General features: G+C 36.2%; 9 protein-coding genes across 10 annotated transcripts; 1 reads left to right on the top strand and 8 right to left on the bottom strand.

Annotated features, from left to right (window-relative positions):
• Positions 1–4,650: 4,650 nt before the first annotated feature.
• LOC135143214 (zinc finger BED domain-containing protein 4-like) lies at positions 4,651–5,907 on the bottom strand. Its single transcript, XM_064075092.1, has one exon. It carries the CDS (start codon positions 5,905–5,907, stop codon positions 4,651–4,653), a length of 1,257 nt encoding a protein of 418 aa, XP_063931162.1.
• Positions 5,908–6,151: 244 nt separating this feature from the next.
• On the bottom strand, positions 6,152–7,428 carry LOC135143215 (uncharacterized). Its single transcript, XM_064075093.1, has 5 exons — positions 7,424–7,428; positions 7,288–7,369; positions 6,652–6,975; positions 6,410–6,578; positions 6,152–6,327 (listed from the first exon to the last, which is right to left on the bottom strand). Exons 1-5 carry the CDS (start codon positions 7,426–7,428, stop codon positions 6,152–6,154), a joined length of 756 nt encoding a protein of 251 aa, XP_063931163.1.
• Positions 7,429–14,838: 7,410 nt separating this feature from the next.
• LOC135143217 (uncharacterized) lies at positions 14,839–15,390 on the bottom strand. The gene is made up of 3 exons (XM_064075094.1): positions 15,337–15,390; positions 15,209–15,261; positions 14,839–15,136 (listed from the first exon to the last, which is right to left on the bottom strand). Exons 1-3 carry the CDS (start codon positions 15,388–15,390, stop codon positions 14,839–14,841), a joined length of 405 nt encoding a protein of 134 aa, XP_063931164.1.
• A 6,965-nt stretch (positions 15,391–22,355) lies between these two features.
• Positions 22,356–27,461, bottom strand: LOC135143218 (uncharacterized). Its single transcript, XM_064075096.1, has 2 exons — positions 24,398–27,461; positions 22,356–24,355 (listed from the first exon to the last, which is right to left on the bottom strand). The coding sequence occupies exons 1-2, from the start codon at positions 27,459–27,461 to the stop codon at positions 22,356–22,358; spliced, it is 5,064 nt and encodes a 1,687-aa protein (XP_063931166.1).
• Positions 27,462–33,081: 5,620 nt separating this feature from the next.
• LOC135143219 (putative nuclease HARBI1) lies at positions 33,082–34,221 on the top strand. Its single transcript, XM_064075097.1, has one exon. The coding sequence runs from the start codon at positions 33,082–33,084 to the stop codon at positions 34,219–34,221; it is 1,140 nt and encodes a 379-aa protein (XP_063931167.1).
• Positions 34,222–34,730: 509 nt separating this feature from the next.
• Positions 34,731–35,745, bottom strand: LOC135143220 (myb/SANT-like DNA-binding domain-containing protein 4). Its single transcript, XM_064075098.1, has 3 exons — positions 35,524–35,745; positions 34,864–35,421; positions 34,731–34,802 (listed from the first exon to the last, which is right to left on the bottom strand). Exons 1-3 carry the CDS (start codon positions 35,743–35,745, stop codon positions 34,731–34,733), a joined length of 852 nt encoding a protein of 283 aa, XP_063931168.1.
• Positions 35,746–39,107: 3,362 nt separating this feature from the next.
• On the bottom strand, positions 39,108–41,306 carry LOC135143328 (uncharacterized). 2 transcript variants are annotated; one of them, XM_064075191.1, is made up of 6 exons: positions 41,216–41,306; positions 41,042–41,164; positions 40,860–40,928; positions 40,373–40,791; positions 39,882–40,310; positions 39,108–39,832 (listed from the first exon to the last, which is right to left on the bottom strand). In XM_064075191.1, exons 5-6 carry the CDS (start codon positions 40,302–40,304, stop codon positions 39,167–39,169), a joined length of 1,089 nt encoding a protein of 362 aa, XP_063931261.1. In that variant the 5' UTR covers positions 40,305–40,310; positions 40,373–40,791; positions 40,860–40,928; positions 41,042–41,164; positions 41,216–41,306; the 3' UTR covers positions 39,108–39,166. Both variants share the same exon structure in this region, with proteins under 2 accessions (XP_063931261.1, XP_063931262.1).
• A 19-nt stretch (positions 41,307–41,325) lies between these two features.
• LOC135143221 (uncharacterized) lies at positions 41,326–43,639 on the bottom strand. The gene is made up of 6 exons (XM_064075099.1): positions 43,548–43,639; positions 43,354–43,413; positions 42,999–43,245; positions 42,836–42,943; positions 41,452–42,589; positions 41,326–41,367 (listed from the first exon to the last, which is right to left on the bottom strand). The coding sequence occupies exons 1-6, from the start codon at positions 43,637–43,639 to the stop codon at positions 41,357–41,359; spliced, it is 1,656 nt and encodes a 551-aa protein (XP_063931169.1). The 3' UTR covers positions 41,326–41,356.
• Positions 43,640–54,191: 10,552 nt separating this feature from the next.
• Positions 54,192–55,432, bottom strand: LOC135143389 (THAP domain-containing protein 1-like). Its single transcript, XM_064075241.1, has 4 exons — positions 55,058–55,432; positions 54,736–54,993; positions 54,516–54,677; positions 54,192–54,457 (listed from the first exon to the last, which is right to left on the bottom strand). Exons 1-4 carry the CDS (start codon positions 55,126–55,128, stop codon positions 54,415–54,417), a joined length of 534 nt encoding a protein of 177 aa, XP_063931311.1. The 5' UTR covers positions 55,129–55,432; the 3' UTR covers positions 54,192–54,414.
• Positions 55,433–70,244: the final 14,812 nt, after the last annotated feature.

Raw genomic sequence — 70,244 nt, forward strand, 5'->3', positions numbered from 1 at the left:
ATTCCTTGCACATATGCGGTTTTTCCGGGCATCCCGCACAAACATATCGCACTGTCTTCGCTTTTTTCATAGCAAAGGTTCTGCCTAGACTTGAAAATTTCAGCTCTTACATCTGCTGCGTACGATTTTATTGTTTACATTTGCAAGAACGAGTTTGTGATTGCTTGTTTCAGTGCGTAATGGTGTAATGTTTTTTGTAGAGTACAGTAATAATTGCAAACATAAATTTTCTCTAAATTTTGTAACTGATCTTTTTTTGTCGTTTATTTTATTATATAAATAAAGAGCATTGATTACCGTCGTGCCAAGTAGAACCTCCGCTCCTGTTTTTCGGTACCATTTCATAGCTTTCCGCACCGAAGAAGAATAAGAAGCTCTTTGGTCGGAAACATCAATAAAAGATTTGGCGGCATTATAATCGACTAGAGCCGTTGGTTTTTTTTTTTGAGAACCGTCTCGTCTCAAAACGTCAGTCATTTCAGTGCTATGTTTTGTTGTTAGTATCAAGACGTCTCGCTTATCTTTCCACTTGAACACTGTTATACCATCATCGCTTTCTAATCCAAAAATTGATCCTCGTTTCAAAGAAATTGAGGTTACTTTTTGGGGTTACACTTGCGGTTACTTTTCAGGGTTCCTACAAGATGTGTCGATTGGGACAGCAGCTTTCTAGCTAAACCTACACTGGTGTACTAATTACACTATGCAACACTAAAAAATTCACAGAAAATTCAGATAGTGTTTGAGGTTGGGTATACTCCATATACTAAAGAAAAAAATGTTTTATAGCCATATCACATCACAAAACATAGATAACGGGTGTTTTGTTTTTCTTACTTAATGGGACACTTGATTGCATTTAATCGTAAAAATATCGCTTTTATGTATCCACCCATGTTTGCAGACTTCTGTTGGTGTGTTCAGAGGGATACTGCGAGATCTGGCTACAATAGGAATGCCAATCGTTCGAAAAAAAATACCTTTTTCAATGAAAAATGAAGTATTGTTTTATTAATTTTGTATGATTTCAAAAAATTCAATAAACACTTTTCATTTTGAAACCTGATGTGATAGGTTGGGTAGCTATACTCCATATACTAAAGAAAAAAATGTTTTATTATCATATCACATCACAAAATATAGATAACGGGTGTTTTGTTTTTCGTACTTTTTGGGACACTTGATTGCATTTAATCGTAAAAATATCGCTTTTATGTATCCACCCATGCTTGAGGCTTCTGTTGGTGTCTTCAGAGGGATACTGCGAGATCTGGCTACAATAGGAATGTCAATCGTTCGACAAAAAAGACCTTTTTCAATGAAAAATAAAGTTTTGTTTTATTAATTTTGTATGATTTCAAAAAATTCAATAAACCCTTTTCATTTTGAAACCTGATGTGATACGATTCTTTCAAGTATAATCCTCAATTGAGTTTGAGGTAAGAAATTTTAACTACATACTGTGCATTCTGTGAATTTTATTTTTTTTTAATTTGTTGCATAGTGTTATCTGTGTATAAAGTTCGGCCAGCATTTAGAAGTGAATTCGTCAGTTCCATAACTACTCGATCTGCAACAGGACCCTCATCATTCAGTTCTTCCTTACCGCAATATATTTTCATGTTATGTGTATATCCGCCAGTCACACAGAGCTTAAAAATTTTTATACCAAATTTGTGTCTTTTTCCTTTGATATATTGCCTAAACTTGAGGCGTCCTCTAAAAGGAATCATAGTCTCATCAATGCAAATCTTATCTCCTGGTACAAGAACTAGTTGGTATTTGGAGACTAAATATTTGACTAGGTATTGAATTTTATGTAGGCGATTTCCTGGGGGACAATCTTCATTATTTGTGAAATACCACATTCTTAGCAATAGTTCAAATCGATTACGAGACATGTACTTTGACGCTCCACTGTTGTACAGAGGTAATCGGCTCCAGTAATAAGATAACGATGGTTTTTTGTCTAAACCCATCCAAAGCAATATTCCAAGAAAAACGTGCATTTCCTCAATATTTGTTTCAGTCCAATCATTTAGTCGTGAATGTGTTATGATTGACTCATTGGTAATTTTTTCTTTAATTTGTTGTTCGGCATACCGGTTGGTTTCTCGAACCATTTGAAGAATTATTTCATTATCCACAAAAAACTTGAAAATGTCTAATTCACTTTTTCCTCTCAAATCATCATTTACGGCATTAGGAATTCCACTGTCACTCACAAAATTTAGAATTTTCAAATTTTTTCTTGAACATTTTCTCCACGTCACGTTCGAGCTATCAACAAATTCTACCTCACTGATAGGATCGTTTTCAGTTTGAATGAGCAAATAATCCGAACCGTCTTCGGAATTATCACTACTTGAAGAAATAGTTCTATGTGTCTTCAGATTTTTTCCTCGGTCTGCATTTATAGGAATAAATAAAAATGAGATATGATTGGATGAAAAACTTTACCTTTTTTTATTTTTTTTAATGTCGAAGGTCCGCCGGTTTCAACTTCAGAATCATATTCTGTTTGAGATGGATCGTAATTTTTATCTACATCCGAGTCGTCTATATCTGAGAACGGATCAACATCATCATCGCTCATGTCTAGAACTTCATCTGCCAATTTTTGAAGAAATTCTTGTTCTTTTTCGTACGACATTTCTATAACACAACCACTCGTATCAGTTGCACAAACGAAATAAGCACTAACTACAAAATTTGCATGTACCTTCAATATCAGAATGCAACTTGCTAAATCTTGCAAGAACTTGAAAGCTATCGATGCATCACAGTGACGTAATCGTGATGCACGCCACGCCGTGTGTGACAAATTGTCACACATGTCTTTTTCGATTAATTTGATTGATTTTTTTGCTTTTTTCATCAAAATATGTCAAAGCTAGACTAGAGAGAATTTATTTTATAAAAAAAATTACATGGCGCACAATGAAGTTTGAGCAGGTACTCCCGGCAGTTAAAGTGTTAAATACGTGCTTCATTATTTGTATTGAAAAGCCAAATACCAAGTTTCACGTAGAAATTTAAATTTACATTAGAAATATTCTTCCCATACAAACTTAGTCTCCACATTTCACTCCCTTAGCATTAATTTAATATCAAGTTTCACGCAAAAATTTAAATTTACAATAAAAGTACTTTTCCCATACAAACTTAACCAGTATTTTTCACCCCCTTAGGGGTTGAATCTAGGAAAATGCTTAAATACGTGTTTCACTATACATTAATACTAAATTCCATGTCAAAAATTTACAATAGAAATAATTTTCCGATATCAAGTTAGCCACCACTTTTCACCCCCTTAGGGGTTGAATCTCGGAAAATGTTCAAATACGTGTTTCATTACTTGTGTTGAAGAGCATTAGTACCAAGTTTCACGTAAAAATTTAAATATACTCGTACAATAGAACCATTTTCCCATACAAACTTAGCCTTCACATTCACCCCCTTAGGGGTTGAATTTTAGAAAATGCTTAAACACCGGTTTCATTATTTGTGTTGAAGAACATTAATACCAAGTTTCACGTAAAAATTTCAATTTATAGTAGAAATATTTTTCCTATAAAAACTCGGCCGCACAAATTTAGACACCATTTTTCATCCCCTTAGGGGTCGAATCTCCGAAAATGCTTAAATACGTATTTCCTTGTTTGTATTGAAGAGAATTAAAATGTACCGGGTTTCACGTAACGATGTAAATTGACAGTGGATATATCGGTCTATACAAATTTTATCACCCCTTTTTGACCCCCTTAGGGGATGAATTTCGAGAAATCCCTTCTTAAACGATGCTTCCAGTATAAAATGAACATTCTCTCCAAATTTCAACTTTTTAGCATTAGCGGTTTGGGCTGGGCGTTGATAGGTCAGTCGGGACCACGGTTGTAGAATAGATAGGTTTGTACACTAATGGCTTGGGATGGCGACGCTTCTTTTCGATCCCTATATCCATGGAAAGGACACATACAGCTAGCGCCTCTACCTTGTCGAGCGGAAATCATTCTAGTTATTTTGGGGATTTTCGTTTACATTGCCTTATGAACAATACAAAATTTGCAAATGACATTTGATCGGAGTCGATAAGTACGATTTCTTTTATTAATTACATCGGTTATAGACAGATGCCTATAGAGTTCTGTGTCCCTAAAACGTCAAAAACCAGGCGACGCGATCGGCAATATGCGTCGCTGACCAGGGATATGCAAATGTATGCTAGTGTATCAACCTATCTATTCTACAACCGTGGTCGGGACTAAAATGTTGTTAATTTAAATAATCCGAAAATTCAACATTTTTAAATCTACCGATTTTTTCCGGTATCTCCCGAAACTGATTTAAGAATTTAAGGTTAGTTTGTGTTGGCAACTCTGCTGTGGTGACTAGGGATGTTCGGTTCTACAAAATAAACCGGTTTTCAGTTAACCGGTTTATTTTTGAACAGGTTAATTGCCAACAGTTTAACCGAACCTGCAATAACCGGTTTGCAGGTTAACCGATTGTTCCCAATTCAATGTGAAAGTAAAAAAAAGGTGAATAGGTAATAATATTGATATATAAATCGTTGCAACTCAAAAATGTATTTCATGTTTAACAAAAAAACATTAGTCTGGATTATATAAACAAAAAATGAATTCCAAATTAGATGTTCCAGTAAATACTATCCAAAGAATTAAGAAATACTAACTCATTGATGTGCTGTGGTGTCAAACGACTTCTTTTATCAGAACAAACATTATTAAGTGTAGATACCAGGCGTTCTGCTGGAACTGAAGCTCCCAAGACAGTGAGGTATTTCATGGCAACTTTGTACGTTCCTGGAAATGCATTCTTATTTTCTTTCCAATACTGTATTGGATGTCGAGTTCTTGGTTGAATCGGTTGATTCAAATATAATTTTAACTCTGCGGGTAATCCATCACAACCATCTGAATCAGGTAAGTGCCTTGAGGCTATCTCATCATGGATATTCCAAATGCATCCATCTACATCATCTATAATATTTGGATGTACTGGTGGAGTGAGCGATCCTTGATTCTGATGTTCTTTTTTAACTTCGTTTTTTATTATTGTAATGGCATTGGCAACATTTCTTGCTGATGAAAAATGAAGACGCTTAAATCTGGGATCTACAATTGTGGCTATTGACAAAAGAATATTTGTTTCTAAAGGATCAAGTTTTTTTTCTATTTGTGCCTCAAGTTCTTTTTTTAAGTTTTTAGCAAAGGGATTACTGACGTTGATTCTATGTAAGGAGGTTTTAATACAGTTGGTCATGGGTATCACCAAGCTTCCTGAGACATATTTTTCGCCTGATATATTTTTAGTTGCATCCTCAAATGGCCCAAGTAACTTCAAACACTCATCAATAATTGCCAGCTCATTAGCAGTCAACATTGGTGGAGCTTTTTGGTGTTCAGACGACAGTAAAATTTTACCAACATGACCCGATAGGTATTTAAACCTTTGTAAGCAATAAAACGTGGAGTTCCATCTAGTGGGAACCTCTTGTATTAAATACAGATATGTTCCATCCTTTTTTCCTTCATTTTTCTGTTCATATCTTAACTGATCTTGTGCAACATTACTGTGCTTAAAATAAGCAACAATTGTCTTTACTTTTTCAATTATGGTGACAATATCTGGACAACTTCCTAATGCCTTTGTTACCACTAAGTTTATATTGTGCGCAAAACAACTGACATGGAAATGATTAGAAGTCTGTGACATAATTTTCTTTACAGCAGCAACAATATTTGCACCGTTATCAGTCGTAATTGAAACAATGTTTTCTTTTAAAATTTTCCAGTTATTCAACATAGTGTGCAAATCATTGCTTATATTGTCTGCTGTATGGTGCTGTGTCAGATTACTCACACCAAGTGCAATAGTAACCATTTCATTATTTTCTTCATCTATCAATTAAAATCTTTAAATGAAAAAAGAAACAAAATAATTCATCTTACTGATAAAATGGGCAGTTAAAACTATAAAACTTCTTGTCGCATTGATCACTGTTGCAATGTCTGTTGTTAAGGCAAGATGGTGAGCTTGTTGCAATTTTTTGCTAACAAATATTTGCAGGCTGTTGTACTTCTGTTCAACATATTTTGCAATCTAAAAATAATAGATTTTTGCCGATTTAAATTGTTAGAGCCAATGGACTTACTGTACTCCTACTTGGAACATGATATAACGGCACTGCTACTTTTAAAAGCCTTTTGAGACCTTCTTTTTCAGTACATTGCAATGGATAATTGTCTTTGCATATCATGAAGATTAAAGCTTGGGTTAACATTGCTTCTTTTGACCCTCCAGCTGAAACATTAAGTGTATATCAAATAGAGCTTCACAATTTCCATGCATAGGATTAATTTTTTTATGAAGGTATGATATTTACATTCATAACATCTTTGTGCATTAAAAATCTGGTGAATACTAGGTTGAGAGAGATGCGAGCTGTTACTACCATTATAGTTTATGTTGCTTGTACTGCTTGCAGTAATGGTACTGGCACTCCCGATACTATGAACTTCTATTAAATTCTCTTCAAAACTGTCATCACTGTCCTATGATAGAAAATATATTCAAATAACTATAGAAATTTTCCCATATGATGAAATCTAAGAATTAATTCTTCACCTCATGCTGAGAGTCTAGGGCTTCATTTTCAATCTCCTTCGCTGCATCTCCTCCTTCTGCATTGCTATGAGACGTTGAAGGCGTTGAGTTTGTCAAATCAAAGTCGATCCTTGGTTTCTTGTTCACTCTGGCTTCATCTGCGACATGTTTTTTGAAATTAATAGCATTGACTTTTGGGTGTTTTCGAATAAGGTGATTATTTAGGTTTGTGGTCCCACCACCAGTTTTGTAAATTCTTCCGCATAAATTACACTTACAGTTTTGATTATTACATCGGGTGAAAAACTCCCATACTTGGCTTTTTCTATGTTTTGGCTGGTCGTCCTATAATGCAAACACTAGTTTACAGGAATATTTTTGATTTGCTGGAAAATGAATACTTTTGATTGTTTGTAGACTTTCTCTTATTCTCTTACTTTTATTAATCAGACTACTATCCATGTACGCACTTGGAATTAGGTTAGGAAGTACAAAAGCGTTGCAACGCGCGGGAAAATAATAATCACAGACCACACTAGTCTGTGATAATAATGTCCACAGCACGAGAAAATTGTCACGAGCACCCTTTTTCCAATCCAATCAGCCAATCACCACTGGTCGTTGTTAGTTCTCTTTTTTTAATTATTGCTATCTTACTTGCCCCCCAAACGTATAACTTCCAAGCTTACCAACACTGGGTAGGTACAATAACCACCAACGTACCACGTACGCTTTTTGCCTGCATTATTTTGCTATAAAAAATAAAAAAACCTACAAGTAGGTTCTGACATACGGCATCCGGTTCATCAGGTTATAACTGAATTTTAAAAAAACCGGTTATAGTAGGTTCTTTCGCAGCAAAAAATCGGTTTAGTGGAAAACCGGTATTTTTTACGCATCCCTAGTGGTGACCCATCGCCAGTTAGGTGTTGGGTGGTTGGATTCTATGCCTTCAGTTTACATGGTCTGTGGTTTACAATTGTATTTACAATAATTTACATCGGTGTGCCTCGGTGTTTTTGTGTTAAAGTGTTGTAAATAGTTATAATACGTCTTGTGGTCCAAATAGACGAAAAAATCGGTGGATAAAACAAAACAAACTGTTGCGTGTACGGATACTACAAAGACAAAAATTCATTTACCATTTGCCAAGAAATAGAAGAAGGGTTAAAGTTTCAAACTGGTTTGGCAATGACCATGAAATTGATATTCGAGAATGATGTGTAAACCGTCATCAAAATATATGAGGGTGTGTGGCAAACATTTCACTTTAAATGATGACGTGTTTGGTAAGTGATGTTAGATTATTATTATCGTAGACTTCTATATTGAATGGACTACACGTGATATAAGGTAAGTGAACCAGTTATCGTCACATTAAAGACATTTTTATGCTGCCGATCATCGTGTATATAAAATATGATCGAGAACTAAAGCAACGGTAAAATTTTACAAAACGGACATGCGATTTCGCACAAACTGTTTGCACCAAACTCTCCTGATTACGTTCCTCACTTTCAAAAATTGCGTAAATGCTTCCTTGTGCCATAAAAAAATGTTAGATTTTGCATTCCTGGTCTCTAATGCTATGCGTTGCTAACATAACCAAACTTTTTATGGTCACAACGTGTGGACGGGTAAAATCGGATTTTTCATAGACGCCCTTGTCCCTGTACCACATTACAAACATACTCCTAAGCGTGAAACTTCTTGCTTCGTGGATCAATTAGTTATTGGAAATTAGCCAATAACACGTGACGTCACGCTGTGGCGGGAACTCAGCGTTTGATAAGCGCCGTGAAACTTCATTAAGTGACAATGTTAACATTTTCGCATTTTATTTAAAAGTGTGGGTATTTATCTAGAAAATAAACACGTGAATAGCTTCTTTCATATCTTTTCTGTGTATCTGGGTGCTTTTTTTGGCGATTTGAGTTTAAAAATACCTAATAAAAATACAGAACGCTGTTTTGGTCTGAATTCCTCGTCACCCAAAATACATCCGTGTTTTAACCGGTAAATCGGAAATTAATATTTTCGTTTGAGATTAATGTGATGGGTTTAAGTGAAGGTGTGTGATTTGTTTTTAAAGTATGGATAATTTAAGTGATTATGCACGATGTCTTTCCGTCAAAGAGAAAAACAGATATGTACAAAAGTTAAACAATTTTTTCTCCAAACGTCATATAAGTGACGTTTTAATGACTTCATTTTCAGAGTAAAACTTACACTTATATGATTAATCAGATAAAGTGTTTATAAGTTTAAGCATATAAGTCTAAGTTACTTGATTATGAGTTATTAAAAACGCTTGATTCAGTATGATCAAACATAAGGTTTAATTATTCTAATTATTTATTGCTAATTTTTATAATTGTTAATATTAATATTAAAGGTACAATTCGTCGCATCCTGAAAAAGACAGTTTCTTGTAATTTATTCCAAATCACTATTGTTAACCGAGTCGTTCAAATTGAAGTTCATGGTAGTAATGCTTTCGTTACTACTACTAGTAGTTTTCAAATTCGCTGCTGTTGCTTTCATTTTTTGGCAAAATCTTCCTACCAATATTCCTTTTGTTTGCTAATGAATCCTCGATGTATCCTTGGGACACTGTGGTTGATCGCTAACCTCCATGCCTCTTGAGGGTGGTAATTTCTGCGCTGATGTCGACAAGTAAAGTCGCCGAAGTTCTTCTCATCGAGTAATGAGACCACAAACTGGAACTTTTCAAGCTTTTGGACATCTCCGAAAAATACGCCAGAAGGACACTTTCTTTGTAAACGACTGCGTTTTTTTGGTAACAGCAAGTAGTAAATCTCTTGAAAGCTGCTTCCTAAACAACACTGGAGTTTGTCGGAAGAAGTTTTTCGATTGCAGCTTTCGCTATTTCAACTATTTCAGGTGGAGTTTCTATAAATGCAGACATTGTGCAAAAAATTTTGACATTTCGCACTGTGAGAGCAATACTCACGTAACTCAAAACCAGCGTGTTTCGAGTAATGATGATTTAAAATTCCCAAGTTTTTATATATTATTTGTATCTTAAATACCAAAGGCTTCGAAATACGTTATAGTCGTACTGTCAATCTATTATTAATCGTGTTTTTATTCCTTTAGAGTAGACCCTTCTACTCGTTATAGAAAACAAGAAATTTGGACTTACGTGACTATTGCACTGGTACACCATATCAAATATTTTGGCTTGCGTGTTAATAAATTTAAGACAAGAGCAAAATAGCAACACATTGTAATGAAAAAAATACAACAAAACACAAAACGATCACAGTATTAATTCATTCAACATCTACACTGACCGGCAAAAAAAACCGGCCACCCTGCAAAATTTCGCAAAACCACTTTAAAACTTAATTTGACTAGTGCTCATTATTTTATTAAAGAATCATTCGCTATTGACACATGATGTACACATTAGCACAAAAAAGAAGATAATTAAACGCAGAATTAAATTTAATTTAACAAAATAACAGAAACAGACCAAGTACGATATTTTCTTAAAAAAAAAAAACAAAAAAGGAGGCTGTTGTTGTAAATAGTGTGTTTCATCATTTGATTAAAAGTTTGGCAATTAATAAATTCACGCGAAAATAATTCCGTTAACTCTTACAGACGTCTTTCAAAGTGTCACTCTGTTTCTGTTATTTTGTTAAATTAAATTTAATTCTGCGTTTAATTGGCTTATATGTAAATAGTGAATGGTTCTTTAATAAAATAACGATCACTAGTTAAATTAATAATTTTTAAAGCTTCGTTTTGCGAAATTTTTCAGGGTGACCGGTTTTTTTTTGCCGGTCAGTGTACTATGGCTAAATTGTTATAAAATGTGTTATAATTATATTTAATTCGTTTTTTATACATAATTGATTCACTCCATCGTATTTTTTTACGTATTGCTAAAGGACCTTCATAAATATTGTTTAATCATTTTCATTTAAATCTGATGCCGCCGTTGTCGTGATGTTCGGGAATTGATTGACTATTATTTCGCTCTAATTAACTTTCCTACTTTTCCATGTTTTCGGTCAATTTTTAACTATATCAGAAGACATTGTGCATTTGTTGTGTTCATTTTGTACCTAAATTAGTAGGAGTATCAGATTATCAACATCGACTGAAATCTCATAGCTTTATGAAGCTATGCTTACGCGCATTTCACTTAGGTTTGAGATACGGCAGTCTTGCATTAAGTGCACACGTAATGTTCGGAAATGCAATACAAACATTTTGATGAATTTGAGCATTACGCAACTATTAAAAACCGTTTATACTTACATATACTAAAATTACATTAACTTTTTTATGCATTAATGATAAATTTAAGAATTCGGCAAATTTTGACTTACGTGAGTATTGCTCTCACAGTGCGATTTTTTTTGTTTGATAAGTTTCCATAACAATATCCAAACACGTTTTTGTATACAAATTTCATTCGAGATACACCCACATAAAACTTTATGACAGATAATGAGTGAAACCCCTGCACAATGGCAACAGTAATTTATTGCTTTTAACACCCTATGCGACCAGATATCGGCACGTTCCGGCAGAATTTTTCAGGGCCGTACTGTGTTAAAAAAATAAGGTGAAATAAAAGACAAATTGTATTAGTTAAATAATGTTTATAAGATTATAAGTCACTTTCAAACTCAGATGAGTCGTTATTTATTGAAATAATAATTTCGTTAGGCCGTGTATTTACAAATGTTGATTCAACTTGTATAACATGCCGATTACAATTCTGCCATTTTTCAGAAGATATGAGTTCTGATTGTTGTCTAATGAGATTTACTACAGCGGGAGAACTTTCTGGACGATTATTATATTTTCTAATATTATATCTATAACATTACCGAAAGCAGGTAAAACTTTCAACTCAACCCGAATACGGCTCTGTATAAAATGACCTGTCAAGCTCTTTTCATAATTTATGGTTGCGGTTTCAGGAGCACCGATTTTTGAGTGATTGGTCCCATAAAAATTTATGTGGGTGTATCTCGAATACGGTAACTATAAATCGGTATCACGATTTTCGGAGACAAATTATAATGTATGTATGTATAAATTATTGATACGTTGTTTTTTATTATAATCTTGTAAGTTTGAAGAAAAAATAGCATATATTATTCAGAGTCTAAGTACTTTATGTGCTTCGCACGGACATGTCTGACTCACTACGTTCGTCAGTCAACAGTCCATGCTCAGCACATAAAGCTTTACTTATACTCTTAATAATATAATCTACTATAAACGGCGTAGATCCTTATACAATGAGTGCAAGTGATTTTAATTTGTGTTTAGACGATGTCCCTACCATAAAAATGAATACCATTCTAAACTTTTTTATTTTTGGAATAAGTAAAATAACCCACAATGAAATTCGTGCATTCAAAAGTCTAGAGGCATTTATTCAGTTTTCGTTTTTTTAAACGACTGTGTCTTTCAACATTACAAGTATTATGAGTGGATTTATTTTTATATTCTAAATTTTGTGATGGAACATAATCAGGATGGTCCACATCCGACAAATCTGCAGGTTTACCTAAAAGAGCACCAATGTTGTAATATATTAGAAACTGTAAATCTAATAGGTAGTTACTGTACCTAAAATAAAATGATCCGAACAAACATTGGAATACTTTACTTTGGCTTCGTTAAATCCACTCGTTTCAGGGCTTTTAACCAAAGCTTCCGCCTTTTTTCCCCGTCCTGTATATATTTACCTTTATTGTTGCTAATTGCTGGGAAAGGAAAATAAAATTTGTCCGCATTTCTGGTGCTTCGATTCGCGCAACCGACAACAGCACAAAATTTAAGCATTTTCTCTTAAAAGACAAAATATTATAATATTCAGATGCTAGTGTATTTAAAAAACATTGATGTACATTAACAAAGAATTAATCTGCAAAACAAATAATATAAGATGCAGCGAAGTTAACCTGTACATCACATTGGAAAACATTATTTTTTAAGCATATTCAAACGTTATGGTGCGTTTTACAGATATCTACACAGTCTAGAAACTGTAACAAACTTACCAAACTATAAAAACACAGTTGACACACTCTCAAATTTAAATGAATTCCGAAAATATTAGCATTGACTCTGAGAAAACCGGCTAGTTGTCAAACGCTGCCATCTTGATGACCTCGGATGACGTCAGTGTATTTGACTAATTGTGGGAGTGAAAATGTATATATATTTGGTTCCTTTTATTTAGTTCCCTATATTTGGCACAACTAATAGGGTGTGAACCAAAGTGCGAATGCAACATATACCGGGTGTCCCACATAACACTTTCGGGCGCAATAACTTAGGTATTTTTGAAGGGTTTTTTATTAAATTTAAGACAGATGTAATATAATAGGGAAAGATTAGGCTGATAACAAAAAACCTATTTTATCGTACAAAAAACAAATTTTAGCGCAGCTTCCTGTTATTAAAAACTATGCAAAATTACGTTATAACGTTAAGCAACTAAAATAATGCCTGTGTGCGAAAAATTAATTAAACCACTGTTTTTGTTTAAAAGAATTGCGTTAATAAAAACGCAAAAAATTAATTTGTTTTTTTTTTTTTAATTTAATAGTGCTGTCGGTGCAAAACAATTGCCTGCGTCGCCGAGTTCAGTTTTGTACACCCCTGACATTTTTGTCAAAATCTGACAAGTTATTGAAAAAATGGTTCGCTTTTCTTTAATTATTAAAACAGAAATCATTTTAACCTAAGGAGAATCTTTACTCTGCTTACCGACGTGTTATTATGCCGCCACAGTACTCCCCCCCCAGCGACACAGCGCGCGGTCGTGCTGGGGTGCGAAGGAGATAGTTGCTGGCGTCGGAATGTATAGACGATTTGAATTTCTTGAAAGGTGAATTTGCCTTCTTGTTTCAAGCGTTGGAGATCGGGATCATCAGCTTGTGCTGTAGCTAGCACTGAAGAGTCTAGAGCTTTGAAAGAGATTGTAGCAATTCTCGAAAGCATGTCGGCAGGCACGTTATTGATACCATTGATATACTGAATGTCGGTAGAATATTGTGATATTAAATCAAGGTGTCGTGCTTGGCGAGGGCTGGATTTTTCTGTTTTTTTCTGAAACGCATATATCAAAGGTTTGTGGTCGCAGAAAATTGTAAAAATACGACCTTCGAGTGTTGAAAGTGGAGAATTGTTTTGTAAATAGCAAGCAACTCTCTGTCGTAAGTGCTGTAGCGTCTTTCTGTGCCGGTGAGTTTTTTCGAGAAGAAAGCAATGGGTTGTTGTTCGTTGTCCACGAGTTGTTGCAAAACACCGCCAACAGCAGTATCGGAGGCATCAGTTGCAATGCTCAACTTACTGTGAGGTGCTGGATACGTTAAAAGAGCCACGTTCAGCAAAGAAGATTTGCATTTGTCGAATGCTTGAACTACTTCTGGAGTACTGATAATTGGTCGGTCTTTACGAGTGCAGCCATTTAGTAAACAGTTCAATGGAGATTGTAACTCGGCAGCATTCAGGATCCAACGCCGGTAGTAGTTAATTGTTCCCGAAAATCTCTGTAGAGCCTTTGAAGTTTTCGGAAATTCCGTGTCTTGTACAGCCTGAACTTTTTCTGCTAGAGGTTTGATGCCATCTGACGAAACTTGAACACCTAAGAATTTAAGAGTGTCGACGCCAAAAACACATTTCTTTGGGTTAATGACTAGATCGTGCTGACTAAGTCGTTTTAAGACCATCTCTAGATGCTGGAGATGTTCTCCAGGAGTCGAGGATACTATTAGGATGTCGTCTAAGTAGGCATAAGTAAAGTCTAAAATGTAGGTAAGCAGATAAAAATGTTGTGCCTCGGTGGGATTCGAACCCACGTCTCCTTGCATTCCGGGCAGGTATGCTGACCACTACACCACAAGACAACTTATCTTTACTCTGCTTACCGACGTGTTATTGTGCCGCCACACATTTTTTCATACAATCCAAAATGCTACATCGGATGTTAGGGTTAGTTGATCTTTTGAGCATATGGGGAGTCACGAGCTCTTTTGCTAAATCCTTTAGGAAGATTCTGCGTTTGTGAGTGACCAGATTGTTATAATTTGGATGCCCTCTTGGTAAAACAGTAAAAGCATTGAGTGCTGCCACATCAAGAATATTGAAACAAAATGTCATAGGCCATCTCTTGCTTTGTCTTCTACATGTGTATGTGGATACCATTTAGTCCATAACATCGACACCACCTTTTGTTTTATTGTAGTATAAAATAATTTCGGGCTTGCGTTTAGCGTCATCATTGAAAAGTGCTTCATGATGCATGCTGCTTAGCAAAACTACGCATTTATTTTTTTTCGGTGCGTAGCTCACCATTGTGACGCTATCTCTGAAGCAAAACAATGACGATGAGACTAGACGATCTTTAGATGGTTTCATTTCTTTCCGAATATCTCTCTTATTTTGGCGTAGCATGCCGACAAGAGTAATATTTTTTCCCGAAAGGTACTCGGCCAAAGGAACACTCGTAAAAAAAATTGTCAATAGTCAGATTCAGACCAGAGTTATGAATGGTACGCACCAAAGTTTGCACTACTTCAAATCCCAGATTATTATGCGGAGGTTCTCCAGGTTGTCGACCAACATAAACTAAACAATCAAGAGCAAAGCCAGATTTAGATTCGCACATCCAAAAAATTTTCAAGCCATATTTTGCTGGCTTACTTGGCATATATTGAATGAATCGGCATCTTCCTCTGAAGCCGACAAGTTGTTCATCAATTGTTACATTCATATCTGGTATGATGCATGTTTTACATTGTTGAATAAACAGATCCCAAATATAAGATACCAGTGCTAATTTATCGGTTTCTAGACGTGTTTCTCGAGTTCTCTTATTGTCAAATCTCATAAATCTTCGCATTTCTTCAAACCAAAATATAGACATTGTGGCGCGATAAATGGGATTAGGAAATTCACCAGCAAAAAGCTCCCTTGCGGGGACATCCCAACTTCTGTCAACTCCGGCATAAATAAGTAATCCACAAAATGCATAAAGTTCATTAACAGTTACATCAACTCATGTTTTTGATTTCTCATTGTACACACGCCTTGCCTCTAAATTAGTACAGTGTACAATTTCCTGCATAATAGCTTCAGTCAGAAATAATTGAATAGCTTCTTTTGGCGTAGCTGACATATGTTTCTTTGCCAAACCAGGTGCACGTCGAATAATATTATGTGTCTGAACTTTACTTTTAGCTGGTGGTTCTTTTTTCCATTCCAGATTACTTGCAGAAATATAAGAACTAACACTAACATTTTCTGCACTAGCATCAGCATCATCATCATCATCGTCTTCGTTACTGGATTCAGAAAACTCATCACAATTTGCTTCGAAATCACTGTCCATTATGTCATCATTTTCAACTTCGGAAATTTCACTTTCTCCAGAAGGGAGATCTTCGCATTCATCTGCCCACCTCAAAACCATTTCTTCGTACTTCGGTTCACCAAATTTCACATGTTTTTTAGATGCCATTATTGTTTTGAACTGCTACTTCAAACTCACTCAACGCAACTTTCTGTTCAACTGAGACAACGTAAATATGTGGGTGTGCAGTTATACAATAAGAAATAACGCAAGTTTCAACCTGTACAGACATGCAGATTTGCTTAGTTTAGCTTTTTCCATGATACACGCCAGCAACAGCAGGCAGAAACGCGTTAATACGGATAAATTAGATATGGATCTCGTAGGCCCGGTAGATGTAAATGTAGGATAGTAATGATAAAAAATTATTTTTTAAGTTAAAAAAATCGACAAAAATTATTTGACCTGAGAAACTGTTAAACGGATAAATGTTTAGACCATACCTGAACGCTGGATTAAATTAACAAATTTTAAAACAAATTACAAGCTACTAAATAGTGATCCGGGCCTGGCAGGCCCCGTTTATGTATCCTAGGGTTAAGTTAATAACGCAATAATTATTAACAAATTACCCAAAGTTCTTGAGAATTATATAATTTCTCCATTTTTTGTTGTTTTCAGAGGAAATCCATTCTTTGCTGGTAATTATAAAAGAATCTTCAAAGTATGTGCAAGAAGAAAGTCGTTTACGCAAAAGAAAATTGGTGTTTAAACTAATACAACATAGTGGAAAAATGCTACCAGGAGGTTTAGACTTTACCATGTGATGCATATTTTCATCAATCGAAATGTTTTGTTTACTAACCTCAAATGTGGCATTTAATGACTAATGACAGTTCCTTAGGAAACTGGAAGTGTATGTGGCAGATGGAACTTTCATCTGTATTGCTTTCGGTGTGTTTAAAATCCATCTGTTTTTTAATCGGACTTAGATGAATTGTCAATTCAGTTATGTTTCGTGTTGAAGGCGTTGATATTGTTACCGGGCCAACATTTGGAGGCCTGATTAGTGCGATCATTAGGTTAAGGAATTAGATAAGTTGTTTTATTCAAATAATATTTAAGCATGTCCGAGATCCGCGGCACCGCGGTCCGCTAATCGGAGCGCGGCTGCGACAGCAGCCGCATATAAAGATACGTAAAATTGGAGCAATAGGCAGTTGAGTCGTGGGTTTCAAGGAAGTCTGTTGTCGTCAGTGCTCGCCCCGGCGGCTAAACGGCCAGACAACCCCAATAAACCGTACCTTCTTTTTTCATCGAGGCTTTTATTCACGAAAAATCCCGTGCTCAGTTTTTTGCCGTAGCAAACAAAGCACCCACACCGATTCTTTTCAGAACCCCATCACCCAAGGACACTCCGACACCCTGGAACAAAGTCGGCGTACCGACGCGGGTAAAGACCGGACGCTTCCCCGCTGGAACCGCGAGGTCGCGACGACCCGGTCCCGTAACAATATTTGCTGCCCCATATTTGGGCTTACATCTTCTAAAAAAATTGGTAGATTACTACAAGCAGTTTATTTATTTTTTATTCACTTTTTAGAGGAGTTAGGAAGTGTTGATCTGTTTCCTGTCTTCATTCACTATTCGGGAAGAAATGGTATTATTCTCTCGATGTGAAACATCTATAAGTTGTTCTTTGTTGCAGCTACAACAAATTTAAAATTTGTTGTAGCTGCTTTGGCTTTTTCTGGTGGGGTGCATGAAAATAAACTTTCTTTATAATCTGGATTGAAACTTTTTTCATCTGTTCACTTTTTTATATTCTGTATTGTGCTCTCTAGCAAACTGCTTCATTCTCATTCTTAGGCAATAATTAATTGTATAAACAAGTAATTTGTTCTTATGGTTTGCACAAGGAAACGAAAATGAAAAATTTTGCGTTAAATAATCTTTGTTTTTTCAAAAACATTAGAATCATCAGCATAAAGCGCAAATTCTTCTTGAATCCTTAAAATCAAGCAAAAAAGTTTTTGTTCGGATGATTCAAACCTCCGTGTATTTTGATGTTAGTTAGTTGAGCAAAGTTTTCGCGGGAATACTACTGTTGGTAATCAAGGACATGTACTTTCCACACATGTGGAGCAGTTGGCATACTTTTACCTTGTTTACACAAGTATCCCGTCACATAATATGTTACACACTCTTTCGCTTGGGCAAATAATATATCAGACTGTACAATGTCATTAGCCTCTAAATCTGATTCTTCGATTATTCCATCGAGTCTCTGTTTTAGACGCTCGATAGCCAACGAGGAAGAAGACTGAACGTTTTCATTTTTGATGTCACTATGAGACAGCAAAGTTTTGGGGGCATTTGTTTCTGTTACAGTACAGTTTCCAAATATTGATGGCTTTAATACAGCGTATACGGATAATATTTTGTACAGTTGTAAAAAGTAGTAGGTGTAGCTGGGTGATCATTTTGACCTCCAGCCATCCTGATGGGCCCAAAAGATTTCTAAAAAAAATGTAACTTTTTATATATCTCCACTGGATCCTGATTAATCAATGGAAATGTTAGATTTATTTACATTTACATTTTATTAATTTTACCAGTCAATAATTAAGTAAAATTATACTTTTGTGACATATATAAGCAGAGATCTATGACAGAATGAAGGGTGATCCGAAATCCTTGCGCTGTATTTTGTGTTAAGAAGTTGCTTTCTTCGATTGCTTTAGTCTTAACGTTATTCTCCTAGATATTAAGCCATAAAAGAGACTCTTGAAGAACTCAGAAATCTTCCATTGCTGGGATCAGTCCTTGGCGGGGAATCTTTCTGTTTAAAGCATTGAACATTCTGTTGACTTGTTCACAGAACGACACTGTGGTATAGAATCATCCAGCTCATAATATACACTCGAGATACGTAAAATAAATAAAATGATTTCAAAATGCAAACAGTTAGAACATATGTATACTTTCACAGAATTATAACTCCTATGTGAACCTACAGTTTACACCATTTTTAAAGGGAGAATTTTAATCGAGAAAAACACCTAATATTAATGGAGATGCTTCCACATTTATTTCTTAAATGTTACTACTATTTTACGAGTGTCACTTAAACAGTACCATCAGGGACACGGAAAACTGGGTGGAGGTGTCATACAATTGTCGATTGGCATATTTGTCATTTTGACACTGACAAAGTCGAAGTTTTAATAAATTTGTTTCAATTATATTAACATGCAGCACTGTGTGATAATTCTCGTAGTTGCGAATGCCAGTTGTCCTCAAACGATGACGAGCAGTTTTGACATTGCCCGGAAAATTGCTAATTATAGTGGCTTCAGCAGCACTAGTAAAAGGCTCTTTCCGAGCAAAAACAAAAAGCGTCTCCTACATGTTGTAAACATACATGAGTGTGTACGGTCATATTCACATGTATAAATTACGCACCAAGATCTGTCCTGATTTCATTAATTGCTTGAATATGGTTAACACTTCTTAATATGTCTGTCAAAGAGTAGTTTACCACTGATGAAAATGTAGTGGTCATTGATCGGGTGTGTCAATATCTTTTCACAAGGCTGGCTGCTATACAACCAAGGCAAAAACATAATTTTGCCATATTTGAGGAGATAACACCATCCACTTTTCTAAGTTTTTCAATTATTTTCTGAAGTCCATGAGCGTTAAGCTCGGTACAAGTGTAAATATTCAAAGTTAAAAAAGTTTTCTAAAATGTAATCTTTACTTGTCTTCATAATCGAACGAAAAATGTCACGTACCACAAATAATAAATTATTTTCGATATACAGTAGACGCCGCTTAATATGATCACGGTTAATGTTATCAACCGCTTAGTGTGATCAAAATGGCTTGGAACGGGCCCACGCAATACCAATGCATTACAGTTTTTCCGTTTATTGTGATCAATATTTCGCTTATTGTGATCAATCTCCCAATTCTTATACAAGCTTTTTTGAAGAAACGAGACGATTGAAAGTACTATTGTTTTTAATGAACTTTTATTGCTCTCAAAAGATACATTCGCTTATACTACTCACTTTATAGAGCCACAATCAGTGACAGACTTTAGTAATCAGCCCGTTTTCGTCTTTTGAATGAACGAATTTTTCCTGTTTTAAATTTGAGTAGTACTTATGTAAAAATGAGCACGTCAAAACGACGAGATCTCAGCTTATCAGAGAAAAAAAATTTCAGCCCGTTTTTTCTAAAATAACCAAAGGAAATTCAAGAGTTCCTTTCTCAGAATGATAACCAAAATTAAAAATAAATTCTAATGTTTATGTACCTTCATTTACCAGCATAATGAACACTCTCTTGTTCATGATTTTGATTTGTTTCAAGTTTTCCTGTCTCTGATGGTGGTTTTCGCTTATTGTTATCAGTCGGTTAGTGTGATCAATTTGTCTGAGTCCCAAAGTGATCACATTAAGCGGCGTCCACTGTATATACTTTATTAGCAGCTTTGTGGCTCGCTTAGTGCAGGCTGCCACCCTAGTCTGCGTTGTTGAGTACACGGGGCAGTAAAAGACGGATCAACGACCATGTAATTTATTTCACTTTAACAAAAGGTTTTTTCACGTGGAGCTCCTCACTCTACGATCGCGCGAAACCGAAGAAGGAGCGCGAGCTTTTTCCCCCGCGTTCCATCCTTCATGCTCGCTTCTCTAGCCGATTCAAATATTGGCGGGAAAGGTCCGCTACATCACCCCCTTCCTAGTGAGAGCCGAGAGGATTGAACGAATTATGTGCAATATTTGGATGGAAATCTGACTCTACAACCAGATCTTGTGGTTCGTGTGGGTTCGTTGTTGTTGTTGTTCGCGTCACTTTTGATTGCCACTGGTTGCTGTGTGGATTTCGTCGTGCTCTGATCGGTGACATTTGGTGCCTTTGACACTTCGCTTGACGTTTCGACTACTGCGGCTTTTAACCTGTCAATCGAAATAACTTCTGTTTTCCCATTGACTAGGATTTTGAAGAATTTATCGCCTGTTTCTAGGACCTTGTAGGGACCGTTATAGGGTCGTTGTAAAGGTTTCTTCACGGTGTCAACACGAATGAAAGCGTACGTTGCTTGGTGAAGGTTCTTTGGGATGTAGCTTCATGTTCTCCGTGATGGGTTGTCCTAGCGTACTGAATTCGTCGCATTCTTTCTTTCAGTTCTTGCGCGAATGTGTGGGGGAAACAGTTTGGCGTGGAATTTATTTTGACCAGATCAGCTGGTAAACGAAGTGATGTTCCATAAACCAATTCAGCTGGTGATGTGTCGATGTCTTCTTTGATGCTACTTCTGATACCCAGCATAACGAGCGGTAACGCTTGCGTCCACACGTTATCGTGGCATTTCAGGGCCGCCTTCAGCTGCCGATGGAACCTTTCGACCAGTCCATTGCTTGGAGGATGGTAAGAAGTAGTTCGGATGCGATGCATGCCCGTAAGTTCGCGATGAGAGGTAAAGAGTGCGGATTCGAACTGTGTGCCTCTGTCTGTTGTGATTCTTGTAGGGACACCAAAACGACAGATCCAGTTGTCGAGCAAGGCTCGGGCACATGTCTGCGCTGTGATATCTGCGATTGCTACTGCTTCAGGCCACCTAGTAAATCTATCTATCATAGTCAGCAAGTACTCCTTACCGTCTGAATAAGGCAGGGGCCCCACAATGTCAACATGAATGTGGCTAAACCGGGCGTCAGGATTGCTGAAAGTGCCAATGGGTGATTTAACGTGTCTGTGGATTTTCGCGCGTTGGCAGGGCAGGCATTTTCTTACCCATGTGGCCGTATCTTTCCTGATGTTTGGCCAAAAATACCTACGTGTGACTTGTTTTACAGAGTTCCTAACCCCGGAGTGTGAGAGGTTATGAGTGATTTCTATGATGTGTGATGTACAAACGATTTCCATGGGAGGTTTCAAACCACAATTCCTTGTTGCCACCTGGTGAGGGAAATTGCTGGTGTTGGACTCGTGAGCGTTTTCACGAGCCCTAAAGAAATAAAAAAGGGGTAAACTTAAGCACAAGTTTATTCTGTGACGTCTACATGCAAAATCCCGCGGTCGTACCTAGCGTTCCGCTCTCTTCATCCCTCTCCCATTGGGGGTGGACGAGCATGCGCACATGATCCTAACATAGCTCCCCCCGCTGAATTTAATGGAAGATTACAATTCAGGATATAACAATTGATTACAAATAGGTACAGATACTTAGAAATACTATATGAAATGTATAAATAAAGTACATATTAACGTTGACATAAGTGGAACATATATGAGTCCATTCGCAAACAAATTGATTGCGCACATAACACGACTCTAAATTGATTGCGCCCTGTTTTCACTCACAACAGTCCTTGTTAGAGTCCATGGGCAAAACGCAAATTTTCGTTAATGGTCTTTTAAACACTCCCCGCATTGTTTTGATCGTCACTACACGACACTGTCCGTCCTTTCCCGGGTGTAGCTCCTCGATTCGCCCTAAAGGCCACTGTTGTGGCGGAGTGCTGGCCTCGCGGACTACCACCAGGTCCCCCTTGGCGGGCTTCAATGCTGGAACGTTCCTCCACTTGTACCTGGTTTGTAACTGATGCAGGTACTCGTTGGACCACCGTTTCCACACATCTTGTCTCATCTTCTCCAGAAGCTGGAAGCGGATTAAGCGATTGGTCGGAAGGTCCCTCAGGTCTTCCTCTACCGGAGCGGTCAGCGGACCGCCGATTAGAAAATGGGCCGGAGTGAGTGCGACGAGGTCGTTCGGGTCATTTGATAATGGGGTGAGAGGTCTGGAGTTTAGACATGCCTCTATCATAATCAACACGGTATTCATTTCCTCATAGTTCAGCAAAGTATTATTTAAAACTCGTCTAATGTGCCCTTTAATTGACTTTACAGCAGCCTCCCATAAACCGCCCATGTGGGGGGCGTTTGGAGGAATAAAATTCCAAGTAATGCCTAAATTTGAAAGATTGCCTACTACCACATCTTTAAATGATTTTGTTTGGAATAATTGATATAACTCTTTTAAATGCCGGTTACTGCCTACGAAAGTCGTTCCGTTGTCAGAATGAATCTGACTTGGTTTACCTCTACGGGAGATAAACCGCTTTAATGCATTCAAAAATGAATTTGACGTGCAGTCACACACAAGCTCTATATGCACTGCTTTGGTAGCGAAGCACACAAAGACGGCGATGTAACCCTTTATTGTTTTTACCGTCCTTCCATGGCCGTTTTTTAGTGTGAATGGCCCTGCATAATCAACACCAGTTACTGTAAATGGCCGCGATGGAGTTACTCGTGTTACCGGGAGATCAGCCATCAATTGTTCATATGAAATTGGTTTGCATCGATAACACCTTAGGCAATTGAAAATGACTAATTTAACCGCGTTTTTGGCTGAAACAGGCCAATATCGTTGGCGTACTGCTGCTAAAGTACCTTGACAACCGATGTGCAAATTTTCGACATGATATTTCTTAATAATTAGATTTGTAATGAAATGCTGTTTCGGCAGCAATAGAGGGTATTTCCGATCGTTATGAATGTTGGAGTATGCTAATCTACCTCCAACTCTTACTAACCCAGAAGAGTCAATGAAGGGGCTTAAGTTTTTTATTTTACTGTTATTGGCAACCTGATTATGTTTTTTGATATTGTGAATATCGATGTGAAAGGCTTCGGATTGAACTTGTGTTATTATTAAACTATGGGCCTCTCGTAGTTCGCTGCAAGTTACAGCGCCCAATTTTTTATTATGTTTGTTTTTTAAATTAAAAATGAAACGACGCACGAGAGCGGTAATTCTTAACAATTTGTCAAAATTTGAAAACTTAGACCAAAGGGAACAATGTTTAGTGACCCTTTGCACTATTAAACAACATTTTGGTTTCATTTCTGGTAAATTAGTGCCTGAGGGGACTTCTTGTATATATGGTATGTGTGGCGTTGTTAAAAAACTAGGGCCGTGCCACCACAAATCTGAAGACATCAAATGACGCGGAGTGTCGCCACGCGATAGAATGTCCGCAGGGTTTTGATTTGATGGAATGTGGTACCAATTGTTATAAGGGGCTAGAGACTGAATTTCTGAGACTCTGTGGGAAGCGAAAGATTTTAATAAGGCGGGTTCTGTACGGAGCCATGCCAATACAATTGTAGAATCGGTCCAATAATAATGATTACGGATTTGAAAATTAGATAAAGATTTGGTTACCTTATACACCAATTTGGCCAAAAGCAGAGCTCCGCACAGCTCTAATCGAGGAATGGTTAATGATTGTAAGGGAGCCACCTTGTTTTTTGAGCACAAAATATGGGTTTGATAAGTACCGTCCGGACCTTGAGATCTCAAATAAACACATGCCCCGTTTGCAAGTTAACTTGCATCGCAAAATCCGTGGATTTCGACTTGTTGATAATCGCAAATAGCTCGGCGCGGTACCGCTACCTGGTTAAGCTGTGAAAAGGTTTCTAGAAATTCGCACCACATTGTGTGTAATTCAATAGGTAAACTTTCGTCCCAATCTAGTTTTAGTGACCATAATTTTTGTAAAATAATTTTAGCAGTTATGACTACAGGTGCCGCTAATCCCAACGGATCGAAAATATGAGCGATCGTGCTTAAAATGCCGCGTTTAGTAATTTTGTCAATTCTTGGATTTTTCGAGTGAGTGGAGTACTTAATTATGTCATTATTATTATCCCAGAATAAGCCTAATGTTTTAATGGTATTTTGTTTGTCTAAAGAAATCTGCTCTTGTTGTTGAAGTTCCTCGTCAAACCCGAAATCACATGAATAATTGGAACTTATTTTGTGTAACTCAAAACCTGCCTTAATTAAAATTTGCTTGATATCATTTAATAATTGTGCCGCGTCCACAATATTGGATGAGCCATAGATCAAATCGTCCACGTACATGTCACGTAAAATAATGGTTGCTGCTTCCGGAAAATTTTGCATTTCTAGATTAGCTAGTTCATGCACACATCTCGTTGCTAGATATGACGAACTAGCAAATCCATATGTGACCGTGTTCAGTTGGTAAACCTTGATATCCTCGCCTGAATCATTTCGCCAAAATATTTTTTGATACTTACGATGGTCTGGATGTAAAAGTATTTGACGATACATCTTTTTTAAGTCCGCACAAACGACTACTTTATGAATCCTAAATCTAATTAAAATGCTGAACAGATCTTGTTGGAGATTAGGGCCGACTAATAGATTATCATTTATGGATTTATTGTTATCAGTTTTCATGGACGCATTGAAAACAACCCGCAATTTGGTGGTCGTTGACGATTCGTTGTGGACCGGATGATGGCTTAAAAAATAACCGGAATTGTCGGGTTCACATTCGGTCATGTGCCCCAGTGCTAGACAGACCCTCATAAATTCCGAGTACTGCTGAAATAAGTTCCGGTCCTTTGAAAAGCGTTTCTCAAGGTTGTAAAATAGCCTCAAAGCTCTTTCTTTGGAAATACCCAAGCAAGGCGGTTCGTTTATCAATGGGGGCTTTACAATAAACCTACCACTAGTTGCATCCCTTGTAAAGGTTTCCTTGAAGTGTACTTCGCAGGTGTTGTTTACGCTTGAACTGTCTGATTTTTCAGGTAAATTTTCTACTTCCCAGAACTTTCTAATCTGTTTATCTAACGAAATATTTGAAAGGTTACATGAGGTTAAGTTATTTGATGAATTAAACTGATTTAGAACGCCTCCAATTACCCAACCGAACTGGGTTTTTTGTAATGTCGGGCCATTTTTGTTAATTCGGAACTGACCAATGCAAAGTATGTCCCAAAATATTTCGTTCCCTATCAAGAGGTCAACGGCTAGTGACTTATTATAAAACGGATCGGCTAATTTGATATTGGTGGGTAGATTTTGCAATGGTGTAAATGATTGCGCAGGTACGTTACCCGTGATTTCGGGAACAATTAAGAAGTCCAAGTAGGCCTTGAATGAATTGGAAATTGATGAAATTTTTACACTGACTGCTTTACTAATAATAGAAGATTTGCATGCAATTCCTATCAGGGGTAAATTGATTTTGTGTATATTTTTTAACCCCAATTTTTGTACAGCTCGCTCGGTAATAAAATTTGAGACTGAACCATTATCTAGCAAACTACGAAATTTTATGCCTTTGTTATTAGCACCTGTCGCCAAAATTTGTGTGGTTGATAAAATTACATTTTTGCTTAAAATTTGTGCACAATTGCTCATTGTACTTGAAGAGGGTTGTGGCTGCGATTCTATGTGCAAAAGAGTATTATGACGTCTATTGCATTTTTTACAATTGCCGGCGTTGCAGGTCTCGAGTGTATGTCCACTACGTAGGCAATTCGTGCATAAATGTCGTTTTTTTATTTCATTTAATCTGCGATCCACGTTAAGACCTAGGAAACTCTGACAAAAAAAGATAGTATGCGATTGTTTGCAGTAATTGCAAGATATTTGACTATGTTCGTTTCTGTTTACGATATGACTGGATGGCTTATTGTACTTAGCATTGAACGGAAATTTGGGTTTATTTGGAACGTTAAATTTATTACTAAGAAATGTCGCTTCAAATGATTCGAACATTTGACAACGTTGTGTCAGAAATTCAAGAATGCTTGTTGTTGTGGGAATGTCTTTGGACAATGTACCTTCCCATGCAATAGTTGTGCCGTGATCAAATTTACAAGAAATTAAATGAATAAGAAGATCATCCCATTGATGTACGGGACGTCCAATTCCCTCTAATGCCTTAAGATTCGAATTGACTATTTGCAAAAGGGTTCTGAGCGATGCAGAATCCTTTGGATTAATGTTGGGCAATGAAAATAACGAGCGCACGTGATGCTGACTGATCAGTCGGTTATTTTCATACCTTTCCACGAGTAACGCCCATGCTGCCGCGTAATTATCGGTGGACGGTGTCAAATGGCTAATTGTTTTTTGTGCTTCGCCCGATAAAGTACCTTTTAAGTAGTGAAACTTTTGAATGGCATTTAAACTGGTATTATTATTAATTAAAGATTGAAAAGAATCTCGAAAACTAAGCCATTCAGTAAAGGACCCATCAAACGTGGGCAAACAAATTTCAGGTAGCTTGACCGGAAGCGTTTCGTTACGGTTTGATGGCGAATTCGAGTTAGGTACTGACTCCAAAGCCCCGGCGGCTTGGATTAAGCTTTCTGCATTACTCACAGCTTCAAAATATTTATTTTCGAATTCGGTTGCTTCGTCGTCCTTGACTTGTATTTCGTCCACAGTGGATATTTGCACTTCAATGTCTTGATATTCGCGTAAGCAAGGTTCGATTGATGCTAACCGCCTTTTTAAATTTATTGCCTTTTTACCGTTTCGAGGGTCTGCTATGAAATTGTTAAACTTTGTCAAACGCGTTTTGAGAGCAGCCCGTTTGGCTATTAAAGTTTTAATATCGTCCAACATTATGAGGAAACGAACTGACGAGTAATTGATTATGACAAAACATGAATAATAGGATAGGAAACAAGGAACTGACCTGAGACCTCGTATACTTGATGTGTTGATGTTTTCTTGTCCACTAGGTTGGGCTGATGATTTTCCCCTGGAGTGGCTAGGAGTGATGCGTTGATTTTTTGCACTTACTCGCGTGTTGCACGAATTCGTAGCACACCGTTATGCTTATTTATCCGGCTCGAAGGACCATTTTATGTTGGACTCGTGAGCGTTTTCACGAGCCGTAAAGAAATAAAAAAGGGGTAAACTTAAGCACAAGTTTATTCTGTGACGTCTACATGCAAAATCCCGCGGTCGTACCTAGCGTTCCGCTCTCTTCATCCCTCTCCCATTGGGGGTGGACGAGCATGCGCACATGATCCTAACAGCTGGAATGTGAACTTTTCGTCTTGTAGAAGAGTTTTCAGTTCGCCATCTGTCTCTTGTGACGTCGCCAACATGTCGTAGTCAAAAGTACACTTGGAAATTTCTGACATCCTTGACAAAGTGTCTGCTGGTGTGTTTTTATAACCAATGACATACTGGATGTCGGTGGTATACTGTGAAATCAGATCTAGCTGCCTTGACTGTCGAGGACTGCACTTCTCTGGTTTTTGATGAAAAGCGTATACCAGAGGTTTGTGATATGCAAAGATAGTGAAATGACGGCCCTCTAGAAAATGTCGATAATGAAGGATACTTCTATATATTGCCAAAAGTTCTCTATCGTACGCACTATATTTCCTTTCTGTGGAAGTCAATTTTGCGGAGAAAAAGGCCAGTGGTTTTGGAATACCTTCGACAGCTTGCTCCAAGACTCCACCAATACCTGCTTGAGACGCATCGGTGTACAACCGGAGTGGTGCTTGGTGGTTAGGATAGGCGAGTGTGGTAGCTTTTGCTAAATCTTGTTTACACTGTTCGAATGCTTGCAGGGCTTCTGGATTCGCCTCTATGTTGGCATCTTTCTTGACATTGCCTCCAATCAGTTGGTTCAGGGGGGGCTTGAATGGTAGCTGCGTTTGGAAGCCACCTTCGATAATAGTTCACCATTCCCATAAGACGTTGTAGTCCTTTCTTGGTCTTTGGAAATGCCATGGAAGTGATGGTTTCTACCTTCTCTGATAGGGGCTGGATTCCGTTAGCACTGATTTTTACCTCTAAAAAGTTTTACTCAGGTGCCCCAAAAACACATTTTGTGGGGTTGATAATGACTCCATATTGGTCGAGCCTTTCCAACACAGTTTGCAGGTGGATTAGGTGTTCTTGCTCTGATGCGGACGCTACCAATATGTCATCAATATAAGCGTATGCAAAATCAAGCCCCTGCAGAACTTGGTCCAGAAAGCGTTGAAAGGTCTGGCTTGCGTTACGCAACCCAAACGGCATCCTGGTGAATTCGTATAATCCAAAAGGGGTTGTGACCGCTGTTTTAGGTTGATCATCTGGGTGAACAGGAATCTGGAAATACGCTTTTTTGAGATCAAGAGTACTGAAGATGTTCTTGCCATGTAGGTGCTGGCTAAAATCGTGGATATGCGGGACTGAATATCTGTCTGCTTTGTTTGAGCATTTAGCACTCGATAGTCCCCACATGGTCTCCACGTGTCGTCCCTTTTTGTTACCATGTGTAGCGGACTGGCCCATGGTGACGACGATGGTTTGACGATTCCCATTTCCAACATCTGCTGGAATTCTTGCCTGGCGGCTTGATACTTGTCTGGAGGCAGGCGTCGCGGTCTGCAATGGCTTGGAGGTCCTTTTGTTTCGATGTGATGTGTGACGGCATGCTTGACCTGCGTTACTTTAGTTGATGGAGCTGGTCGGAGGACATTTGGGAAGCGTCGAAGGAGTGTTCGATACGGGTCAGGAATCTCGTCAAAGATGGCACGTATGCCTGGCTCGTGCGCGATTTTAACCCGACACGACACTTCTAATGATGTTAGCGAGTCTATGAGTTTCTGGTTTTTTACGTCCACTAATAGGCCGTAGTGATGTATGAAGTCAGCTCCTAATATTGCGTCCGTAACATTTGCTACCAGAAAAGTCCATTGAAAATCGCGGCGCAGACCGAGATTTTAGTTTAACAGTTTCTGTCCAAGCACTGCGATTTTGGAACCGTCCGCCGATTGTAAATTGAAACATGCGTCAACACTGTTTGACCCGGCACAATTCAGACTTTTGAATTTCGCGGGTACTACACTGATATCAGCTCCTGTGTCAATTAGGAAATGTAGCTTGGAATTTCTATCAACGATAAATAGGAGAGGCGATGTGGTGTGGACAGCAGAAGCGGCCCTTACTTCTGCTCTCCGGACCCGTTTTTTGCCAAACTGCAAGGTGGCGTGCATTTTTTTGCGTTTGCGCCAAAGTTGAAGTGGTACCAACACTTGCGATCTACAGCACTATTTTGGCGTTGGCGGTTTCTGCTGCGACTTCGTGCGCGGGTTTGGCTGATGCTTCGTCCTCGCCCCTCGTAGCGTTCAAGGCGCGCCGTCAGATTTTGGACTTGGCGCGTTAATTCACCAATGGCGTCATTTCGCTCTGACGCTGACCTCTGATCCTCTTCTTTCGCCCCTATGGCGGACATCGTTGCAGCTGGTACGGCCTCAATGATCTTATCTGCGACTTCTACTGGCTGATCCGTGGTCAAAGAAATTAATGTGGGCTGATTGTTTGTGGGCATCTGCTGAAGAAATAACTCTCGTAGAGCCGTTTCATTGACGTATGGAGATAGGGAATCGCCGCCATTTGTGAGCGATTTCATATGTCGTAAGAGTTGGGTGGGTTTTCGAGAACCCAACTCTTGGCACGAAAGCAGTTGTTTCAGACGCTGAGTCTCCGTAAGCGCAGTTCTGGCGATGATTGCTTGTTTTAATCGCGTGTGCGGTAGGTCGGGATCTGGGGTCACAATCTGATCCGTCACCTCGGCGGCAATATAAGGAGGTAGGGCGATGAGGACATGATTATATTTCGTCTCTTCCTTCACGATTTTTGTCTGGAAGGTGGAAAATCTGGCCTCTGCCATAGCAAACCATAATTCTGGCTGATTATCCCAGAATGCCGGGAGGGAGAATGTTGCTTCGGTGATTGTGGGGGCTGTCTTCTCTGTTTCAGACATCTCTTGCTGTTTTCACTCTACTTCGATATCCACGTGGTTCCAAGGGACAGTTGTGTTTCGCGTTGCCTTTCTACTGCGTCACCACTGTGATTCAGATCACGTCGGGGTCACCAATGTCGCTCGCTTAGTGCAGGCGGCCACCCTAGTCTGCGTTGTTGAGTACACGGGGCAGTAAAAGACGGATCAACGACCATGTAATTTATTTCACTTTTACTGAAGGTTTTTTCACGTGGAGCTCCTCACTCTACGATCGCGCGAAACCCCCTTCCATCCTTCATGCTCGCTTCTCTAGCCAATTCAAATATTGGCAGGAAAGGTCCGCTACAGCTTCAAAATTAATTTTGCCTTCACCTTTGAATAGATAGCCAATAGTCAAAAAAATATGAAACCAAAGTACGTACCTTTGAGGTAATTTGAGGAGAGGACCCGGGTGGGTTAGGTAGCTTCGTGCTTGCCCGCTACACCCTGGGTCGTGGGTTCGATTCCCGCCCGGCTCTGGGTGTTGTGTATATCCCCCGTTCCCCTGTAATTGGGCCTCCGGCCTGTTGGGGAACGTAATCAAATAAAAATAAAAAAAAAAAATAAATAAATTTGGGGACAAAAAATGTAAATCTTTAGTGAACTTTTTCATCAGTTATTCAATGTGCTTTTGTTCAGCAAACTGGTTACCCATAAGTAACTTTATGCCAGGGTTTAGAAACCTAGTTTTCCATTTTGTCGTTATATGTACTGCATCTTGAATGCAGACTGGTTCTCTCAAATTGTAACCGGCCTAAGGAGTAAAATTAAATTTCGAGTTAAATTCACGTAAGTTAGAATTGGTTTACATTAAAATAGATAATTATTCTAGCTATTACCTGAAAAAATGGTCTACAAGGACATTCCAAATCTTCAGTTGTACTAATAGTTCGATTAAGGTATGCTAGGCCAAACTTTCATCACCTCTAAGCATCGAGTATCTCCAACAGAAGAAAATCCCAAAATTTCCTCAGTTTTGCTGCTACAGCTTCTAAGTATTTCCATCGTTTTATAACATCATAGTAAATAAATCGGTTGTCACTACCAAAAATTGCAAGGCAAAATGCGGGGGTGTTTTCTACTAATGATTAATAAATCATAAATAGACACCGTGCGTTTTGAGATGAGCACAGTGAGTCATCATTGTCTGACAAGTAGAATTCCACCAGTGCCGAAACAGTGAGTTTAGTAAAGAGGGGTCGTTCGTACAGAATTTTGGCAATATACGGCTGGGCATGATCTATTTGGAAAAGCGGCTGTTGTAGGGTGTGAAGATAAGGGAGAAGATGAGGTTCTATAATATCCGCAGTGTAGCTTTGGGCATTCATAAACCCCTAACAAACACTAAGGGTGATCTACTGCCATACCCAATTGCCGTTCTCCACGTCAATACTTCTTCGACCATCGCTCATATCTAAATAAAATCGGGATTCGTCACTAAAGATCACTCGAGTGAGTGGTAACACAAAGTGTGGTCTGTACGACGTGAGTCCAAATGATCTGGTTCTCTTTGTAATTCTTCTGCCTTCTTCTCCAAACCATTGGTCCGCAGTCGAACGCGCGTTCGACAAACGGTCCTTCACAGCCAGAAGTCTTAGGCGACGTTCTTGACCTATTGTTACCTGTCGGGGACGGTCCGAACGTCTGGCTCGTTCTCACCCATCTTCGGACCAAGTGTAGTAGCAATTCGTCGGTGCGGACACGGTCCTGCTTAAACGGGCTGCAATTTGGTGAAATGATAAACCTTCTCGTAGGGCCGCTATTCGACCTCGCTCAAAATTGCTCAGTTGTTTAAAATTGGAACACCGACGAATTCTAGGTATTCTCAACGCTATGTCAAAAACGGTAACGTGACAGCAATCGTACAGAATTTTTAAAAATTTTGTTTAGGTTTGCTGCATATCTTTATTTTAAATTAAATATTGTTATTAATATTTTTTCCTTATTTTATTTTTTTATAAAATATAAAAAAAAATCTGAATTTATCATTCGGAAGTATACTATACTTCATACTGTTAAAAATCAAATGTTGAGATTTTAAAAATCGGTTAATAAATCGCAATATTTTGCTCTTTTTGGCTTGAGACAAAAATGGAAAAAAAAGTGATACCGTATTTCTATTTCTCTGGATTATTTAAGAAATCTCAGGCGATTTAGTGGAATTAAATATAAAACAAAGACTTTAACGTGAAATTATGGACTTTAATAGTGCTATTCTGTAATTTCTAACATTCTATAAAAATGTTATTGCCATGACAATTCTATTACAAAACGTCAGTTAACAGAGATTGGGAAAAAATGGTATTCTGTATGTAATGTTAGTAACATTATGTTTATAACGTTGCTGTAAATTTACAGCGACAAAATTGGGACCGTATACTATAACAGTCTATTAAAAAATAACGCTGTCACGTATGACATTAATTGAAAGTGTTCAAAAACATCATAAACATGCAAAATAATTTTAATAACGAGATTAATAATATTCCCGTATTTATATACGGACTTCTGGAAGAAGACGAGAGACGAAATTACATGCGAATTTATCGGAAGCAGTTGCGAGATTCTCAAAATCCATTCGAAATGCCAGAAGTCGAATTTATAAAAACATTTCGCTTAAACCAAGATTTGACAAGAATTTTAATCGAATGGCTGGAACCCCACGCTGGAATTCGGCGAAGAACAACAAAACTGCCCTTTTATTTAGAAGTATTAGCTACCCTTAACTTTTTGGGTACCGGCTCTTACCAGCATAGTGTGGGATCTTGCACATGGGTTGCAATGAGCCAACCGGCTATTAGCCGATCCTTAAAAAAAGTTTGTAGACTCGTTACGGGGTTATTGATGCCAGAGTGGATAAAGTTTCCAACAACAATGGAAGAGAAGACGGCAATTAAGGGTGGATTCTATGAGAAATTTGGGTTTCGTGGTGCTATTGGGTGCATTGACGGTACCCATGTCGAAATAATAACTCCGCCTATAACTGACGTAGATCACCCGCCACATGTATATATCGATAGAAATGGGGTACACAGCATTAACGTTATGCTAATTTGTGACTCCAATTGCAAAATTTTGGCCTGTGACGCTAGATTTCCTGGTTCCGTTCACGATTCAGCGATCTTCAGGGTTTCAGATATTCGGAATAATTTGCGAATGTGTTTTGAAAATGGTGATGATACCTCGTGGCTTATTGGAGATAGTGGATATGGGCAAGAACCATGGTTGTTCACACCTATTCCTGTTGTTGCCCCAGGATCGCCACAAGAAAGGTACAACCAGTTACTGCGTTCCACTCGAAATCCTATAGAACGCACTAACGGCATACTAAAGGGTCGCTTTAGATGTCTAATAAAGCATCGAGTTCTACATTTTCATCCAGTACAGGCTGCCTATATAATATATGCCGCAAGCACATTACACAACATAGCTCTGTGGGCGAATTTGGCTTTGGAGGAAGATGAAATAGTGGTAGAAAACGACGAAGGTAACGGTGATAACGCTGTTGGGATTGTAGAACCAGAGCAGAATTGTTTTAATTTAGGACGAGCTGCCCGTGAAAATTATATAAGAAGAAATATAATACAATAATACAGTGAAAATTAACGCAAAACTTTTAATAATCGGTTTATTAAACAGGTTTATGTCATAGTCAGAAATTAAATAAATAGAAATTTATTACTACTATTAATGATGTACCGACTATAGTCGGCCGACTAGTCGGCTTTGTTAAAACCGCTTAAAATTGGTTTAATCGACCGAAAATTGGTGTCAAAGTGTAGATAATCTTCCGCTAGTTACGATTCTGAAATCGCCGTCACGATATCTGGTCCAATAAACACGCAAAGCGAATTCAAAATTTTCAAAAATTTTCCAAAAAAGTGGTTAAAATTGGTTAAAGTATTGTATAAACTGCCCTAAATTGTGTTATTCTTTATTTTTGTACTGAGTTACTACAAAAAATTAAATGTTAAAATTATCCAAACAAATTTAACACATTTCTTGGAAAACAAAGAAACTTTAGTTATTCCTTTTATTAAAATAAAACAAGTTTTTAAGGTAGTTAGAGAAATAGAAAAAAAACACACTGTCTGTTGCATTTATAAACCGGTTTTAGCAAAGCGGAACAGTCGGCCGACTATAGTCGGTAAGTCGGTACATATCTCTAATAACTAGTTAAAATAATTGTAAATTAAAATTAAAGTTAGGATTTTCAAACTTATACTTCTCTACTTCAAACCGAAATTTTTCTTTCTCTAGATCCAACTGCTGTTTCTGCAGTTCAAGTTTTTCCCTTTCAATATCGTTATTTGTATGATTCACAGCTTTTTCGTATACTTTCAAAAGGTCTTGGCCAACAGATTTTAACGATGAATTTTGTACATTTTGATAAGGATTTTTTTTTTTGTATTTTCTTTTAAAATACTGAATAGAATTGGGCTGGTTTGGATTAAAATTTGACGGACCAGCAACTTCAGGTTCTTCTCGAACTACATTATCATTTTCTCCAACTTCTGGTAAATTTTCCTCATCCGTCAACTCAGCGCTTAGATTTTCAGGTATTGTGGCAGTTCTATCAGGAGTGGCAGAAGAGGCACCAGGCTCCTGTAAACCACCACATACCGTAACTTTTCTGGAGCCTGTTACTGCCACTCTGCCCCACACTGACAATCCTCGTTCCTCTAATGGAGTGAGTTTGATGTCACTGGCAGGACCTCCTCCAGTTCTTTTTCTTTCCACCACACATTTCCTATACTTTGCCCTGGTGGCGTTTTTCCAATCATTAAAGCGCTGTAAAACACAAAATGTTACTAATGTATTTCACTGACGGTTTATAATTTTATCGGGTTCGCTAATAAATGAGTTCATTTAATTATGTAACTTCAGAGTTACCTTTTTCCATTCGGAAACTGCCAAGGCGGGCCCAATGCCAGTCGAGTTTAAAGCAATTGCCAGGTTTTCCCATTTTTTGCTTACATGATCGGGATTGACCGTTGGGTTAATAGTCCCCGTTCTGAAGATAGGGTCATCTTCCATATGTTTCAGGTACAGTTCGTATTGTTCATGGCTAGTCTTGCCGCTCCTTTTTCGTTTATTTGCCGGTTCGCCTTCCATCATTACAATTAGCTGATTCACGAATTCACGAAAACTCCACGACGTTTTTAAAATGTCAGTATTTGACAATTTCAAAATAACATTTTTGAACTAATGATAAAATTTTACAGTGACCGTAACAGAGTAGCTTAGAGAATTCCAAAAAACATAATGTCTGTTAACGTCGACTGTACAGAGCACTGTTACTAACAGTCTGTTAATTTAACATAATGTAAAGTGATTTTTACAGAATAGCACTATTAGTGTCTCAGTACTTATTTACTATTTTCTAAGACTGTTTAAAAAAAAATGCTTTCAGCGAAATTGATATATGAAGTTACTAACTTGTTATAACTTTTCAACCACATTAATGTTTAGCAAATTCCGACTTCTTTCTTCTTTCTGCACTTTCTTTTTTATTGTCCTTATTATGGTCTCTTAAAAATTGTTTCATTTTCATATTTAAATAATATCGTATAACATAAATAAAATTTCTTCATTATGTTTTGCACAAGCAAAATGAAAAGCTTAAGTGTCAATTAAATAGTCCAACGTCTTTTCAAATACATCTGCTTCGTGTACGAAACTGGCAAATACTGTTTCTATGGTATTAATTAAGTAAAAAAAAATTATATTGGGATGAATTAATTCCCCATAAGTTTTTAAATTGGTTAACTGTGCTACCGTTTCTCGTGAGTATCATTGTTCTGTTCTGATTCTCTGCAAACAAACTGAACATTTTGTATGTTTTTGAATTTGTTTGCAGAGATATCCAGTGATATAATAAACCACGCACTGTTTTACGTTTGCAAATGAAGTGTCGTGTTGCAGAACCTCATCAACTTCATGATTGGTATGTTGAATGAGACCATTAAGGCGTTTTTTTAGATGTTCCATAGCTGTAGGTGGCGCGATTTTGTTCGCAAAACCATGTTGACATCTTCTAATGACAGAAGTGTACGCGGAGCATTATCTGCACTAGTTAACATGCAGTTGCCATACTTTGGAGGCTTAAGTACTGCGTAAACAGATAAAAGTTTGTATAACTCCAAAAAAGTTGGCGTGGCCGGATGGTGGTTTTGACGTCCTGCTATTCTTATGGTACGAAAAAATTTCTGAAAGGATAAATTACATATTATTTGACAACGTTGTAAAACCTTTATATTACGTTGCCTCCAAAGGATCTTGATTTACTTTTCCCGGCAGTAGGTAAGAAAATGAGTACTTCTGTGTTAGATACAGGCAAAGATCTCGATCTGAATGCAAAGTAACTCTCAATCCTTCTGCAGTGTTTTTAGTGCGAAACTGGGTTTCTTCGATTAGGCCATGCTTTAAATTACTTTCCCAAGTATCTATCCATTCAATGGAATTTTATAACACTATGAATTCGGACGAACCTGGTTTCACTCCCTGAATAGGAATTTTCCTATGTAAGGAATCAAACATGCAATGAATGCGTTCGCACAAGGCAATTGTGCCATCGCAGGATTCTAAACCAGGTGTTCCCCGAGATGAGTAGAATTTTAATCCATCTGCCATTGACTTACTGAAAATCTAACAAAATTATTAGTTAGGTAGTTTACATAGTTACATTTTTGACGGGTTTCGAAGTGCGAAGTACTAGATTTTTTTACGGTTAAACATTGGATACCGTTGCTCCTGGCAGCGTGAAAAAATAGTATATTAAAGAACGAGTTTCATAAGGCAAATATTGAGGCACGAATCCAAGTTTATAGAACGAGCGGCGAAGCCGGGAGTTATATAAAGGATGAGTGCCTCAATGGCCTTATGAACGAGTTATTTATACTATTTTTTCTACCGCACACGTTTTTTCCCAAAATTTAATTGAAATTTGAATTTTTTTAATCTGGGGACTTTTGTTGTGGTTGGTGATGGGTTGGTCTGACACTAACCACGAAATATTTGACGTTCGAATTTTCACAATAACAACTGTAATTGGAATCAATTCGAGTTTTTGTAATTTAAAATTGGTTAAAATGTCTTGTGAAGAAGTTACGTGTCCGGAAACATGGGAAATTTTAAGTTTACATTTGCCACTGACATTCACCTGACATTGCTCGTCATGGCTACCAATCTTACCGATGTAAATTATACCAGATCTATTAAAGAACGCCTTTCCGCTATTAACGAACTGCTGTGACGTCATTTGCGTGCGTTAATAGCTCTATTAGAAAACCAAAAAACGTGGGCGGTAGAAAAAGACTTTTTTTCACTAGCAGCCATGACGCATGCAAATGTCGACTCATTTAGAGGTAGCAAATTCAACTTTTGCGACCACCGGTTCAAAAAGAAAAATTGAGGTTATGTACGCAATGTTTGATGTGATTATTTCTTAAAAAATGAACAAATGTGTGCTACAAACATTACTTGAGTATACGCATGGTAGTTGGTAGACGGTAGAAGATAAAATGATTAACTCAGCGACAAGTATAAACGGTTTTCTTTGTGTTGAAGATTTAGATTAAGTTTGATTAGAAATCAAAACAAAATCATGTTGCGTCAAAAAATTGAACGTTTATTTTTTCAGTTTATTGTCTTATGGTTTCTACTAGTGAAAAAAATAGTATATTAACCACGGTTGCAAAGCCACTTCTAGACCTCGCGCTTCAGAGCCCTCGACGCTGCGCGTCTCGGGTTCTAATTTGCGCTCGGTCTAGAATGCTTGGCTCTGCAACCTTGGCTAATAATATACTATTTCTGACGTTTTCCCCACTTTTTTTTAAGCACCACTCTTTAAAGTTTTTATAGGTGATTTCGTATTGTTTCTTGGATTTTTCAAGTAGTAAGTTGTGAATGGCGGTACTTGCCGTCTCGTACACATCTGAGGGGGTACACGAACGCTCCTGTTCGCTTTCGCTGGACATGTTGTGTGAAAATTGCACTTGACAATTATAAATAGCAAGTGATAGGCAAGCTTGTGGATTGTGATCTATCTCCTTAGTAAAGAATGAAAGGAAGCCTACTCAATCTTGTTCCCTTATAAATTTTAATAAACCTGCGAATTTAAATTGTATTTTATCTTCGGTCTCGGGCAAAAAACGCATATTCTCATACGATTAAAAAAACATAAAAAATAACTGTTTCGGGGTTCACATTCTAGTGTGAATATTACACTTATACTTTATGCCGCGCTTGCCATATTTAATTCTAAGAAGCAGAGTAGAATATATAAAAAAAAAGAAATACAAGCCTCGTGATACATTTTTTATAAGCAAAACTTTATTACAAAATTAGTATATTACGTAATAAGAGTTGTAAGAAGCATCTTACGCACGAATGGAAAAAGTTGCGTATTTCCATGAGTGCGTAAAGGCTTTACAACTCGAATTATGTACTATACTTTTTCTACGAGCACAGACAAAGAAAAAAATTTTCATTTTATTCATGAACATTAACATTTTAGTTTTATTAGATATTGTAATTATTTGTAGTAATTGTTTATTGTCATTGCACAGTTGTTAAGCACAAGGGAATGGTCGGTAGTATTAGTTTTGTGGCTACTTGTACTCTGACTACAGGATGCAGTCACATTATGTTCTGAAATAGTGACATGATTATTTGATGTAGTAGGACTGTTGTTTATCGCAGATGCGATTTTTAGTGAATTGTCGGTTTTATTTTTCACTGAATTATCTACATAGCCTTCAGCTACCGACGACGACCGCCATCCACCATGCCTTTTTAATGCTAGCAAATCACCGCCAGCATCAACTAGGATGGTGGCAGACGATCGCCTGAAACAATGACCAGTGTATTGTTTTGGATCTGGTAAACCAAGATATTCTGCTATATTTTTTGGTACACTACCAATCTTATTTATGCCGACACACTGCTGGGTGCATTTTTGGTTTATGTAATTTAAAAGAAAAGGTAGTGATTTTGTATCATCTCCTGAAGGACGTAGGTTCATATACTTCTTACAAGTTGAATAAAAAGTTTTAGGTACAACAAAAGAACGTTGAGTTTTTGTTTTTGAATCAGGAATGGTGATAATTAATGATTCTCCAGTATCTTGCACATGTTCAGGTTTAATATTTCGCAACTCCTGTTTTCTGCATGCACCACTAACCGCAATGATAAGAACAACCTAAAACAAAATGTTATATTTATGAGGTTATAACATAGATGTGAGATACCTTCATAAATAGATATTGCGTATCTGGAGCATTTTGTAAAAAATCATTTATATTTTTGCTTGTTAAAGTTTTTGACTTTTTGCTCTTAAAGCCATCTGCTTTTCTTTTTAGTAGAGCTATTAATTTAGGATAAGTGGCAATGTTGATTTTGTCATGTTTTATGTTTATTGTAGCCCTTAACATTGAATATATCGGCCAAAGAGAAGATGGTTTCATTGTAGTTGACAACTCTTCAAAATATGCCAACATTACGTTTTCTGACAACGAATTTACTTTATTTTTTATTTTCCATTTCATAAATTTTTGATAGACGATTTCATATCTTTCACGCGACTTTGTGGGCAAAAGATTGTCGATAGCCGTTTTGGCCTTTTCAATTATCTCCGGCGGCGTGCACATTAATTTATCACTATCGCTAGACATTTTCGGCTACAATTAAATAGAATCCGTAAAAAGAGAGAAATGTTGATATTTTTTGCAGTAAATGTTACCTTGTTCGTTTTCTTCTTTTAAAATTCTTTGATTATGCCTCTTTTATTAACAGTAACGCTGACAGTGCTTCACAATTTTGTATTTGCCTGTCCGTCTTGTCATTTTCACTACCAACCTAAATTGAATAAATCGAAAAATCCCTAACTGTGCGATCTGCTTTTCTTACGCACGCTGTGCGTAAGGACACGCATACATGATTAGCGAGTTGTGTGATCTTAACGATTTGCAGTGGTGATCGTAGAAAAAATTATAATTGTGACTTCTTCATCAAATGCTGAAGTTTTGATTTTAACATGGCTACAGTTCTATGTTTCTATTTTTAAAAATTCCTTTAATGTTTCCCCTGATGGATAAATTTTCTTTTTTATGAATGAATTAAAATTGCTTCTTATAGCTGCTATTTCTTCCTTAGACCAAACTAAAATTTAAAGTCAATTAGCGCTTTATATATATTTACCATTTTTTTTTATTTCAATCGCAGTTTACCTGTTCTTTTAGTGGGTTTCTTTACAAACATTTCTCGATTCTCTTCATATTCTTCATTTTCATAAGTATCTGTAATATTTCGGCTTAAGTTGATATTTACATTATTTAGTAACAAAAGTATTCGGTATAACAATAACTACTTCACACATACATAGAAATTTGCAAATATGTATAAGACTTACCAACATTTTCATATGTGGACCTATTAAAAACAAGAGTATTATTTTGAGATGAGTTGGCTTTTACTTCATCTGGCACACATCGTTCATGAACGACTACATTTGAAGTAAGTGCGCCACCATCTTCTAAAACAACACAGTTAACTTCTAATTTTTATGAATTTGTAGTAGCTTTACCTTCATTATCACTTTCCATGGCACATTCTAAATTTGAATCAAAATTGATATCCCCTAGCGATTTTCCTTTATATTCTAGAGGAAGAGACCCTTTCTCCATAAAGAGTAACAGCTTGGATACTTTAGCAGTCTGGTATATATCTATTGGTAGCCTGAAAATAGAAATCATAATATACCATTAAAACCAACTCTGTTTACCTAATTTTAACTAGTAAGTCAAAAATAATTCTACTTACTCGTAAAATTCGGAGTTTTTTGGGTATGTCCCATGAAGGCCGAAAACTGTTTTGCTTCTTCCTGAGTTAAATTCAGTAGTTGGGTAACAGTTGCTATGTGCTTCCTTAACTTGTTACTGGTTATCGTTTGAGGATTATCTAATTTCATGCCTTTTGTAAGTTTTCGAATGGCGACGTCGCCCTTCCCCCACTGAACTTTGCTGCCAAGAATTGCGAACACGTGATCGTTATCAGGGGGAATATATTTTTTTCTGAATTCAAGAAGTACTGTTATATAACTTTGTAATATTTCGGGGATTAAAATGACCACTGCTCGAGATCCCTTACCACTATTAACTACTCTTTTGTATTTTGTGGTCAACATTTTTTCAGTCTCAGTTAGAGCGTTTTCAAAGTCTTCAAAACTACTCTTAACTTCATTATTATAATCCTTTATTTTTAAAAATTGTACATCCCCAATGCGCCTTTTGTTAAATATTATTAACAAAGCTAAGGTGCATTGCACCAACGATGTATAAGTTTTAATATCGTCTTTATTCTCGGAAAATAGTTCCTTACAATCATTTGCGATTTTGATACATTCATCGCGAAAATGTTTAATATCGCTGACCAAAGGCACAAGGAGAGGTTTACTCCATTTCTTTTCCTGCAAATCTTTATGCGCGAGCGAAGAAATTTTCGTATTCCATCGCGCTTCCACTAGTCTCTTAAAATTCCTTATGCTTTTTAGCCATAAATTTAATTCTGTTGATGACGCACATGTGTAACCTCTACTTTCCTTTAGAACTAAGTGACTCAATTCATCACAAGCCATTTTCAATGAGGTGCCCATGTGCATAGCCAAGCTTGGCGCTTTGAAGGTCTTTTTTTCTGGGTCGTAGCCAGCAATTTCTCTAGTGGTCAATACAACGGCATCAAAGTTTTTTGGATGCAAAAGTTCTTTAAAAGAGATATTTATTTTATTCACAATTTGCCGATATCGAATTAAAAGTCGAGCGAGTTCTCGCATTCTATTGCTACATGGGTACATCATTTGTTCTTTTTTATGCTTTTTCAAGTAAGATTCTTCAAAGTGGGTAATCAAAAGGTCCTTTTTAGCCTCAAAAGCTACATCATCTCCTTTCATCATATCAAATACCTGACCATAAAATATTGCAAAATAAAAATTTAGAGTGCAGTTGCAGTGCAGCCACGTTTGACCGAATTTTTCGTTTTTTCAATATTAGTGCCTCTCGTCGGCCGAATGTGACGCAGAGAAAAGTTCTTCAGAATGAAAAATTTGATCGAACACGTATGCATTACGATCAGACTTTTTTTAATTTCAATTACAAAAACACCAGTACTAACTTTTTTATGCGTACAAACGAGTGGTCAGTTTACTAACCTGTTTTTTTACGTTTAGTTTTGAAATAGTGTCAGTTGGATCAATAGCGCAAGCTACTAACGTCTGTGATTGCGACAAATTGTTGCTGTTATTTCTGACTGTTGCTGACTTTTGTGAGATGCATGATTTTTTATGTCGTCTTAGATAGGTTTTAAAAATAAACCTTTGCAGTACGAGCGTAATAATCTTCCTTCGTACATTGCTTTTTAATTTTTCGATTTGGTCGAACTGTCCCGCCTATATATAAATCAAAATTTGTTGCGTTTCGCAACAAAGAGAGTGCTTGACGTCTTTGTTTGCTCTTTTTGGGGTATTTTAATATATCCTGTACCGCCGTTTCTGTTCCATGAAGTCTCTCCAAGTGTCTCATAAAATTTTTTGATATGAAATCTTCATCACAATATTTACACCTAAAGAACTTTTTACCATATTTTCTTGATTCCTGTAAAATCCAACATTTTGTTCATAAAGCCGCTTTTAAATTTTAATTCAATATTGTTCTCTTCAAAAATGCATACCTTAATTTGGGAGGGTAGGGAAGTAAGGTAAGCGTCCTCGTGGTCCAGTGGTCAGGATACCTGCCCGGCACGCGGTAGGCGTGGAGTTCGATTCTCACCGAGACAGCAACATTTTTCTTCGCTTACCTACACGTTGATTGTTTCGTTTTCTTCTTGCCTGGCGTTATAGAATTCGATTCTTTCTCTATACGTACATGTGGTCGGTCAAAAATTTTCCCCCAGTAGCGTGCACATCTTCGTACGTCTTGTCCTTCGGCGTCTGCGGGGTGCACAAGTCTCGCAACATTTGGTAGGTGTCGAGCCCTGTCAAAGTTAAAAGCGCGGCAACCAGTTTGTTCTAATCTGGCGCTGTTTCGGTTACGGCTACATCCTTGATATTGTTCACCTGAAAAAACTGCTCAAACTGTTCCCCATATAGGATCCAGTTGTATCCTCTTGTAGTGAAATTGTGGATACTTCCGATTAACGCCATTCTATGTATAAGGACCCAAGTACTGGATGCTTCTTTCGCCCCCTCTCTTTCCTGTGTTGCTTGTGGCGCCTTCATATACTTTACCCTCGTCGCCAGTTGTAGAGTCTCTTCAGTCTACTTGTACCACTTTATTAACTAGATACAATTGAGAGTGAATATGGACATAACTTTTACATTTACTTCTGTATTAGGACAATAACCTAACTGACAAGCCCGCGCTTCCCTCTTTTCCTCTGCTTGTCACTTCTAGTGTTGTCAGACTTCTATGTGTCATAGTCGCCAATATTTTCTCAAAAAGTAGCCAAAAGTCGCAAACTTTTTTTTTCGCAATAAGTTTGCACGTAATATTGATTTATTATATATGTATATACAGATTTGTTATAATAAAAAAAGATGCAATATAATTTTTTTATTTTACAAAAGTCTCAAAACACAAAATATAAAAACTATAATTTATTCTTATAACGCAAACAAAAATCCTACGTTATTATTTCTAAAATTATAAATTAATACAAGGAACAACATCAAGGACACTATCACAGTCATCATTAAATTCAGTTATAAATTCAATATCACTTTTAGTGATTTCACTATCAGACTTTTTGTACATTGAACTATTAAATCTCTCAATCATTTCCTTGGAGGGTTCAAAATCAGTACAACATATTTTGATTCTTATACTTATTAATAAATTCTAATTCTAAGTAACATTGTGAGCATGTTAAATTGCATTCTATTTCTCAATTTACATTTAATGGCATTCATCATACTGAAGACACGTTCAACTACGACGTTTGATGAAGGGAGAGATAATATTGTTAGTGTAAAAAAAGTTAATTCTTTAAAAATCAAATTTCCACCTGCCTCTTTAAAGTCGACCAGAAAAGCCCAGAAATTATATGAATTTTGTAAAATGTCATTACATATTTATAATTTTAGACCAATTTATGTCTAATAATTCATTGTACTGGATTTCACAAATAGAAAGCAACTCTTTCTCAAGAAATATATGGGGTATTCCATACCAAATCGACCACTTTTTAACCCGACCCCTTTTGATATGCCTGAAAGTTTTTCTTCCTTTTCTATCCTATAAAAGACGTTTCTCTGAATTTTTTCAATTTTTTTTACCCGACTCAAAAAAAGTTATGAATTTTTGAAAAAAACCGCTCATTTTTTTTTTGAACTGCTAGAACTTTTTCAAAAATTGACCGTTTGGGACCGTTTTTTTTTCAAAATTTTTGTTTTTAAATGTACTTTTCGGAAAAAAATATACCAAAATTTTTAAAGTTCATCTTATAAGAAATTTTTCAGTTTTTTGAGAAAAACCATCAAATTTTCGAAGTTCGCCATTTTTTATTTTTTATTTTTTTTTCTCATAAAAAACTTCAATCAATTCTCCAATTATCCCCACTAATCCCGGAGTGGGCCGATTCTTTTTTCTATTTTTTTTATTTAATTGAAAAAAAAATCTTTTCATTTTCAATAGTAAACAATTTTTTTTTTTATCTATATTATTTATATTACAAAAGAAACATAATTAAATGATTTTCAGGTAATATATTTTTTATTTATAATATATATATATATAATATAATAAGGATTACAACATCGATCGAATTGCTTATTTGATGCCATAATGTTTCGATGAAATTATTTTGATAAATGTAGATAAGTATAATCAAAATAATTATCGCTTCTAAAACAATGAATCAGAAGAATGTTCATAAACTAGAGAAAATTGTTCTTTTTATTAATCAAATATAATGACAATAATCTTTAATTCAATACTAAAACGCACTGAAGATTTATGGGTTATGTTCTAACTCTCAATTTAAGACAACCGTATAGATTTATGGATTAGAACATACTTGCGTGTATCGAATAAACTGGCTATAGGTAAGTCTGTAATTGTCATACCCTAGTTTATCGATCCGATTGACGTATTAAGATTTGAATCTCAGTCATATTAATCGTAGATTAAGATTATAAATAAAAAATATATTACCTGAAAATCATTTAATTATGTTTCTTTTGTAATATAAATAATATAGATAAAAAAAAAAATTTTTTTCTTTTGAAAATAAACAAATTTTTTTTTCAATTAAATAAAAAAAATAGAAAAAAGAATCGGCCCACTCCGGGATTAGTGGGGATAATTGGAGAATTGATTGAAGTTTTTTATGAGAAAAAAAAATAAAAAATAAAAAATGGCGAACTTCGAAAATTTGATGGTTTTTCTCAAAAAACTGAAAAATTTCTTATAAGATGAACTTTAAAAATTTTGATATATTTTTTTCCGAAAAGTACATTTAAAAACAAAAATTTTGAAAAAAAAACGGTCCCAAACGGTCAATTTTTGAAAAAGTTCTAGCAGTTCAAAAAAAAATGAGCGGTTTTTTTCAAAAATTCATAACTTTTTTTGAGTCGGGTAAAAAAAATTGAAAAAATTCTGAGAAACGTCTTTTATAGGATAGAAAAGGAAGAAAAACTTTCAGGCATATCAAAAGGGGTCGGGTTAAAAAGTGGTCGATTTGGTATGGAATACCCCATATTTAAAAAGCAATTACTGAAAAATCGAGACTAAAGTGGCTCTTTTTGACCCTTGGGATAAAAAATGTTTCTATGATAATACAGAGTAAGTAAAAAGTCGAAAAATATGAAAACTGGTAAAAACCGATTAAAAAATACATACAAAATACATGACAATAGCATAAAAATAAACTTAACGAATTAAAGCAATTGTTCAAAATGACGGCCTTCATTGGCAATACATGCCTCCACACGCCGAATTAATGACGGTTGTAATCGAGGTATCATGTCAGGATTTCTCCTAATCTCCGCTGCAGCATTCTGAATCCGATTTATTGGTTCTTGAACTGTATTTACGGGAATTTTATAAACCAATTTCCCACAAGAAAAAATCGCATGGATTAAGGTCCGGAGAGCGAGGTGGCAATAACACTGGCTCATTCCGTCCTATCTAGTGTCTTGGAAAATGTTGATCAAACCATCGCCGCCTTCTCGAGCATTGTGAGCAGGTGCTCCATCTTATAGATACCACATGTCTTGACGGGTAGCTAAAGGGATGTCATCTAACCGATTTGGCAAATGTTCATTAAGAAATTGCAAATATGCTATTGCTGTTAAGCGAGGGGGTAAAATGTAAAGGCCTACCAAATTATTGCCAACTATTACACTAAACCGTTCCTTGTAAATGTCGCTTCGTCTGTAGAAAAAATCGTCGCTACAAAACGTAGGTCTGCTCTACTCCTCTCAAGCAACCATTCATAAAGTCTCATTCGGGCGGTAGATCTTCTGATTTCGAAGTGTTAACTCGTTGCACATGGTAAGAATAAAGTCCATGGTAATGTAATGTTCTCCATAAAACATACTTCTAGACCAATTGACGATTTTATTTTGTACGTACCTTTCAATAACACGTTGTACAAAAATATACGTAACATTTTACGAACACTTTTGACTGTTTTATGAAACGAAATTATTTACAAATTACTTCAGTGGAAAATGTAGATTTTCAGAATCCCAGAAATTATTTGGAAATTAAGGGCCTGTATTTTGGGCTTGAGGTGTTAAAAACCATATCTGAAACATCATTTGCACAAGAGCAACTTCATTTTTTTAGGCTAAGGTGTTTTTTATATTGAAGGATGTAGTCAAATAATAAAACAATTCCCTTTAAAGATAAGCCGGGAGAAAATTTTAATTTTTTAGACGCTGCAGTAGTTAAAGCTGGATCAGTTCAGACCATTGCTGACATAGCCATTCTTTTCCCTGGTACCCTGGTTTAGTAAAAAATTCACACATTCAGTCTTTAGACATAGAGTGGCGTCTCCTACGAAATACGGTGGAAATTCCATCGTTCTCTGATGACATAGAAATAATATTTTGGCAAAAAACTCACAAAATGATCTTGGGTGATGGAACTCTTATGTTTAAATTTTGTTTTTAATTTACTATGTCTGCCCCATTCTTCTGCGAATGTAGAGAGAGTTTTCTCGACAATATAAACCTTATGAAAAATAAGCATAAAGAATTTATTGTTTACAAAAATTGCTATGATTTTACTGTGGAAAAGTCATTAACTGAACGTATGACGAAAAACATTTTGTATGAAGGTATTTTAAACTAATTATATAGTTTTACCAGAGAACATAGAGAAGCGTCATAGTTTAAATCAAATGACGGTCGAGAACTCCTCAATTTATGCTATGTTGTTTCTAACTAGGAATAAAATTAACTGGAAGAAATGTCAGAATATTTTTAACGACGCGTTTTATTTTCGACAAATTGACACTAGATTTACCAGAATATTACAAGCTGCTTACTGTTTCCTTCACTTTCGTTTAGATCACACGAATTACAATAATTATAGTGAAACAAGGTTGCCATCGACTATTTAAATTTGGCGCTTGCCCATGGCGGTTGAGGACTCCAATGTCAATAAGGGTGGTTTTGCAAAATCAGCCTCAATGTCGCATCTATATTAATCTATGGTTTTACTGTTCAAATAAATTACTTTCATAATGTTTAATTATAAATGTACTTAATAATAGAATTAACAGATATGTATATACATCCATTTACAGAGCATAAAAAGTGGTAGAATTTATTTATATCATGATGTGTGTATTAGGGTGGAGCGAAAAATGTAATTTATAACAACAAACATTTATATTTATTTGTTCCTATATTGACAATGGATACTTCAACATATGACAATTATTGTGAGAATTTTGTATCGTTATATTTTGTCGTCTTCAGGTGACGCAGTTTTCATAAAATATTCCGTTTTCGTTTCAAATTTAGGAGTTTCTTGCCGAGACAGAAAACGAGCTCTAATAAATCCATCTCGCCTTTTAGGACCTACAACGCTTGTAAAAACGTCTGTAACCAACTTAATACGTTTCTCTATAGCTTGAGTATGGTAAGGAAATTGTGAAATTTCCATTTTTTCGTAATTTTTGAAGAAGTCTTTTAGTTCCTTATTTTGATTTATTTTGTAATTGGTGATTGGTGTATTGCTTCTGACCAAGCTATGAGTTCGTAATAATTTTGTGCAGCAAAGTTGATTTTTGGCACCATAAACGAACGCATTTGTAGAGGTTTTAATGGATGAGACTTTAATTTTCAATATCTCCTTGATTCCTTTTTCTCTAATTTTCTTTTGATCGTCTGTAACCATACTAAGTAAGATGTTTTCTGAATGTGCAAAGAATTAATTTCTTTGCAACACTGAGTGAACTAAAGTATTTAGATTATCAGGCAAATATTTTGACATTTGGATCATTCCCAGAAAATGAGAGGGACCATCTGTGACAAACATATGCACTCTGCATATTCGCAAGTTTTTGACGGCAGTTTTCTCTGCCGTCTGTACCATCTCCAACGAAAAATTCCATGCTATTCATTTTGACGGCAATCTTTTTCCAGATATCATTTTTGATGATTTTCTTATCGGCAAGTTCTGCATCATACTCTTGTCGAAGTGATAAAAGTGCGAGAGCTACTTGATGATCTGCATCGGTTGGTATTTTCGCACTTGTCCAGAGTGTAGTCTTATTTTCGAATTGTTTCTTCAATTCTTTCAAATAATTCGCAGCATAGTCGGGATCTATAAATGATTAAAGTAACAATTTGACAGGTAAACTTATAATGCGACGTCGAAACTATTACAATGTAATAATTCAGCCGGCTCTTCATCCACAGATACAATCATGTCGTCAAGCTGTACTTGAACCATGTTGTTTTCTGCTTATTTTGAGCAGTGACAACTAATAAATTATTATTATTATTATATATATGACTCTGAATACTCTGAGGCCACCATAAATTTAACCTTACTTTTTATGTTTCAAACTTTTAAACCTCTCTCTCGGAACGGTTCAAAATATAACGCAATAATTTCAACCGGTTGGTGTGATGACGTCACTGTTTCATCGCGAAAATTACAAGTTTTTAAAACTAACTCAACGTATTTAAAACGTTGCATCGCAAAAAACGCTTATACTGTATTAAAATGTTGTTAATTTAAATAATCCGAAAATTCAACATTTTTAAATCTCCCGATTTTTTCCGGTATCTCCCGAAAAGTTGCGAGATGTCTACTGATTTAAGGTTAGCTTGTGTTGGCAACGCTGCTGACCATCGCGCCATCGCCAGTTCGGCAGTTGGGTGTTGGGTGGTTGGATTCTATGCCTTCAGCCAGGCCTTCAGTTTACATAGTCTGTGGTTTACAAGTGTATTTACAATAATTTACATCGGTGTGCCTCGGTGTTTTAGTGTTAAAGTGTTGTAAAGTTATAATACGTCCTGTGGTCCAAATAAACGAAAAAATCGGTGGATAAAACAAAACAAACTGTTGCGTGTACGGATACCACAAAGACAAAAATTAATTTACTACTTGCCAAGAAATAGAAGAAGGGTTAAAGTCTGTGGGTTAAAGTTTCAAACTGGTTTGGCAATGACCACGAAATTGATATTCGAGAATGCGTTAATGATGTGTAAACCGTCATCAAAATATATGAGGGTGTGTGGCAAACATTTCACTTTATATGACGACATGTTTGGTAAGTGATGTTAGATTTTATTATCGTAGACTTCTATATTGAATGGACTACTCGTGATATAAGGTAAGTGAACCAGTTATCGTCACATTTAAGGAAATTTTTATGCTGCCGAGCATCGTATATATAAAATATGATCGAGAACTAAAGCAACGGTAAAATTTTACAAAACGGACATGCACAAACTGCACCACCAAACTCTACTACAGCACCTCCTGATTACGTTCCTCACTTTCAAAAATTGCGTAAATGCTTCCTTGTGCCACAAAAAAATGTTAGATTTTGCATTCCTGGTCTCTAATGGTATGCGTTGCTAACATAACCTAACTTTTTATGGTCACAACCAATGATCTAGTAGTAGGGTAGATACGCCGTGGCTGTATGTCGTATGTACTCGGAATTGAAATGACCATAAGAAAGAGATAACATGATAGAGAACGTGTCAAGATGGACAAGGAGCACAACAATTGTACCACGTGGGTTACGGCAACCTTTAAATGATTTCTTATGAAAGTTATTGGAAATTTGAGTTTAAAATATTTTTTTTCTACGCAAAACAATTAAACAGACAAACAGAGTAAAATAAATATGTTTATTTTTTATAAAAGAACATTAACAATTTATTTACGTTATAAATAAGGTGACTAGTAACTCTTTGAAATGAAAAATCAGGACACCAAAAAAAAACTTCATTATCTTCATTAAATAAATGACGCCATTGCATTTTTTTTTAATGCCCCGTTACAAAAATGTAATGAGAAAAAAAAACATAAAAGGCATGCAGTCGTTACGTTTCCGACAGCGAGGGAAGTACCGTCTAAACTCATTAGACCAATTTTTTTGATATTTTCTGATGCAAATTAAAAAATTAATTTCACAAATTATCAACATCTTTATATCTATTGATACAAAAAATTAAAAATTACTGATTTTTAAATGTAATTAATTTCGAATATTTATGGCGGATGCGATCTTTTAAGGTACTTCATTAATTTGCATGTTTTTGTGATGCAAGCGGATTGTAAAGTAATATTTTAGAATTAAATTAATCATTTGAAGTAAATGATTATTTAGAGGATCTTGATCCAAAATATGATTACTTAAATCAGGAAAAATATTTTTGCACTCAAGACCTTTTTTGATAGCTTTCGCGCATTCACCAGAGTGCGGGAGGTCGAACTTCCCGCACACGTGCATTTAACTTCCCGTTGCCATGGTAACCTTAAAATACTCGGGCAGTGTCAACATTGTGACGTGTTGACGGCGCTGTCAATGGCGTTGTTTATAAATAACTCACAGTTAATCTCTTCAGTTTAAAGGTTTATTCGTCGCAAAAAATATTGTACACAACACGTTCGTGAGCCTGCTTCCCGCATTCACGCAAATGCGGCACTCCCTTCGGTCGTGCCTCAAACAAGCGTTCATGCGGGAAGCAGGCTATCCCGAACTAGTTGCGTAAATTACTATTGCCAGATTAAGTTGTTCCTTGGTTAAATAAATAAGTTTTAAAATCACATTTCCCGTACAATAGTTTCTATTTGTTCTAAAAATAGTTTCTGCAATTTTACAAACATTAATTACATTGGCCGAAGGTTTAACTAGTCCCCCCTTGTCTTTCCTACTTATTAGTTTAGAAAATGAAGTATTAGTTTCCAACTGGGAGCAACATTCACTGCAGTTAATTTTTTATTTTAATTTTTTGACTATAAAACCACAAATATATATTACAACATCATTAACATACTGACTATGATTTTCCTCATTAATAAGAATTTCATCAATATCGAAATTTAGTTCACCATCATCCAACCTATCAACATTATCAGTCATATAATCTATTTTTTTTTTACTACTCGCGGTAGAACCAATATTTAATATGTAGGTATCGTCCTGTGGAAGGCAATTAGCGGATGATTTTGAAGTGATTTCTGCGTGGATTAGTAGACGTTTGTAAGCGGCCTCAAACTGAGACGCAGTCGGATTGTTATTAAATCCACCCCGAGATCTAATTGCACAAAAAAAAGTTTCTATATTATCTTGACTTAGCTTATAAGTCAACAAGTATGATAAATATTTTTTTTCGACTACAAACTTTTGGACAATTGATTCTATTGATGTCATATTAATTAATAAACCTAGAAAACCTTTTTTACGTTGACTATAAACTAATTCCTCACCTTCAAGAGATTTTAAACCTAAAATGTATTTTCTATGTTCATCAAAAAAAGATTTTATAAATGAAAAATTTGTGTTTGATAAGGGTCTTCTAAAGGAATTTTTACTCAAAAAATTTCGGGTATTGAATATATCAAATAATTTGTCCACAGTCCGACAAAAAGTTACTGTTGCTTCTGAATGTTTAAACTGTTGAAGTCCTTGATCTTTAACACAATATTCCAAAGCGTCGGTCACACTGGTACTAAACACTTGAACAGCCAACTTCACTTTCATCTTTTCGTTGCGATAATCAACGTGTCTCCTTCTAATTTTTGTTGCCAAATGCAGTTCTTCACTTTCTTGTAGATTCACCATTTCTATGAAAAACCTCCACAATATTTGTTTTCCACTGTAAGAAAACCCTCCCCAGTCCCCTAACGCATTGCGAAGCAATTGAATCACATGACATGGATCAAGAATAATAAAAATTTCTTCTTTAGTTTGAGGATGCAAAAAATATGTTTTTAACGTTGATGGGGTAAAATCTGCATCTAAAGTAGAAGCCATCGACCAGTTTGTTGCAGCTCCATCAAAAGTTAAAGATATAACTTTTGCTCCAGCTTTATGCAACATTAATAAACATCCCTTAACTAAATTGGCTTTTGCGTCTGCTGCTATGGATGCTATTAGGAAATAAGCAATTGGCATCTTCCACCTGCAATTGACACCCACCATCAAAAAAACTAATGCTTCTTTGGCCATTGGTAAAGAATCGCTTTCAATATGAACTCCAAAATTAATATAGCCCACGCTTCTTGATCCATTCCAATCTACATGGTTCCTTATACACCTCTCATCCATAATAAGCGAGCATATTAACTCTTTTCCTTCCTTTTTAAGCTCATCAGCTTTCATTTTAATTGCATTTAATGCCTCTGAACTATAGCCAGGTGATCCGTCCACAGTTGAATACCATTTTCTGATAGTATTGGGGTGAGGTAAACAGTTTTGAAAGCATTTTCTGACATAGTTATAAGCTGAGCTAGAATAAAAATTCAGTGTGAGAGCAAATATTCTCAGTTCGGGGGGAAATTTTCGTTCGGTGGTCAACTTTAACTGACGTAGTAGTAACTGTTTCTCAGAGGAGGGAATAGATTCCTAAAAGAAAAACGCTGAAGTAAAAACGCACTAAAACCTTAAGATATTCCCCCAAAATCTGAAATGAAATTTATTTTCTTGTAAAAGAAAGCATTTCATCATGCAAAGCTAAGCAATATTTAGAACTATATATGGTAGTCCTAAAATTCGGCAAGTGCAAGTGCATTGGTGTGGGTCCCGATAGTTTTGACCCGAGTTCAAAACTGCTCGGACCCCACACGTTTACATTTTCATACAATCAGATTAAAAACAAACTACAATATGAGCAAATGAGGTTCTCATAGATCAATGAAAAGCAATGGGAATATGACGTTCATATCACTGTGATTGGCCCAGTTTTTTTTTTACTCCAACCATACATGCATCCATATTTCTGTCTATTTCTGTAACAATATCATTCAGCTACCTACTTTATGCTGCAAACATGCTATAAAAAATAAAATGTATGTATTCTCATTTTTAAAATACTTCTGATACCACAATTTGTCAAACCTGAAGCAGTAAATGGCATTCAGAAGAAACTCTGTTTGTATTCTTTAAGTGATTCACTAAATCATTTAATGATTTTATTCTTTTTTGAAGTCTGCATACGTTTGTTTGTAAGTATGATATTCTTTGTTTCTGTCTATTTACTGTCTTCTCTGCTATCTCCCACATAACTTTAAACTTCTTAGGATTTTCCAAATCTTATTGAGAGAAGTCACCCATATATACTGGTTGATCTCTTTTCCTAGAAACATTATTTAAGTGTTTTAATTCAAATCTAAATCTGAGCGTGCACAGTTTACCGTTTTCTGCACTGCAAAAACGATGATGCTGGCGGTAGTTCTGGCATAGCAGCAGGTTCTTCTGGCATGTCGGTTACAGGAACACACTGCTCCAATTCAGGGTTACTGTTCACTTCTTCGGCATTTGTAAAACTTGTGCTTGCTAATGGCGGAGGTGCATGACTGTAACCATGCATCACAAAAATAATATACATAAAAAAGTATCACATCACACACATACCCCACTGAAAATGATGTTGATGCTGCCGTCCTTTGCAATCTAGTGGATCGTTTCATGGGTTCTTTTTTCATCAGATGCGGTGGAAATTTAAATATTGTAGGAATTACATCCTTTTTTAATGTTTTCAACCCAAAATTATGAATAAAGTCATCCTTCTGAAAATGTTCTGAACACAATTTGGAATATTTTGAGGGTTGAAAATTTTGTCGTTTCATAGCTATGATCCATTGCTGCCGCAAAATTGTATCAGATGGGAAACTGCATACATTACAAATAAAATAGTTTTTAAGGATATATATTAGTTAAAAGAATATTTAAGTACCTATGAAAGGATATGTCGACACCTTTCTTTTGTCGATTTGTACAACCATACGCTGAGCAAGAGATCACCATTTTATTAAAGTCTAAGTCTTCTAATCAAGAACTAGTAAAACAAAAAGAAAACAGTAATAACCACCAACTATTCGTATAATAATTACACTACAAACTACAAAAAAAAAACACTGTCCAACACTGTTCATCAGTCACTAATCCACAAAAAATAGCCTGATAAATCCACAATTGAAGAAACAAATTAAAGAAAATTGATCGTCTTCATCAAGAAACACTATTTATGACACAAACACTTCGAAATAACAAATCAAACACAGTTTATTTGTATAAAACAGCTAAATAGAATGGCTAAAACCGGTGTATCGTCCGTATGTTTTGCCGTAAATCAGCTGACTGCCGTTCGCTATCTCATTTTTATGTTCATTTCAATACCTCTCTCTCTCTGCAAGTTATCTACCCCTACTACCAGATCATTGGTATGCATTGCTAACATAACCTAACTTTTTATGGTCACAACGTGTGGACGTCTAAAATCGGGTTTTTCATAGACGAAGCGCCTTGTCTCTATACCCCATTACAAACGTACTCCTAAGCGTGAAACTTCTTGCTTCGTGGATCAATTAGTTGGAAATTGTGGGAGTGAACGTGCGTGTATATTTGGTTCCCTATACAGTAGACTCACGATAGTGTGAACTAATTAAGGTAAGCCTTGTTCACATTTACGAATTGTTCATAGCAGCGAGGGTATGTGAAAAATATGTGTCATTATAAAAAACTTTTATTAAACAAAAAACGTAAACTGATACATAAATTTATTTTGAAAAGTAACTTGTAAGTGTTGTCCGTTTTAGCCTCTTTTGAGACTTTTCAAATGCTTTTGAGCGTAGTTTTGATAAAATTAAGAAATCTGAGTAATTTACCTCATTTTCTTCGGCCCAATTAATAATTTTATGAAATGCTTCTACAGCTTCTTTGTGTGAAACAGAATCCTTTAAAGTTTCTTCATTTAAGTCTTCTTCATGTTCACTTCCTTTGTTTGTATAGCCAGTGTCTTGTCTTCTTCTAAAAGTTTGTCGTTATTCCATTGGTCAATATCGTTATTAGTACACTGAACCTCTGGATTAATCGAATTCAAAAATTCTTTTACTTCAGAGACTGTTTGGTTAACAGCATTGCATTGCAACTGTTCCTTTAAAATGTTTAGCGGTAGGTATATCATCATCTGGGTCGTTATAATATTGGGAAAGTATATTAGTCCAACATTGGTTTTTGGTTCTAACGAATCCCACGCTAAGTGCAAATTTGTAACTGCATCTTTTAACGTTAATTTTTTTAAAACGTCTGTTATTTTTTTTGGTCTGTTACTCAAAATAGGCAAGGACATGTTTCCTATGAATAACATAAATGTAATGAATTGCGCAGGCTTCTTTGACAAAATCTTACTTAGGTGTTCACATTAACGAAGCACGTTGTTCACGTTACCGAGGTTGTGCACTAAAATTTTTGTGTTCACGTTAGGCGGATGTTCACGTTAACCAGTCTTCACAGTATCGCGAGTCTACTGTATTTGGCACAAGTAATAGGGTGTGAACCCAAGTGCGACTACAACATATACCCGGTGCCCCACGTAACACTTTCGGACCCAATAACTCTGGTATTTTTTTAAGGGATTTTTATTGAATTTAAGACAGGTGTAATATAATAGGTAAAGATTAGGCTGCTACAGCTTCCTGTTGTTAAAAATTATGCAAAATTACGTTGTAAGGTTAAGCAACTAAAATAATGCCTGTGTGCGAAAAATTAATTAAATCACTTTTTTTTTTTAATTTGATAGTGCTGTCGGTGCAAAACAATTGCCTGCGTCGCCGAGTTCAGTTTTGTACACACCTGACATTGTTGTCAAAATCTGACAAGTTATTGAAAATGGTTCGCTTTTCTTTAATTATTAAAATAGAAATCATTTTAACCTACGGAGAATGCCGTGCAGACCTAGATGAAACAATCGGGACTCTTATCGAACGATATTCCGATGACGAATTTGCCAAATTCAAAGTACAGAGAATAATAAACTTATTTGAAGATACGGGAAGTGTACAAGACCTAAAACGAGTGAAAAAAACAAGGTGTTAAATACGCCTAGCAAAATTATTTCCATTCAATTTAGAATTAATTCCTGAACCTAAAGCAATTTTGCACCTTCGAAAAGGTTGTAGTGGAGCAACTGAAAATTAGTATTTTCTTAAAATTCATAAAATGACGCTTGTCAAACAGGAAATCAAATTCCCGCAAGGCTGTCCAAAATGCGAGGATTTGTAATGCTACCTATCCTTTAATCCGTTTTGGAATTATTTGCGCAATAATTTATTGTTCTTTGTCTAACCAGACGTATTTCGGAAATTGAAACATTTACTTTTTCAAGATAATGATTGTTCTCACCGGTTCATATTAATCCTCACCTATCAAAATACCTACATTTCAAATTTCATAATAATCCGTTCAAAAATACCTGAGTTATTGCGCCCGAAAATGTTACGTGGGACACCCTGTATATATTTTTTCTCACACAAGAAAGCATTTGCACAAGATTTGAAGTTGAGGAAGGGGGTGTTGTAGAACAGTTTTGTGCAACTAGCTTTTGCGAAATCGCATAGTCCGTTTAGTAAAATTTCCCCCAACCGAAATTTCCTTTAAATTTACTTCATGTTTATTTTATTTTTATTTATTTTAATTATGTCAAATAAAACAATCATGTAGGCTAAATACTTTTTTATATAAGAAAATATTTATGCGAAAAAAAAAACAATTCGACCTAGTTTATCCACACAATTAATCCTCAAAATACCGGGTGTGAAAAGTTACACATCGTTTCGGATGGTGTGTCCGCTTGCACCATCTTTTTCTAGCGAAAATTAAAAAATGAATCAAAAAGTCTTTGCTAGTCAAAGATCTTGAAGAATGTCAGCACATGGGCTTGTGAACGTTGTGCCCGAAGATTCAGAGTAGTTTTGTTTATCGGCGGTGGCATAGACGTCCTCTAATTCTTCAAAAGCTTCGTTAGAATTTAATTTTTGACTTCTGTAACAATTCTTTGGGTGCAGCTTCATTTTCCTCTAATCTGTTACCTTTAATTTAAACATCACTTTCATCCTTTTCATATAGATGATCAGTTTTACTTACCTTCCGGGTCAAATTGACAAATTTTTCATCACTACTTTTATCTTCAAGAATTTTTCCAAATTCAGCGTTTGATAAAGCTCTGATTTTGTTAATGTGCCATAGTAAAAAATGATAGTACAAGTAACAGAATTTTATTTTTTACTTACGGAGCTTAAGGAAGGAAGTATTGTTCGAGTCCGTCGACCGACTCTCTACTGTTATGTTTTCTCGGGTTTTCATGACCTCTACAGTACGAAGACCTAGGTCTCCCGTTTCCGTCTGTCTGTATGTCTGTCCGTCCGTCCGTCCGTCCGTCTGTTTGCCGTCACGGATTTTTATTAGACAGATAATCTCCGAAAGTACTGGTCCGATTTAATTTCGCAGGCTTGCACGGTCAGAATCAATACATGATCGTTTTCCGGGTTGGAACCGTGTAAATTGAGTTTTTGGGCTCAACGTTTCGCACACTATCGTAAGTGGCATCTTCAGGAGCAGGGTTAAGAATAAGGCAAAAGAGGACGGTAACTCAGTATGTCAGCTATTCCAGAGGCGAAACTCTTTTGAGAAACAGTATTAACTAAAGTTTTTAAAATCATATGTGTTTTTTTATTAAGTTTATGTGATGAAAGCCATCTGCGGACATAAAAGCGTACATTCCGTCTCAAAATATGTATTTTATTGTAATTTTTTGGGTAGCAATTTTATTACTCTACTATTTAAGATATGTATTAACACGTTCACTGCGGCAGCAAAATTGGTTATTATTTCTCCGGTGCGATACCAGTCTCAAGTTACTGGTACCAGAACTCCTCATTCCAGCGGTACCAGCTCCCCGTGCCTGGTAAACATTTCTAGATTATTACATTTCAGATTTTCTCAGTTCTAACGATAACCAAATTTTTTTCGGTCAGTTAGAGTAAGAAGGTAATAGTCTTTATTAAGTACTCCTGAACCGCTTGTGTATATTCAGATAAGTTAAAAAATTATACAGGATCAGATGTAACCCTTTATTTCTCGTATTTCTTTTACAGTAATTTAATTAATTATTATATTGAATGTTTTTTTTTTATAGAATGGGCTTCTTTGAAGCAGTTTAGGAACACTGCAGGTTTGTTCTTACAATCTGTAGAATATGATTTTACTTTTGTTACTTTTTTACCAGCTTCTCTGCTTGACATTGCCTGACATACTTTTTTGTAGCATCCTACACAATTTCTTTTTTTTTTCTACTGGGTCCTTGTTCTACTTTGAAGGTGTGTGCTCTTTTAAACGATGATGTACTGGTATTGCCTACAGTATTATTTTCAATGGAATTTTCAGAAGTTAGTTAAAATGGTAACTGTTCTCTAAATTGCAACATAGCAGCATTGTCTTGTTTATGTACTTCATTGCAGATTACGTGCGCATTTACAATTGCTGAACCAAATATCAACTCTAACGCAACCTTCCTGTATCACTTTAAAACTTTTCTTAATGTAGAATACAAATTTTGTAATAACCTCCAATGATATGTGAGGCATATGAAGCGAGATGTTTGCAAAAAACAGAATTTCGTCACATTTGACCTTTAATATCTTGGCTGGGGACATGATGTCTTATGAGATTTTCAGCCCGTCTTTAGAACGTCAAAACAAAGGTCTATTAAAATTTTTAGCTTTGTATATTTCATTTCGAGGTTTAATCCTTATTTGCTGTAAGTATAGTGAGTGACAAAAATCTAAAAAATAACAAGAACTAGTCATGTAATTAAGCTGATTTTAATATATTATATTTAAGTGGTTAAAATAAATACATGCTCAACATTCGAAAGAAAAGAGAAAATAAAAAAAGTTAGCTTTAATAATGCGTTACTCCGCCGTGGTGCACCCATACGTCGTGGCATTGAGTTTATGACGTGGTCAATGTCGTTCTGGGGTATTTCATCCCATGCTACCTGTATTTGTTGCCGGAGCTCATCTAGGGTCTGTGGAGGATGAGGTAAATTCTCCAGGTGTCTACCGATAATATCCCAAACATGTTCAATAAGATGAGAAAATTTTGGAGGCTAAGAAAGCAGAGCGACTCCGGCGTCTTCAAAAGAAGCCAAAGTAACCTTGGCAGTATGCGGCTGGGCATGATCTTGTTGGAAAAGCGGCTGTTGTAGGGTGTGAAGATAAGGAAGAAGATGAGGTTCTACAATATCTGCAGTGTAGCTTTGGGCATTCATAAACCCCTAACAAACACTAAGGGCGATCTACTGCCATACCCAATTGCCGTTCTCCACGTCAATACTTCTTCGACCATCGCTCATATCTAAATAAAATCGGGATTCGTCACTAAAGATCACTCGAGTGAGTGGTAACACAAAGTGTGGTCTGTACGACATGAGCCCAAATGATTTGGTTCTCTTTGTTATTCTTCTGCCTTCTTCTCCAAACCATTGGTCCGCAGGCGAACGCGTGTTCGACAAACGGTCCTTCACAGCCAGAAGTCTTAGGCGACGTTCTTGACCTATTGTTACCTGTCGGGGACGGTCCGAACGTCTGGCTCGTTCTCACCCATCCTCGGACCAAGTGTACTAGCAATTCGTCGGTGCGGACACGGTCCTGCTTAAACGGGCTGCAATTTGGTGAAATGATAAACCTTCTCGTAGGGCCACTATTCGACCTCGCTCAAAATCGCTCAGTTGTTTAAAATTGGAACGCCAACGAATTCTAGGTATTCTCAACGCTATGTCAAAAATGGTAACGTGACAGCAATCGTCAACTGACCCCCACATACCGTGATAAATTTTTCTTTAGCATACAAGAAATGAAATGTTTCCACTGTTACTACTGAAGAAATAAAGATGAAACTTGAATCAATCTTTATTTTGGTCACCCACAACTCATGCATAAAATTTGGTTGAAAATATCATTTACTCTTGGTGTTCTTTTACTTTTGTCACTCAGTATTGTTATAACGCCACTTACTTATTCTAGTGGATTCTTTCAGAAATCTTCCTCTATTTAATATTTCGTAATCAATCCATTAATCGCTAAAAATGTTCGTACTATTTCGCGACAAAATTGTAGGCCCGTTATTTCAGTCGTTTTTAAATGAATAAAATGTAATGTTGGTACATGGTATTCTTTAAATGATTCCTATATATATGATTTTTCTTATCTTCTTACAATGTGGGCGTGTCCATTTTCTATTAGTTTATTTTTGATACCTTTATCACTTCTGGTTGAATTCCTACATTTACAAATCACCACACTGTTGTGTATGTAATTTTGGTCAAATCTGCCATCTCTTTGATCAATTGATCCTTGTTATCTTGTTTTTTTGATTCACATAAGGAATTGAAAACATTTAACATAATTTGTTTTGCTTTTGGTGGCAAAAACGTGTTTCATTTTTTGGACGTTCAGATTATCAACTTTCTGCCACATCTTACTCGACTCCATTTCATTCTCTCGTTCCAAACCATCTTCCATTCGAACGTTTTGTTCTTCGATTACATTTTCTTCCAAAACATGCAAGTTTTCTTGAATGGCATTACTACACCAAGGCCATCACGTTTTAGATAGATTTAAAATAAACACTTTAGTGGCACAATACAAACGGTCAACCTCAGTTCGAAATGTTAACTAAAACTTTTATGTGTCAGTAATGTATTTATATTAAAATACTGGTTTTTAGGGATTGATTAGTGATGTGTATTTGCAAGAGGACTAGCTCTATTGTTGTTGGATTATTATATGGTTGTTTAATGTAACACTTTAGAACTAATTGTTAATTTTAAAACAAAAAACACAAGTGCGAAAAAAGTTTGAATTACCTTTTAACAACTTTTTTAAAATAATCAATCCATATACGTATAATTTTTCGAATTCGTCGACCTTTCTAGAGAAATTGTACATTATACTAACATATGAAATGATATGCCGCAATTTTTCTACGCCTTGTTGTGCAATTAAAGCCACTACAACTTTGCACCATTGTTTCCTAAAAGTTTTAAAATAAAATACATGGTGTTAGGGAATGGTTTCGAAAAAATTTAGGAGTAGCTTCTTGGCGATAAGCGCAACAGCAAGCAATCAATGTTACTAAAATTTTGTACCAAAATGACAAGTTTTGTCAGAAAAACGTACCAAAAAAATCATTTTTTTTCGTCCATTAAACCTCAACTTTTTTATCGAGAATAGGACTATACTAAAAATAAAACCAATATTTTGCCCCACGTTTCCTCTACTGACCATAATTAATAACGCAATAATTATTAACAAATTACCCAAAGTTTTTGAGAATTATATAATTTCTCCATTTTTTGTTGTTTTCAAAGGAAATCCATTCTTTGCTTGTAATTATAAAAGAATCTTCAAAGTATGTGCAAGAAGAAAGTCGTTTAGGCAAAAGAAAATTGGTGTTTAAACTAATACAACATAGTGGAAGAATGATACCAGGAGGTTTAGACTTTACCATGTGATGTATATTTTCATCAATGGAAATGTTTTGTTTACTAACCCCAAACGTGGCATTTAATGACTAATGACAGTTCCTTAGGAAACTGGAAGTATATGTGGCAGATGGAACTTTCATCAGTATTGCTTTCGGTGTGTTTAATTATTCACTTTTTAGAGGAGTTAGGAAGTGTTGATCTGTTTCCTGTCTTCATTCACTTTTCGGGAAGAAATGGTATTATTCTCTCGATGTGAAACATCTATAAGTTGTTCTTTGTTGCAGCTACAACAAATTTAAAATTTGTTGTAGCTGCTTTGGCTTTTTCTGGTGGGGTGCATGAAAATAAACTTTCTTTATTATCTGGATTGAAACTTTTTTCATCTGTTCACTTATTTTTTTGTATTCTGTATTGTGCTCTCTAGCAAACTGCTTCATTCTCATTCTTAGGCAATAATTAATTGTATAAACAAGTAATTTATTCTTATGTTTTGCACAAGGAAACGAAAACGAAAAATTTTGCGTTAAATAATCTTTGTTTTTTCAAAAACGTTAGAAGCATCAGCATAAAGCGCAAATTCTTCTTGAATCCTTAAAATCAAGTCAAAAAAGTTTTTGTTCGGATGATTTAAACCTCCGTGTATTTTGATGTTAGTTAGTTGAGCAACGTTTTCACGGGAATACTACTGTTGGTAATTAAAGACATGTACTTTCCACACATGTGGAGCAGTTGGCATACTTTTACCTTGTTTACACAAGTATCCCGTCACATAATATGTTACACACTCTTTCGCTTGGGCAAATAATATATCAGACTGTACAATGTCGTTAGCCTCTAAATCTGATTCTTCGATTATTCCATCGAGTCTCTGTTTTAGACGCTCGATAGCCAACGAGGAAGAAGACTGAACGTTTTCATTTTTGATGTCACTAAGAGACAGCAAAGTTTTGGGGGCATTCGTTTCTGTTACGGTACAGTTTCCAAATATTGATGGCTTTAATACAGCCATCCTGATGGTCCCAAAAGATTTCTAAAAAAAATATAACTTTTTATATATCTCCACTGGATCCTGATTAATTTTACCAGTCAATAATTAAGTAAAATTATACTTTTGTGACATATATAAGCCGAGATCTATGGCAGAATGAAGGGTGATCCGAAATCCTTGCGCTGTATTTTGTGTTAAGAAGTTGCTCTCTTCGATTGTTTTAACGTTATTCTCCCAGATATTAAGCAATAAAAGAGACTCTTGAGGAACTCAAAAATCTTCCATTGCTGGGGTCACTCCTTGGCGGGGAATCTTTCTGTTTAAAGCATTGAACATTCTGTTGACTTGTTCACAGAACGACACTGTGGTATAGCTTATAATATACACTCGAGATACGTAAAATAAATAAAATAATTTCAAAATGCAAACAGTTAGAACATATACTTTCACAGAATCGTCGTCTTCGTTGATTCACTATTAAAGTCTCTCCAATCCCTTAAATGTGACATGTAGGGGCGCATACGTCGGGAGGTAAAGGAATCTGTAATGTCGGCTAAATGTCTATCGTGGTCTGACTTTTTGACACAATTTGATATATTGGATAACCTCCAATAATATAATGATGTGATTTATAATGATTTAGCAATATCAATCATATAAAAGTAATACATATAGTGTTGTAATAGTTGACTCTTAACCATCTTCAGTGGTCTTCAGCGGCGCTAACCCCTGCTTTAACGTGATCTGCAGATGTTGACATGATACTTACCAACAGTTTGGTTTTGCTTGCCATTTACTAGTAAAGGAGAGTAGATAAGTAAATAGTGAAGCAAGGGTTCGTTTATATAGGAGCAGTAAGCAACGAGTCAAGCAAACGGACGATGAAAAACTTTCCAAAAAAATGTTATTCGATTAGTTACGACTTCTACAACATCAACACTACAGTTTAGTAAAATTGGATAAAAAATCGGCAAGGAAATGAAAAAATAGTGGAGTTCTTCAAATTTGACGTATACTTTGATAAACTGAAGAGTTCCAAATTCTAGATGTTGTGCTCGCTCCCCCATGTGCCGCAGAAGAAGCAAGAAATTAGTTTTTTAGGAATATCTCACTTTTGCTGTGAAGTAACAGAAACGTAATTGTTAGCAAAATAATAGAACATTCAATTCCATATATTTTTTGTATAAAACATTTTTCTCTCAGATGAACAGTTTTAGAGATAGAAGAGGATAAAATAGAATTTTAACATTCATTAAAGAAAAAGGACATTAACAATCCCTCACAAGTCTTACAATTTTAAAATTTTTCTACTTAAGGGTTTGGAATATAAATTTTGTCGAATGGTTAGATCTGTTCGCGTTTTGCAAAAACTACTAACAAGAGGCGGAATTAATTTGGTCAAAATAGTGTCAACAATTAATATCTGATGTTGCTGAACGTAACGACAAGATATAAATTTTGATTTAAGCAAAGCATCAGTTAGTAAATGGTTGATTATTCTCAAGGCGTTACCTAAAGGTGGCAAGTACGGTAGGATCTCTGTCACAACAGTAGAAATTTGATGGATGAGCGAAACAAAATTTCTGCTTGGGTATTTTAAAGATCCCCTATCTTGAAGATGGATTAACCCCAAAAGTGGTGTACACATGTTGGTAGAAGTAAAGTTGCTAATACAGCCGCAGTCAACTTTTTCTTGTAGAGTCCGATTAATATAACCAGCCAACATTGCAGTTGATGCAGATATTATGCCAAATCCTACTTCACCAATAGTTTTACCAATATTGCAAATGGATTCTTGGATGGAAGCTGGTAAAGTGAGCTGCAAAGTCTCTTCATGGGTCTCTTCAGAGGAAACTGCTACCCCACTGATGAACGCTGTATCATTGGCGGAAATATTTGCAGAAGGTGCTGCCGAAATTATGCCTGTTTTTAATATTTGCTGGATAGCGTAATGGACTGTTTTGGCATCTGTCGCATCGTGCGAGCCGCCCTTCATTCTGACACTACTAAACATAGACTCCACAGCGTCTGAACTGAAACGACGAGTGAGAACGTAGAAAAACTTGCCTTCGTCAAGTAAATATTTTATACATTCACTTGTGCTCTGAGCAGTGAAAACAAGAGCATGTGCTGTTTCCTTGGTCAAACCTTTTACCTTTTTAAATTTAGAATTGTCTTGCACATTTTTAATATAGTTGGGAAATGTTGTGGAGAGCCAGAATAACCGTTCGTCGGTAATTTTGGTATAAGGAGCGCAGTTACCATCCAGTTGTTTGATATATTGAGTTTGGCTACTCACGTCGTGCAGTTTAAAAAAGTGATTGATGTGTTCCAAATATTCAATCGTAGCATGTGCATCTCTAAAATCCATTGCAGCATTATTATATTTGCCTAGATACTTCAGCGCTGCTATAACTGGAGCTGAAAATATCTGAACAGCCCTTAGCACATTCATTTTTTCCAGATTGTTCGGGTAAATATGCTTTTTTGTCAAAAAGGGAATGGGTTTTATGATGCATGTTTTCTGGATATCGTAAAGTTGTTTCAAGTATTTAGATGTAATGATCCCAATATTCGATGCCATGTCATGCTCTAGAAAAATATTCCGTGCATTCTTCACAGCATGACAATAGTCAAAACTACAAAATAGGGGCAGGTCACTATTAATAGGGTGGTTAATTCGTATTTTTAGTTCTCCATCCCCCAAAGCCTTAAAGAGAGCCACATTAGACTTATGGTTGTCAGTAGTAATTCTCAAAATAGTGAAGCCACAGTCGTGTACAATTTTTAAAATATTTAACGTGATTTCATGAAAAGATGCTGTTGAAAGTATTTTGTGAAAAAAGTATCCCACTGGTATTGTATACTTTGTTGAGAGACCGTGTATCACATAACATAATAATTTATTTGCTAAAACAGGTCGCTTTCCTAAAGGCCCAGTAGTTACAGTGGACATACCATAAAAAGTATCTTCAGCACGACTGTATTGTAATTTCTCTCTAATGGCCATATCATCAACAACCAGTGAACATACTCTCTCAGCTGAATTTAAATTTTGTGCTTCAGCCGTTAATCTGCTTGTTATTAGGTTGGCTAAATTTGTGCCGGCTCCATGTACTTTACCCATATATCTGTTTAAAGTAGTTTTTGATGGCGCTTTGAGAAGATTATTTCTTCTAGCATACTCATAGCCTTTAGGGGATACAAATCTCCACGCAATGCATTGTTTAATTGTTGTCTCGGACCAGCGTGGTGTACTTTTAGAGTAATTGTAAATCTGGTCCAAAATAAAAACTGCAAGCGGATTAGAATTTGCAGCCTCAGATTCTATTTTGCTAACACACTTCTGTGCCTTGTTTTGATTGTTCGAAATACCCTGCATCTGCTTGATAGTGTTTTGATATTTTTCGTGTAGTCGGGAATATTTTTCATTTACCCTTTTGAGCTGCATTTCTAAATTTTGAATTTGGGCTAACAGGACAACCTTGTCGTTACAAAAATGAGTTTCGTCATCATGTATTTCGGTTTTTACTTGAAAAATAGGCAAAATTTCGGTACCGGTGCCAAAGTCACAACGCCATGGGCGTGGATGGTCTTCAAAGGGATATGCAGTAGGAAAGTTTTTCTTTGAGGTGTTTACATTGTTATCGAAATGTGTCTCAGGAATTATGAAGCTGCATTCTGGATCACGTTTAGTACTTGCTGGGGAGCTTGAAGAAGTAGGAACAGGTAACGGTGACTTGGAACCATGAAGAAACAAAGTAGGAACAGAGCCGGGTTTAAGTCTTTTATTAGTGTAGTAACAACTCTTCTCAAAGTGTTTACCACAAATGTATAAATTATTTGCAATATCATCACCTGAAATGGTTTTAATGGCTATACATTCCCTTAGGTCAAAGATTTATGTGGGGGTACCTACTTGTAGCATTAAAAACCTTTTTGCACCACAACCTTTTGTTTAAAGTGTTTGAAGGGAATCTGTGCATTATTTTGTGGTCTCTAGGATCCTTGATTACCCCACAAGCAGGCACAGAGCAATATTTTCTGGACATTTTGATACTACCAATTCAACCACAAACTGTTTTGGCGCGTGACAAAACGGATTAATTACAGGTTCCTGTAACTCCCGAAGGGAGTGACATCTTGTGATATTTTCCCTTTTGACAAGTCGGACGATTGTAACCAATTGGAGAGACTTTAATAGTGAATCAACGAAGACGACGCACAGAATTATAACTCCTATGTGAACCTGCAGTTTACACCATTTTTAAAAGGAGAATTTTAATCGAGAAATACACCTAATATTAATGGAGATGCTTCCACATTTATTTCTTAAATGTTACTACTATTTTACGAGTGTCACAAACAGTACCATCGGGGACACGGAAAACTGGGCGGAGGTGTCATACAATTGTCAAAATTTCTAAATCATACCCGTCGTCTTCGTTGATTCACTATTAAAGTCTCTCCAATCCCTTAAATGTGACATGTGAGGGCGCATACGTCGGGAGGGAAAGGAATCTGTAATGTCGGCTAAATGTCTGTCGTGGTCTGACTTTTTGACACAATTTGACATCATGTATTTTAGTTTTTACTTGAAAAAGAGGCAAAATTTCGGTACCGGTGCCAAAGTCACAACGCCATGGGCGTGGATAGTCTGCAAAGGGATATGCAGTAGGAAAGTTTTTCTTTGAGGTGTTTACATTGTTATCGGAATGTGTCTCAGGAATTATGAAGCTGCATTCTGAATCACGTTTAGTACTTGCTGGGGAGCTTGAAGAAGTAGGAACAGGTAGTGGTGACTTGGAACCATGGAGGAACAAAGTAGGAACAGAGCCGGGTTTAAGTCTTTTATTTGCATAATAACAACTTCTCTCAAAGTGTTTACAACAAATGTATAAATTATTTGCAATATTATCACCTGAAATAGTTTTAATGGCTATACATTCCCTTAGGTAAAAGATTCATGTGGGGGTACCTACTTGTAGCATTAAAAACCTTTTTACACCGCAACCTTTTGTTCACAGTATTTGAAGGGAATCTGTGCATTATTTTGTGGTGTCTAGGATCCTTGATTACCCCACAAGCAGGCACAGAGCAATATTTTTTGGACATTTTGATAATATCAATTTAAGCACAAACTGTTTTGGCGCGTAACAAAACGGATTAATTACAGATTCCTGTAACTCCCGAAGGGAGTGACATCTTTTGATATTTTCCTTTTTGACAAGTCGGACGATTGTAACTAATTGGAGAGACTTTAATAGTGAATCAACGAAGACGACGATCATACCTTAGCATGGCCGACTAGTATAAAGATTAATCTTTATACTAGTCGGCCATGACCTTAGCTACTCATAACCACGCTTTCAATGTTTGGCATATTTGTCATTTTGATACTGACAAAGTCGAAGTTTTGGTCTACAGTCGTCGGCATTTCGATTTAACCACTCCCTAGTGTAAGTTTTCAAAATTTCGCTGGTGTAAACGGCTTTCCCTACCTTTTTAGAGAGAAAATGGCTGACGATTAATGACATTAGTTACTTTTTTTTGACATTTGTTTGATCGCCGTGTTACAAGGTTCTGTGCTTACAAGGCGACGGCTTATTAATTAATTAAGGGGCTCTTTTATGTAGGTTAGAGCTTAGGATACGCATTTTCAGTGCACATACACCGACATTATCAAACTGTGGAATCGAACGTGCAGTATAAATCTGCACTGCCACAATTGATGCTATAAGCAGTTAACAGTTTACCATCTCGTTAACAAAAGGTGGACATCAATAAAATGGGCAAGTACGACTCAAAGGTATAGTGAAAATTGGAACTTTTATTTGTATTTTTACCTATCTATGTACAAGGATGGTGTACGAAGAATGACCACATGACTGGCAGTTCATATTAATATTTCCATCAGTCTTATTTGTGCTGCCATGGACGATACTGACTTATGGCTTGGTTCTTCTGAATCACAGAACTCTGGTGCTTATACTAATAATGCGTCATTAGAAGATTTACACATTTTAATGAAATGTTACCAGAACTGTTGAGTATTTTGAGCCCACTGTATACAAATAAATATGAGAAAATTGTAGGTTATAATTTATAAGAAACTACATGAAATATTTAAAGAGATAAAGCGTGAAGCAAAAGGAAGTGATGTAAAGAAGCAGATCAATTCACTAAGGTTGAATCACAGGAGGGAATTAAATAAAATGTTCTAAATGTGATAGAAAGACAATTCTCAATGAACATAATTTATAGGAACGTAAACAGTAGTCTCAACTGTTACAAATAAGTGTATTGTCAAAAACTTTAACAATGCAATAAAACAGGAACAACTAACTAACCCATTAATACAATAATAATGGAATTAACTGTGTTTCCACCCATTGCCTGAACAATTGCACGTTCATAGTCTTATGATAGTCCCTGCTATCATTATTGCTATCTAAAAATAGCAAGCAGTTTTCCAAAAAAACAAATTTACCCCCTGCATGAAGTATGGTGAACCTTCTACCCTCATTCATTACTATTTTCGCAGGCATGCCTCTCCGATTACTCTCATGCACCCATCTTCTTACTGGTACACCATGCTGATACACCCAC

This window comes from Zophobas morio, unplaced genomic scaffold (genome assembly GCF_036711695.1).
Source record: "Zophobas morio isolate AGI-343-1 ecotype UQ-CSIRO unplaced genomic scaffold, CSIRO_AGI_Zmor_V1 ptg000058l, whole genome shotgun sequence".
NCBI classification, from domain to species: domain Eukaryota; kingdom Metazoa; phylum Arthropoda; class Insecta; order Coleoptera; family Tenebrionidae; genus Zophobas; species Zophobas morio.

What these genes read in the sequence shown, in the direction of transcription:
- LOC135143215 (XM_064075093.1), bottom strand. An exon ending in GTTATACGTTTGGGGGGCAA is followed by an intron (nt 6,976 to 7,287) that starts GTAAGATAGCAA and finishes TTTGCATTATAG; the next exon opens with GACGACCAGCCAAAACATAG. An exon ending in TGCACAAAGATGTTATGAAT is followed by an intron (nt 6,328 to 6,409) that starts GTAAATATCATA and finishes TTAATGTTTCAG; the next exon opens with CTGGAGGGTCAAAAGAAGCA.
- LOC135143214 (XM_064075092.1), bottom strand. Translation starts at nt 5,907, where the DNA reads ATGGTTACTATTGCACTTGGTGTGAGTAATCTGACACAGCACCATACA.
- LOC135143389 (XM_064075241.1), bottom strand. Translation starts at nt 55,128, where the DNA reads ATGGTGATCTCTTGCTCAGCGTATGGTTGTACAAATCGACAAAAGAAA. An exon ending in GTCGACATATCCTTTCATAG is followed by an intron (nt 54,994 to 55,057) that starts GTACTTAAATAT and finishes TAATGTATGCAG; the next exon opens with TTTCCCATCTGATACAATTT. An exon ending in TTTTTGCAGTGCAGAAAACG is followed by an intron (nt 54,458 to 54,515) that starts GTAAACTGTGCA and finishes TAATGTTTCTAG; the next exon opens with GAAAAGAGATCAACCAGTAT.
- LOC135143219 (XM_064075097.1), top strand. Translation starts at nt 33,082, where the DNA reads ATGCAAAATAATTTTAATAACGAGATTAATAATATTCCCGTATTTATA.
- LOC135143220 (XM_064075098.1), bottom strand. Translation starts at nt 35,745, where the DNA reads ATGGAAGGCGAACCGGCAAATAAACGAAAAAGGAGCGGCAAGACTAGC. An exon ending in CAGTTTCCGAATGGAAAAAG is followed by an intron (nt 35,422 to 35,523) that starts GTAACTCTGAAG and finishes TGTGTTTTACAG; the next exon opens with CGCTTTAATGATTGGAAAAA. An exon ending in AAGAAAAATTTCGGTTTGAA is followed by an intron (nt 34,803 to 34,863) that starts GTAGAGAAGTAT and finishes TATTTTAACTAG; the next exon opens with TTATTAGAGATATGTACCGA.
- LOC135143221 (XM_064075099.1), bottom strand. Translation starts at nt 43,639, where the DNA reads ATGTTGCGAGACTTGTGCACCCCGCAGACGCCGAAGGACAAGACGTAC. An exon ending in CCCTACCCTCCCAAATTAAG is followed by an intron (nt 43,246 to 43,353) that starts GTATGCATTTTT and finishes AAAGTTCTTTAG; the next exon opens with GTGTAAATATTGTGATGAAG. An exon ending in AACTAAACGTAAAAAAACAG is followed by an intron (nt 42,590 to 42,835) that starts GTTAGTAAACTG and finishes TTTTATGGTCAG; the next exon opens with GTATTTGATATGATGAAAGG.
- LOC135143217 (XM_064075094.1), bottom strand. Translation starts at nt 15,390, where the DNA reads ATGAACAACTTGTCGGCTTCAGAGGAAGATGCCGATTCATTCAATATA. An exon ending in ATTCATTCAATATATGCCAA is followed by an intron (nt 15,262 to 15,336) that starts GTAAGCCAGCAA and finishes TTGATTGTTTAG; the next exon opens with TTTATGTTGGTCGACAACCT. An exon ending in ATAATAATCTGGGATTTGAA is followed by an intron (nt 15,137 to 15,208) that starts GTAGTGCAAACT and finishes TTTTTTTACGAG; the next exon opens with TGTTCCTTTGGCCGAGTACC.
- LOC135143218 (XM_064075096.1), bottom strand. Translation starts at nt 27,461, where the DNA reads ATGTTGGACGATATTAAAACTTTAATAGCCAAACGGGCTGCTCTCAAA. An exon ending in CCACGGATTTTGCGATGCAA is followed by an intron (nt 24,356 to 24,397) that starts GTTAACTTGCAA and finishes TGAGATCTCAAG; the next exon opens with GTCCGGACGGTACTTATCAA.
- LOC135143328 (XM_064075191.1), bottom strand. Translation starts at nt 40,304, where the DNA reads ATGTCTAGCGATAGTGATAAATTAATGTGCACGCCGCCGGAGATAATT. An exon ending in CGCAATATCTATTTATGAAG is followed by an intron (nt 39,833 to 39,881) that starts GTATCTCACATC and finishes ATTTTGTTTTAG; the next exon opens with GTTGTTCTTATCATTGCGGT.